The 68,501-nt window shown below is 42.9% G+C and overlaps 2 protein-coding genes across 55 annotated transcripts in view; one reads left to right on the forward strand and one right to left on the reverse strand.

Annotated features, from left to right (window-relative positions):
- The window catches only part of TDRD1 (tudor domain containing 1), a 19,558-nt gene extending 10,561 nt beyond the window's left edge, over positions 1–8,997 (reverse strand). For 2 of the 50 annotated variants that reach the window (XM_086899213.1, XM_086899214.1), the window contains exons 1-8: positions 7,178–8,933; positions 5,618–5,688; positions 4,996–5,108; positions 3,796–3,860; positions 3,452–3,599; positions 2,957–3,062; positions 2,601–2,640; positions 940–988 (exon numbers count right to left, since the gene is read on the reverse strand). In XM_086899213.1, the coding sequence (XP_086755339.1) occupies positions 940–988; positions 2,601–2,640; positions 2,957–3,062; positions 3,452–3,599; positions 3,796–3,860; positions 4,996–5,108; positions 5,618–5,688; positions 7,178–7,258 (673 nt within the window). In that variant the 5' untranslated portion in view covers positions 7,259–8,933. Of the gene's footprint in view, positions 1–939; positions 989–2,600; positions 2,641–2,956; positions 3,063–3,451; positions 3,600–3,795; positions 3,861–4,995; positions 5,109–5,617; positions 5,689–5,815; positions 6,088–6,107; positions 6,168–6,194; positions 6,242–6,419; positions 6,520–6,672 lie in introns of those variants that run through there. The other 48 variants (XM_086899229.1, XM_086899234.1, XM_086899246.1 and 45 more) reach the window with 44 other exon arrangements.
- Positions 8,998–13,497: 4,500 nt separating this feature from the next.
- CCDC186 (coiled-coil domain containing 186) lies at positions 13,498–49,059 on the forward strand. Of its 5 annotated transcripts, none has more exons than XM_086899352.1 (16): positions 13,498–13,640; positions 27,333–28,023; positions 30,294–30,420; positions 32,434–32,562; positions 33,439–33,651; positions 34,505–34,624; positions 35,175–35,279; positions 35,570–35,668; positions 36,411–36,497; positions 37,202–37,344; positions 39,782–40,037; positions 40,648–40,837; positions 41,889–41,969; positions 42,995–43,205; positions 44,252–44,471; positions 45,161–49,059. In XM_086899352.1, the coding sequence occupies exons 2-16, from the start codon at positions 27,350–27,352 to the stop codon at positions 45,242–45,244; spliced, it is 2,739 nt and encodes a 912-aa protein (XP_086755478.1). In that variant the 5' UTR covers positions 13,498–13,640; positions 27,333–27,349; the 3' UTR covers positions 45,245–49,059. The 5 variants fall into 5 exon arrangements, with proteins under 5 accessions (XP_086755478.1, XP_086755479.1, XP_086755480.1 ...); XM_086899353.1 differs by having other exon boundaries at positions 13,518–13,672; XM_086899354.1 differs by having other exon boundaries at positions 13,530–13,676.
- Positions 49,060–68,501: the final 19,442 nt, after the last annotated feature.

The raw sequence follows: 68,501 nt of genomic DNA on the forward strand, positions 1-68,501 counted from the left end.
TCTCCAAAATATTGGCAGGTTACATATCACTTCACCACTAGTGTGCTGTGAAGCAACCAGATGTGAAATATGCCCAGAACAATCCTTAATCAGTTGAATTTACATGGGACTAAAGTGAACCATCCTTTGACAGAGGATGGAGGTAAGCTTCCTGCACATAAGCAAGTTTAGCAAGCTAAGAGGATCGACCACCACATCCCTGAATGTTTCTGTGGGCTGCAGATCAATGAAATTAATATGGTCTTGGCTCTACATTGTTCCTGCTCTGCAGCCAGAGGAAACCCTAAACAACAGGGTTTGTTTATGACAAAAGGTACATCTTGCATGTATTGATCTGCTTTCACAATCAAACCTAGCTCAACTGAAAATCTGAATTCTGACTTCTCAAAGGTCTGGTGTTTAGCTTGTCTCTCACTGAAGCTTGCTAAGTTAGAAATATAAGCATGCTTACAGAGTTCTCCAGCTGGATACAGCAATATCCAATGATTGTTCTTTCTTTGGGATACTTAGTGAGCATGCATGAAATATAATGAAAGCTGGTAAAATCCTACCTGGAACTAGAAATTGATACTGTAATTTTTAAAGACTTAAAAATGCATAAGAAAGAAACAAAATTTTCTTGCATCTATTAAAACAGAAAAATAAAGCAGATAATCTAGAACACACTGAAGTTAATACAATTCCATTGGAAAAGTAACCTTACTAAAATTTAAGGTTATTAAGCTTAGCAAGGTATTTCAGGCACTGACATTTTATAGAAAGGTGAAATAAAGTAGAATTGAAAAAAAAAAAAAAAGTTAAGGGAGAGGCTGGGAGAGTGACAAGAAGGAGGAGGACAAAAGAAAAACCACTCATCCTCTACAGGTGTTGGGAGAGGAGAGTGAACATAAAAGCCTTAATTGTGGTGGGCTTTTTTTACCCACACAACCAAGCACTTACCAGAATCTGGAAGAACAACATCTACAGCAAAACTCAACCTCACTTCCTCCTGTAATATATCAACACCAGTTAGTGAACAGTGCCCTTCCCATGAGCTGAGAAAAAAAAAGCTGGCAATGCCTTCATTCCATCCTTTTCCTTCTGGATTATAATGGGCAAAGAAACACTTAATAGACTGGAAATAATTATAATTAGAACAAGAGGGCATAGCAGATTATTTCCCCCTATCTAAATGACTAAATAATCAAGACCTTAAGAAATACCACCTTGCATATTAAAGCTGCTGTTGCACTTGAAGTGCTACCAATTCAACTGATTTCTGCACTTTCTTCTGAAGAATTAGGAAATTAAAGTAAAAAGAAAGAATCCTCAGAAGCTGAATTACCCTATTTAAAACAGGTTCAAGTTACATTTAATATGGAGCTGTTCAGCTGTAGCTCCTTGTAGTAAGAAAGTTCAAGGAACACTGCAGAAATCTACTGAACATCAAAGAAGAACAAGTGCTGAAGACTCACACATTCACCTCCTCACAACTGTTTTACAGGACAACTCAGCTAAAATTCTCACTTATGAAGCTCTCATAAATAAGAAGAATTAATTCCACCTGTTTCCTCATAACCTTAACACCCCAGAGCAGATTACAGCTATTGCTTTATCTGCTGGCATCCATTTTTAAAAAGTCTAATAACTTAATGTAACCCACCTTAGTATCATTCAACATGCAATCTAAGCTCACTTCATTCTGCAGAACTTGTAAGAGCTTCAAGAGGTGAACAAGTTAAAAAAATACCTTCTGTTCTTTGAAAACAAAGTGACTGCCTATTTTTTATTCACATTTCACAGCTATTTGGTATAAAGGGCCCTCACCATCAGTTTCATTAGAACCCAGTCACAAGCACACACACAATAGGAACTAACAGGATGAACTAACAGAAGCCTCAAGACATGAAGCCTCCTTTCTAAATTCCTTCCAGTAAAAGAGATGAATAAGCTACTCCAAAGGAGTACATGACAAAGAAGTTCTACAGTGCAAACACAAGGCTAGTTGGAGGTATGCAAACTTAGTCATCTTCATAAATGTGATACCAAGAAACCACAAATACAGAAAAATCAACTCCTGCAGAAGAGTTCATAGGAAGACAGGGAGAAATGCTTGGCTCAAAGTAAGATCAAGAGAGGCTTCAACACATTACAAAGGAGAACTGTGTCATCTAGCTCCTTCTACAGCAAAGAAACAACAGCTTATCTCCATCTGTTATTGTATAATACTACATTAAATGTATTTCTCAAATAAATTTTCAAGGTTCTAAGAGTCAGCTCATGATTTTTTTCACAGAAACAAGACACCAGAAGTTTTCTGAGTTGGAGATACTACATCTGTTTCCTTCCCACAGTATTTCTCTAGCAACATCCTACATGTCTTGATTTTTAACTTTTTCACAAATGTTTTTTTCAGAAAAACCCAGGGTTGTCTGATAGTGCTTCTAAGAGTTCTAGAAGTAACAATTTTCTGAATACTTCTCCCAGTAACTTCTGATTTAAAACACTGATCTTTCTAAAAGGAGCAACGTGTTCATTTCTTGTACAGGTTAAATGAAGCACACTGCCACTCACTCACTCACAGCAGATCTATTCAAGACAATCAAAACTGTATTCCATACCTTAAGATAAACTCCCGTCTTGGTTTTGCTATTATTTAAACTGCAATCAAAGGAAAACATCTCAATTTGAAGAACCAAAGACTGACAAGTAACATTAATAATACAATCTACTTGCAAACAGATAAAAGGCTGTGCTCATACTATGTGATTTTTGCCAACCCTTACTCCTCATCCACTAAAATGCAGAATTACAAATATGGTAATATGTAATAATGACAGCCTAATAATGCAGTACTAGTCTAAGAATAAGCAACATATTTTACTGTAATACTGCCTTCCCATGCTCATTTATGTTGTAATGGGAAGGACACTGTCTTTCTGTGAAGATAATTTGGAAGAACTTTCAACAAACTTACTTCTGTTTAATGGGATCACAAACTACTCTATGTGCTGGCCAATCTTTTTTCTGACAATCTACAGAGCAATAGTATGTTTGCAGACACTGTGAACATCTGAGCTTTCCTAAAACAAATGAGGAAAAAGAAATGAAGTCTGAGCAAAACACATTGAAAGGAACAACAACTGTTTAAATATCTGCTTTACAAAACAGCTCCCCTGAAATTCTAAGCAAACAAAAATAGGAATTTGTATTCACATACAGCTATCAGACATTGCTGCCCAAACATCCCAAATTCCTTCTACATTTAAGGGAAAAAAAATCCCACCAGTTTCAATAAAGAAATACTCTCCTGCTTGTCAGCTCTGTTACTCCAACTTTGCTCTAAATAGTCTATACTTGTGTCTGAGAGTTAAAAATATACATCCATTTAAAGATATTTCTGAGGAAACCTGATCTGGTTTGACTGATAAATGTATTGTATGTCACAGACTACAGGACAGCAGGCACTTACCAAACAGACCACAACGATGGCAAGTGCCCCCTTTAGGAGGTGGTACTAACAAACTCAAGAAACTCTTATCATAGCAAATAGAAAAAGCACTCTTAGAGGAACATTGCAATTTCTTTGGCTTCCCATTAATCCAATTAGAATGTGACACCTGTGGAAGAAAAACCTGAAGTCACTCTTACTGGAAAAAAGATCACCATAAGGGTAGAAATACTGTAATATACAAAAATATGACAACAAAAGGAGACAAAACTTCTAAGTTCTAGAAAGAGAAATACATGCTGATAATTCCTGCTATCTAGAAATGCTCAGAATACTTGGGGCAACTATAAAGTGAAATAACTCACAGTATTTTCTTTATCAGCTGCAGCTATGCAGTTCTCTCTACCAGTTTTGTCTTCCATAGAACTTCCTAGAAGCAGAAGTATTTGCAAAGGGATCTGATTAAAAACACTAACACATGCCTATATTATGGAATATTTGCAGGAAGAAACAAGGCTCTTGGCTACTCCTACTATTCTGCCAGCCCATTTGAGTGAATGGAGATGCCTGGACCATGACACTCTGGAAGTCACTTGTTTTCATTCTGATACCATATTTATTCAATAGTGCAATCAGTGGTATTACTAAAACAACAGTTTCACCTTCTGTGCTTATGACTCAATACTGAGAAACAAAACAATCTGAAACAAGAGATTTTGATTTTCCAGTGAGTGCCTTATAAACCTTGTGGTCCTTTCTGTGAGTTTTTCTTTACCAAACAACTCTTAGAAGGTATTCAGCTAAGCTATAGTAGGAACTCTGCTTTTGTAAGTGGGCAACTTATCCACCTACAAAGAACTAGCCACTGTTCTAGGCTACTTATGCCATTAAAATCTTGTTCCAGTCTGGCAGGCCTGTCTAACGTCTCCACTGAGACAACATAAAGCTAGCATGGCCTTTTTTCCCCACCTGGAAGCAAGTCAATCTTGTAAACTCTGCCTTAACTAAAACTCTTGCCTAACATGAAATCAAATTTCATGAACTCTCCAGACCCAAGATGTTTGTACATAAAGCTACTTCAGATCTCCCAAAATGAAGCCTTTCCCTCTCCCCAACCTGGGGTAAGAGAACATGGATCAGACGACACCGAGGCACTTAAGAGGCAAGAAACATTGCTGAAGGAACTCCAACTCCCATGTATCACTCCAAATTCCCTAACACTTCAACTATCCTGGCAGATATTTTTTAGTTTCTGAGGCATTTCAGCATTTCAGCAGTCACAGGTTTGGATAAGTAGGAGTTATATCTATAAGCCATACTCATACTGATGATGTGTATCAATAATAAAGTATATACACAATCACAGAAAAATGAAGTCAAGATACCTCTGTCAAGCTTAGGACAAAGTTTCTCTTACTGCACTTGTGCTGCTATTAGAACTTTCTGTACTGTTTCTACATTTGTCAAAAATACCCTGTATTATTTGCTTACAAAATACTGGATTTTGTTAGATATTTCAGAAATTCAGCCTCAAAACTAAAAGCTTTTCAACAGTAAGTTGGTACCTGTGACCCTGTTGCTTAAATCTGCATCTGCAACTTCATTATGCTGAAGTGGTTCTGCCATCATGTAAAGGCTGACATTAGGGTATGACCAAAGGTGGCTATGGGCCAGGTAACTGCAAAAGCATGGATTTAAAGATTAATTCAGGCAGGCACACAAATTAAAGTATTTTTGGGTCATATTCTGAACATATATTTAAGCATTCATTTTGGAAGGCTAATTCTCTACCATGTATTTATTTTTTTTTTGCACAGTAAAACACTTTCTGCATTAAAGAACTCAACAATGAATACTGCAGGTTAAATGATGAAAATTCCTTTTGGAGAGGAACACATGGACAAAATAGGAGTGGCCATCAACACCTGCACATGAAGCTCGCCGTGTCTCTGGAGGAAACCTCGCTGTACTTTTGTTAAAAAAGTTTGTAGTCATAAAAAGCATAGGCTGCACTCCTGGGTTCCTCATGCCTGAGGGGAGCCACTGCCCCAACCATTCCCATTGCGTGAGGGGAAGCAATGCCTTGGGCTCTGCCAAAATGCTTTTTCAGCACCTACTTTCCAAATGCTAATATGCAATATAATTGTTCTAAATTAAAAGTATAGGAGAAAACAAACTAAAATGAACCTGCGAATACAGCAGAACAGTCTTCGAAGTGACACCGCAAACCAACTCCAGCAGAAACACGCTTTCAGCAACTGCAATTGAACAGGTGATATTAAAATTAAGTCATTTTAAGTAACTCAAAATAAAATTAGCCCCGTGCCACGGCCTCCAGCCGAGCTCGCCACCTCCGGCCCTCCCTACGCTCAGCAAAGCGCTCACCCCTGGGCCGCCCCCGGCTCCTTTCCCGGGGGAAAGCGAAGCGACCGCCACTGCCCCTCTCCCCCGAGAGCAGCGCTCACCCCGGGCCACCCCTGCCCCTCTCCCCCGAGAGCAGCGCTCACCCCGGGCCACCCCTGCTCCTCTCCCCCTGACAGCGGCACTCACCCCGGGCCGCCCCTGCCCCTCTCCCCCGAGAGCAGCGCTCACCCCGGGCCGCCCCTGCCCCTCTCCCCCGAGAGCAGCGCTCACCCCGGGCCGCCCCTGCCCCTCTCCCCCTGACAGCGGCACTCACCCCGGGCCGCCCCTGCCCCTCTCCCCCGAGAGCAGCGCTCACCCCGGCCCGCCCCTGCCCCTCTCTCCCCCTGACAGCGGCACTCACCCCGGGCCGCCCCTGCCCCTCTCTGCCCCTGACAGCGGCACTCACCCCGGGCCGCACCTGCCCCTCTCTGCCCCTGACAGCGGCACTCACCCCGGGCCGCCCCTGCCCCTCTCTCCCCCTGACAGCGGCACTCACCCCGGGCCGCACCTGCCCCTCTCTGCCCCTGACAGCGGCACTCACCCCGGGCCGCCCCTGCCCCTCTCTCCCCCTGACAGCGGCACTCACCCCGGGCCGCCCCTGCCCCTCTCTCCCGAGAGCAGCGCTCACCCCGGGCCGCCCCTGCCCCTCTCCCCCGAGAGCAGCGCTCACCCCGGGCCGCCCCTGCCCCTCTCCCCCGAGAGCAGCGCTCACCCCGGCCCGCCCCTGCCCCTCTCCCCCGAGAGCAGCGCTCACCCCGGCCCGCCCCTGCCCCTCTCCCCCTGACAGCGGCACTCACCCCGGGCCGCCCCTGCCCCTCTCCCCCGAGAGCAGCGCTCACCCCGGGCCGCCCCTGCCCCTCTCCCCCGAGAGCAGCGCTCACTCCAGGCCGCCTCCCCGCCGTCCGCGCTGCCCCACGCGGGAAGCAGGGCCGGCCGCTCACTCGAGGACCGTCGGCGGGAAGAGAGGAAGCAGCGGCCCCCAGAGGTCAGGGACGACTCCAGCGGGTCCCGGCGGATCCGTGCCGCTCATTCCGCCCCGCCCAGGCGGGACCCCGATGCTCAGGGGCGGAGCGGGGCATGTGCTGCCCGGCCGCACGGCCCGCGGTGCCGCCATCGCGGCCACGGAGCCTTCGTCTAGCGCGGGTTACTCCAGGCCCCGTTCAACCTGGCCTTGAGTTCTAACAGGGATCGGGCATCCACAACTTCTCTAGGCCTCACTACCCTCACAGCAAAGGATGTCTTCCTAATATCTAATCTAAACCCGTCCTCTCTCAGTTGGAAGCCATTCCTCCATGTCCGATCACTACATGCCATTGTAAAAAGTCCCTCTTCAGCTCTCTTTACCTTGAGGTACTGGAAGGTGCTCTGAGTTCTCCCCGGAGACTTCTCCAGGATGAACAGCCCCAGTTCCCAGCCTGACTTCATAGCAGAGGTGCTCCAGGCCTCTGAGTATCTTTGTGGACATAATTATCCACGATTGAACCAGTAACTCAAATTTTTATTTCATACAAATTCCGGAAATGGCTGTGAGAGCTAAGCAAAAAGCTGAAATTTGATTCAAAAAATTGATGCATTTGTATTTTGAAGTATTTGAATTTTGCCTTGCAGCCAAGAACATACATCATTTCATCTCCCATTTCCAGCCTATTCTCATTTTCCTTTGTCCTTTTTCCTCTTTCTTTCCTATACAAGGTGTTTTCCCCTTTTCTTCAACTTTTGTTTCCCACCTCCATGTCTGTGTCTTCATGGGAAAATACACGTCATCCTCAAGACTCCTGCAGTTTTATGCTACTACTCAGACATGATCTCAGGTGTTCCCAGTGCTGTGCAATTAAGCTTTCACCAAAAAATAAATTAATATGATCTATTTTAGTGCCTATATTGTTGTACTTATTATTAAAGTTTATAAAATCAGTGATGGGTTTTATTGTTACATGTTCTGTACAGCAGGGAATAATTATCTCTGTTCACAGAGAAGTAGCTGAAGCACAGCTATTTTGCCTTAAGCCATTTGGCATCTGGCGGTGACAGCGTTTCAGTCTAAATCATCTGTATTTAAATCTAGGATCCTGTCTGCCAAACCAAGCATTCTTAGAAAAAAAGGGAGCAACACATATTAGGGCTGCTGAGTTTTCTCTCAGTGGTTTAGATACCACCTACTAAAGTCAGAGGAAAGACTCTTCCTGGCTCACATGAGCCTCCAGCCTCCAGCTCCAGCCTGAGCAGAAGCTGAGTGGATCAGAGGCTGCTCTTAGAACAAGAAGGAAAATTACGGGGGGATATTGTGGGTTTTCAAGAAATCCACGTGCTAAATTGCTCAGCAGTGTGTATCAGAGTAGGCACACTCGTATGTGGGAGACTGCAGGGAGACAGGGCAATCATTATCATGCAGCCTTCATCTCTCTTCCCCTTGTTCCTCTGTCCCTAAAATTAGCCCAGTAATCATCATGCCTAGGAAGAACTAGTACCAGTAAGGCACTAAGAAATACTTCTCTGTCATTCAAACCTCTCTCTCAAAAAAAAATTCGGCTTTCTTTAGCTTAAAACATCGAGACAAGATGACCCAGCACTCTCTCCAACTTAATCTTAAAATCATCCAGTGTCGGGGAATCCACCACTTCCTTGGGGAGATTATTTCAATGGCTGATTTCTCTTATTGCAAAACATTTTTCTCCTGTGTCTAACTGAAATCTCCCCAGAAGTGATTTGTATCCATTACCCTTTGTCTTTTCCATGGGAGTCCATGTGAAAAAAAGGAATTTCCATCTTTTTTGTAGCCACCCTTTGTACTGATATGTGGTGATAAAGCCTCCTTTGAGCCTTCTCTTCTGACAGCCGAGCAAGCCCATTTCTCTCAGCTCTTCTTTTTATATCAAGCTTCTCAAACATTGATGTTCTTTGCAGCTCTTCTCCGGTCCCTCTCCAGCCTGTCCAAATCTCTGTTTTGTAGCAGGGACCAAAAGTGAACACAGCAGTTCAGGTGCAGCCTGGCAAGCACTGAATGGGGCAAATACTTCTTTATCCATGCTAGTGATGTCCCACGGTGAGCTGCTTGTGCACCAGGAACCCCAGGTCTGTTTCACAGAGCTGCTCCTCAGATAGGTAGGTACCAGCCTATGCTGCACTTAAGGATTACATTTTTCCAGGTGCAAGACATTACACTTGATCTTGTTGAACTTAAGGTTCTTGTTAGCTCACTCTTCCAGCCTATCCAGGTCTCCCTGCAGGGTAACTGAGTGTCAGAAGTTGCTGAGGAGAGTGCCCTTAGCATGGAGGCTGACAGAAGTGACATCCCAGGAGCTGCACGAGGCTGGTATGACTTGTCTGCAATTGTTATCAAGAGCCTTGGGCTTACGTTCACTGTAATAACTGTTCCAGCGTGTCACTAGCTCTAGGATCTAAATGCCCAGGAACCAGCTGAGACACCACTGTGCTACATGCTGAAAAAGGACAATCCTAGCAACGTGTAATGAAAATAATTTTTTCCAATTGTGACTTACTCAGAGCACTTGAATGATTGTAGTGACACTTGGGATTTACCATGTATAGGTCAGACATGATGGTGGAGACAAGCAGCTTCAGCAGAGATGCTGTCCTTACCTGACACGTGGAGGGAAGATGGAGCTTTGTGAATGGTGCTCCCTAAAGGCCCCTGGCAAACTGTGATTGCTCAGAATAAAATAGTTACACAATTGTCCTAGGGTGACAACAATGAAGGTAATTCCCAATGAAGAAAATAATAATTCTTTATGTGAAATTCAGCCTGCAGTAATTACATTACAACAGACCAGCCCTCTGACAAATACAGAAGATGAGATTTGGGCAAGCTGGACTCTGCTGCCATGGACATGGCCCTTTGACACCAGTGGTCTCAGAGGAGTGTATCACTCAGCACATCTGCTGTTTGAGCCACCTCATTGCTCTCCCTTAAAGTTGCTAACACTTCTTTAGCTGAAGGAAAAAACATAGGTTGCTAAGCCCTTTCAATGGGCAAAACTATAGAAATACTCTGGATAATTCACAAATGTCATCTGGAAACTGAGCAATTAGATGAACACTTCCTTTCCTTTTTCTTATATAACAAAGCATGATCAAAAAGCCAGAACCACAACCTTTTGAATATGTGGGCCAAATTCTGCTTCTGCCTCTGCAATGCAGAGCTTGTCTGCAGCAGACAAGTCTGTTGTGTAGGACTGTCTGTCTTTCAGATGGTGAATTCTCTCACTCAGGAATTGTTTTCCTCAGCATTTTACATGCCAAATAACAGCTATGGCTGGCTAATTAAGAGGCACAGTAATTCATTCTGATATAATACACATGCAAGTGGTTTGGGGAAGGACTCTCTCTGTGAACTGTTGTTATCATTCCCTAGGTATATGTGGCTGCCTCCTGGGAATAAGATACTCTTCAGATGAAAATTATAAGCACAGATATTACAAGAAACAGAACTGTCAACATCAGTTCTGGGACTAGAGCTGTGGGGAGTCCAGATGAGTACAAAAAAATCCTTTTCTTCTGCCTTTAAAAAAAAACTTCACTAACCAGGCTCTATTTTCTTAACCTAAAACCTTTTTTCTTAACCTTAACCTTTTTTTCTCTAAAAAAAAGTTCAGACTAAAAGACAAAAATCAGATTAAATTCTGCCAGATCTATTAGAACATACTAAACCACATATAGGTAACATCAGTGGGACTGCAGACAAAGTGTACAGCAAAGTAAAAGCACAAATCTTAAAAAGACTAGGGCCAGAGTATACTGATGTCTCTGCAGTTGTCTTTAAATAACTAGAAGGCCAAATAAGAAAAGAAGTATTTGGGCACTGAAGTGACCGTGTTACAGAGCCTCAGTGTGAACTTTGCAGCTCAGCTGCAGAACAGCAGCAGCAGTGGCAAGGAACCCTTCCTGAAAGCAAAGCTTGGACTTGTGTTGCATGGCAATTAGCAAGTGAGTGTTGCATGACACTGCTTTCTGAAAAGAGACAATTTTTACCTATCCATTCCACACTTGGTTTTTTTATGTATTTTTAGCAAGATGGAATGCACAGCATAATTTGAGCAAAGCAAGGGCTAGACACTTGCCTTTGAAATGTTATTTGGAGGTTAAAGTTGAGGGCATGAGTGTTCTCTGCAACCTACTTCCATTTGTGCTTTCAGCTTTGGGTTTTTAAAGACATCTGCTTTCATATGACTGACTCCTTTGCTGCTTTAGGGGTGATGGCTAGGACATTGTTTAGTTACCTGAAGCAGTATTATCTTTCCCAAAATAATGCACATTATAAGATTTATAGTTGTGATTGTACTGAAAGGTTTGCAGATTGATTTTCTTTAAGATCAAACACTTGTTTTTAAGAATAAGTTAAAACATTTTGTCCTGGTTTTGGCTGGGATAGAGTTAATTTTCCTCCTAGTAGCAGGTTCAGAGCTGTGCCTTGGATTTAGGATGGGAACAATGTTGATAACATGCTAATGTTTTTAGTTGTTTCTAAATAGTGTTTACACTACTGTCAAGGACTTTTCAGCTTCTCATATCCTGCCAGCAAGAAGCTGGGGGGGAGGGGGGGAACCCAGCTGGGACAGCTGATCCCAGCTGGCCAAAGATTATTCTTTGCCAAATGGCATCATCCTCAGTGCATAAACTGAGGAAAAACTGACCAGGGGCCACAGTTTGGGAAATGTCTGGGCATCAGTCAGTAAGTGATGAAAAATTGCATTGTGCATCACTGGGTTTGTTTATATTATCATGATTATTATTTTATTTTCTGTCACATTAAAATGTCTTTATCTCGACACGGAAGTTTGAGTCTTCCAATTTTCTCTTCTGCCCTGCTGGAGAGGGGAGTGAGCCAGCAGCTTTGGGGGCCCAAGTTGCTGGCTGGGGTTAAACAACAGGTTTCAAGGAGCATTTTCTAGGACCTCCAAATTTGCAGTTGTGGCTCTGAAATTCCAAATGCATAGAAAGAATATAGAGAAAAAGAACTTACTCTGAAATAACTCTCTCAATTAATGTTTGTAAGTGAAGTTATGCAGCACATTCTACTTTGAAGGTCATCCATGATACACACTGAAGAAATCATCACTGGGTAGCTGATGATTTCATTAATGTAGGAATGTGTATGCTTTTATATGTATATAAAAATAGATAAGCCAAAATAAAGAAACAATGTGATCTAACACCAATGTTACCCTTGCTATGAGTAGGGGATTGGACTAGATAATTTACTGAGGTCCCTTTCAACCTGAATTATTCAGTAATTCTAACTTGCTTTTCTATTGTTACGTTTAAGATGATACTGCAGGAGAGATGCCAGTGCTCATTTTAGTTGAGCTGCAATAGCAAATAAACTGCTTTCACTTAACAGCTTGTCTGCTAAGGTATTTTTTCAATTTATTTTTTATTAAATAAAATGGCATTTATGCCGTGCTCTGGATTCCAAAAAGCTTTGTGCTCTGCTGAAAAACTGCTGATCCCAGCATTGAAATGTAGTCCAGATTTTTGATGCCCAGTAAAATTTTCACCTTTTTTTTTTTTTTAATCAAATCAGAATAAGGAATGAAGTGTCAGCAGATGCTAAGTGAAGCTGTTTATTGACATTAGTGGATTGACTCTTATATGGCATGTGGGTGCAGGGGTTGGTTACGGAGAATTAGATGCTGCTTACTTAAGGGAGAAGATTCTATTTGTCATTACTTGTGCACTGGATCTTGCAAAAAGGAGAGGTATCTCTGTAACCATCTCTCCAAAAGCTGCTGGGGTGAAGAATCACTCCTCTAAGGCAGCTGCTTCAGGGCTGTGGTTTTAGATAGTGCCATGGAATGAATGTCTGACATGAGATTCCTTGTTAACGTAGTCATATATTTAAATGACAAAAAAAAAAAAAAAAATGCAGATTGAAACAATTTTTAGACGTATGCCTGAAATTATCTTGTGTGAATTCAGTTGGGAAACACCTCTGAGACCATCGAGTCCAACCGATGACCCGACACCACCTTGTAAAGCAGAGCATGCACTGAGCATGGCTGACATGAGTCCAGGCTACCCTTAACACACCTCCAGGGACTTCACACCTCCCTGGGCCGCCCGTTCCAGTGTCTGATCACCCTTTCTGTGAAGAAATTCTTCCTAATGTCCACCCTAAATGTCCCCTGGCGTACAGTGTACTAATACCACCGCATTATGTCCTATATCCAGCCGCTCGAAGCTTTCAGCACCGTCAGTGGATTGCGGACTTTCGGCGGCGCGGGTGAGAACGCAGCAGCGGCACAAGGGCGAGAGAAGGCGGCGTGACGGGTCCCGAGTCACCGGCTGGTCCCGGTGGGACGGCCCGTGCGGCCCCGGCCCGTCCCGAGCGACAGCGCACGGAGCACAGGAGCCGCGGCCCCCGCGGGGCTGGGCCGGCCCGGCCCGAGCGACAGCGCACGGAGCACAGGGAGCCACAGGAGCCGCGGCCCCCGCGGGGCTGGGCCGGCCCGGCCCGACCGACAGCGCACGGAGCGCAGGGAGCCACAGGAGCCACAGAAGCCGCGGCCCCCGCGGGGCTGGGCCGGCCCGGCCCGAGCGACAGCGCACGGAGCACAGGGAGCCACAGGAGCCACAGAAGCCGCGGCCCCCGCGGGGCTGGGCCGGCCCCGCCGCCCGGGGCTGCCCCGGTCCCGCCCCGGTCCCGCCCCGGCCGCCGCCGCGCCCCGCCCCCGCCGCCATCTTTGTTGATGTGTCAGCGCGCCGGGCAGGGCGGCCGGCGGGGAGTGGGATCGCGCTGCGCCAGCCATGGCCGCGCTGCCGCCGCTCCTGCCGCCCGAGTAGAGACCGGGTGAGGGCCCGCGCCGCAGCAAGGGCGGGCGGGCGGGCGGGTGAGTGAGTGAGTGAGTGAGTGGGTGGGTGGGTGGGTGGGTGATTGAGTGAGTGAGTGAGTGTGTGGGTGGATGCTCGGAGCCGGCGTCTCTCAGCTGCGCGGGCACTGCCGGGCTTCTCGTGGGGGCGGCCGAAGGGGACGGGACGGGAATGCCCGGCGGGCTCGGGAGGGGCCGCGGGGCCGCTGATCCGCTTCACTGTCAGCGGGTGATAAACCTTGAGGGACGCGGCGGCGGGGGTGGGGGAAGGACGGGAGGGAGGCGGAATTGCCCCGGGTGTTGAGGGGGCTCTCCCTGTGCAGGTGGTGGCACTGGGCTGGCAGAGGTCGCGCCGGGGCCGTGGGCGAGGCGCAGGAGGAGGGAGCGAGGTGCCAGCAGGGCCGGGGAGTGAGGACCTGCCATAGCAACACCTTCCTGCTCCGGACCTCCGAGCGGGTAGCGCAGGCTCCTGTGCTGGCTCGCAGTCTCTTTGTTTCTGCACAGCTTTCTTCTCCGCGATATTAATTAGGTTGTACTGTTCCATTGGCTGCGTGTTGATTTTGCTGTATGGGTAAATAATTAGATAACAAAGCCCAACAACTGTTATGATGGTTATTTTTTAGAGACTGCTGCGGTGTTGCGGTAGGGTAGGTGTCCTTGTTTTTGCAGATGGTATTTGTAAAAGCTGCTTGCCCTTCTAGGTTTCAAAGAAGGACTTTAGCAAAATGATTATGATGTAGGCTTGCAGATTTTGGCTCTTGTCCCGGAAAATAGTCTGCACAGGTGAGTCTGATACATGTATACTACCAGCAAGACTCTGTGCAGACCAAAGGAGGATTTCTTAAGGGAATTGAGATCTGTGTGTAAGATGAGAAAGTATGCTATTCTGGCTTTAGTGCTGATTTGCTTTATCCTTGTAAAACTGCTTTTTAGAAGTTAGTGTTGCAAGCAGAACGCACTAAAAATCCAGGTATGGCCACTGTCCCAATATGTTGTATAAGGAAATGGTTGAAACTGTGAGCCACAGCTGTGTTTCTCTATGGGCAAGGAAATGTAATCACTGCTTGCTATGAATGCTTATGTTGCCGTTGACTTTAGGGAGGAGATGGTTAAGCTCTGAAGATACGAGAAACTGAAAGTATGAAGATGTTTCAAGAGGATGTAAGATGACATTTGAAATGTCATTTGTTTTATATATAAAAAAATAACTAGTTCTATATTGCCTTTGAGCTCTTCTTTTTCTGAAAATCTTCACTCATCTGTTCTTGTCTGGTTTCAAAACAGTATTTTTCTGTCATTTTATAAGACTCGATTTGGAGTTGTTGACAGATGTTTGTTGGCGTTGTAAGGTTCACTGTTTCAAACTGCTGAGAAAAGGACTGAGCAACCAAATACAGAGAGTGGTTAATCTGGTCCTAATTAGCAGCTCTGTTTCTTAATGCTACCTGAAGCTAATACTTAATTTCCTGAAGCTGTTTTTTTAAAGAGCTGTGAAAAAATAGAAAGGCAGTGTTTTTCTGGATTTAATAGTTTTGTTAGGCATGTTAAATTAGTAGATGTGGGTTCCAGGAAGCAATAACCTGTATTTAGTTCTGAGCTGACTTGTTCTGTCCTTATTTTCCAGTTGCCAAAGACAATATTGGATAGCCTCATGGATAATACTTACCTTCAAGTCATAGTCCAAGACCCTCAAATTGGGGGTGAAAAAAAAAAATCTCATCAGAAACAGATCAGTGTCAGAACAGAGGGGAAAATCATGACCCTAATTTCAAGAAGTACATGGAATACTGATTCCTCTTAGATTAAGTAATGGAAGTGACTATTCTGTAGAGCTCACAGTTGACTTTTTCACATCCTTAAAGGATGGAGTGTTTACATGTTTTCAGGGATACTGGAGAAACTCTAGGAAAGGTTTGAAAACAGTAAACTCTACCATCCCCCCAAATGGTGTTTTTCAGTATGTAGTGTCCATACAGACAGTAATTCCATGGCTGGAATTTTACAGCCTTTTGCATGTTCTGGAAACAGCATTTGAAAAGAGCCATTGGAAGGACAATGCCACTGCAATCTCCAGTGCCAAATATTCCAAGATTGATGTGTTACCAATGACACGATAGTACAGGATTGTAAGAAGGTCTGCCAGAGCTCTGGCTTCTGTAGTGTGAACAGGAGTTATGGCTCTGTAATAGGTGTAGAAGAGCTGTCATAAAATGTATGCTTTATCCAGGTTGTGTAGTCAGAAACTTGATTTCTTCCCCTCCCTTAACACATTCTTCTTTGTACAGGTGATGTTATCAGTGTCAGGAGGTGAATACAAACAGGGTTCTAGTAAGGACAGAGCTGCTCCTGGCCTTGTTGTAAGCAGAACTGAAGGCAGGGTGTTAAAACCTGAAAGGTGACAGTAGTGCTATTGCTGGCATTGCATTCTTTGGTTGCTGACTTAGAGACTCATTTTATTGACTTGGAGTAGGAGTTGTTCTGTGCTGAAGACACACAGAAGATAACAAGCCTGTGTGTAAACCCTGAAGTGTCTAAGCCTCATGTGATGTTCACAGTAAAAGGATGTTGTAGCTAACGTGTTGTTTTCCCCTGATACATGCTGGGGCTCCTATGACAAAAAAACCCCAACACTTTCAAGGTGTACCCCATGACTTGTGTTATGATGGGAGCAAAGCAGCCTCTCTTGGTAAACCTTAACTGATGTACTTTATTTTGGAGTCATGCTGTTGACTCCAGACAAGGAGTTAATGTGACTATAATATTAACCATGTGTATGAGTTTGATAGAACACCTGATGCTCCCTTGAAGGAATTGTACATTTCTGTTCACCTATCTAACTTGTGATATAAGCAAAGGAGAACAAATACAAAGTTTGAGTAAACCTTGTATTCTGAAGTACTTGTCTCATGTTCAAAGAATGGATAGAAATGCTGAGCTTTGCACCTTGGCACTGTCATTGGTGTTTAATGAAGTCACATTAAAACTTGAGAAGAATAATTGAGCTGAAGTGTTAAACTGATAAAAGCAATGAAATCCTGGAGTACCCACTAGATACAGTCACTGATCCACTCCTTCCCTTGGAGCATGTGAATCAAAGCAGGTCTTTGTGTAAGTTGAGTCAGAAGCTGTGTCAAGTTCTTCCTGGCCTGGAGGACTCCATGTCCCAGTGTCCAGCCAGCTTTTCCACTTTGACTTGATCTTGGACAAAAGTGAATTAATATTGGGATACCTAGCGTGGGTGGAACTCTGGTATGTTTCTTTTGCTTCCTGTATGTGCTGTCTCTAAATACAGGATGACTGGGAGTGTGTGAGACCTCATGGCCACCCTCTTTTTTGTATGGAGTACAAGGTGATCAACATCATCTCTTCTTCAGCTTATGAATTTTGTCTTTTTCTTAGGCAGCGTAATGCTTTCCAATCCAGTTCATCTCCTTTTAATGTGTTTCATGACTTGGGTAGCTTGCTACTCTGATTATTGTTGGATGTGGAATTGTAAGCAAATATATAAGCTTGAAGCCTGAAGGACTTTGAAATTCATCTTACATTAGATTATGTAAAATACCTGGGTTTTTTGGAGGTTTTTATCCCAGTTCCTTTCAGTTTAGTTCAAACCTTTGATTTGTCTCTCTACACAGCTGCTATACAGTAGAGCTGCATTTTGTATCTTAGGTAAGCCAGAACTTCTTTAGCAGAATCCTTTTTTTTTTTTTTTAAACAAGCTTCAGTGGAAAACAGAGTTATCTCTAGTACTTGAGCTTCCCTGTTCTGCAGTGTTACCTGGTGATGTAATGCTTAGTCTGAGAAAGCCATTTGTGACAGAGTTCTTGTGAAAGATACCATGCAAAGCACAGGTAAGCTGGATATTACCTGGAAACAATAGGAAAGTGTGTTTTGCTGATCGCTGCGTTGACTAGTAGACGGTAGCTATGGAAAAAACTAGCCTTAGGAAAAAGAAACCAAAAACTTCACCCAGCAAGTGAAGTAGAAAGGTATGGTCAGTCTGTCCAGATCAGTTTAAGTAAAAGTATTATTAGGATTACAGTAAGCTAAAACAAACTATAAAACTTCTCTTCAATTTTGTTTTTAGTCTTGTCATGTAAAATTTTTACCAAGAGTTCTGATGCAATGACAGTTGGCACTGACTTAGAAAAGCATTTTAATTTACTTAAGCAATGATTATTGTGTAAAAAAGAAGTGAAAAGTTCTTGAAGAGAGGCTTTTTGGGTTTTGCAATGAATAACACAACTGTAAGAAGCTAGAAATGTTTTCGTACCCCAGAGTTACTAAGAAATCTTGTTGGGTTGTCATTATACACTTGGTAGCACATAAACTGTCTAACAGGTTCATCTCTCACCTGAGTGTAACAGGTTGGAAATTGAATTAAAATGGCAACTGATTCTGACTACTGTGTGGCTGTTAATGCTTACTTCAATATCTCTGGCTTAGGATAATGTCTTTAAGGATAATAGAAAGTACTTTATTTTTCTGTTGTGATTCATCTAACATAGTGTTTCTAATGGAATATTTTATAGCATGATAGCTAAAGGAGATGAACAGACCCTTGTGGAACAAACTGTTCCATTACGTTTTGTTTCTAATAAATGCTGGGACATTTGTGAAGCTTTTTTACATTGGGTTGCTGGTTGCTTCATATATATGTGTGTGACTTGTCAAGAAAACTCTACAAATCATTATTCTCTTCAGTATTCTTTAGCCAATAAATCCTGTTAAGTCTTTGAAATACAAAGTCCATCTCCGGTGTTACGCTGGATTATACTGCATCTCACATTAACTCTTGAATTTGCAATTGAACTGGCTAAAGCACTTGTACTCTCCGTTTTTGTTGCTCAGGAACCTGCAAGAGGGAAGGGGGTGTGTGACTGACCCATTCAAATGGTGCTCATGTGCAGTTTTTGCTTTTAGTAGGGTCTTCTGGTGAGCATCAGCGCTTTATCATGAAAGTCTTTTGACTGTTGACATTTCAGTCTTATGTCACTTCATTTTGTAGATGCATGAGTGGAAATGTAAGGCAGTATAAAAAAATCTCCTTAGCAGAGCCTTTAGTCTATGCTGCAGTGATTGGGAAAGAACCAACCTATTACTGCACTATAAATGATAAATGTGCTTTTGGTAAAGTCACGTATTTATCTTTGCTTCATGAGCTTCAGTAGCTGCTTACATGAAGAGAGGTGCTTCCAAGATGGGATTCTGCTTGAGTGTAATGAGCCATGTATAAAAATCAATCTGTGAATTGGAATTTAATAGTATATATTATTTAATGTGAATGAATAGGAGGCTGAGTAGTTTAAATGGTGGAGTATATATTGATTCTGAGTTGGCATGTACACTAGCCTCCTTTTTAAAATCATAGTTATTATTGAATAACAGCTTTCAGGGGTTAAATATAAAGCTGCTGTCTCGGGACAGATTTAGGGCATTGCTGATTTTTATAAGAATTTTTGAAAATCGTGTCAGAAAAAAGGTACATTTTGAAACACTGCTCAGTGTTAGTAAAAGACAGTCCTTGCGTGCATGTGAAGTAAATGTTAGATTCCATTCCAACAGAAAGAGCAGAAGTCTCAGCTCACCTCCACGTTGTTGCTAGGATGGGGAACTACTTGTGCTCAGTGCTTTTACAGGTCAAGACACAGAACACTGTAAGACATAGTGGTTGTTTCATTTGTAGCTGAGTCCAGTCCTCAGGTGTGTCTGGGCAGGTTGCTGAGAGCTTTAACTGATAGTTGGAGAGCTGGAGTAATGGGACAGTGATTTACAATGTGACTTCTTGAGGTGTAAGTGTGAATCTTCAAAATATCTGTAAAATGCATATGACTTCCTCTTGCAAATTCACATGACTGCATTTTAATTTGCTATTGGGTGATAAAGTAAAAAAGTCAATATTTTCTTTGCAGTTAAAATTGTATGAGGATAATGCTTTTCATTGTAAAAAAAAAAAAAATAAAGTCTGCCAGATCTCCCAGTTCTAGTTTTAGCTGGTAGTTTGGAGTTTTTTAGTAGCCTTTTGGTGTGTGTATCTTGGCTTTTTAACCTTTATTATTTTATTATTGGCTAATCTTTGAAAGATTGTACAACTAAGTTAAAAGTATTTCTTTTTTCAGATATAACATTTATCAGTGAACAGGCCTCTTGATTGGAGGGCTATTAGAAAGCCAGAGTAATGAAAGGGAACCATACCTGGTATCTCTTTCGACCAGCTACAGTTTCAGGTGCTTCAGTGCTCTACTTTGGTTTCTGAAGTATTGCAGGTGAACAAACAGGGCAGTCATTGTGAAAGTATTACATTTCTATCTGGTTTAGCTGGACTGTAGAATTTTCTGTTCATCTGGCACTGGGCTATGCAGAGGGAAATCCCACAACTTTCTATATATGTAGGCAAACTGTATGTCTCTATCTTAACTTCCTAAACTGTTTTCCTGAATTCAGTTTTGCCAAAACTGGAAGGATTCATATATGTCTGCATCCAGCATCTTCAGTATCAAAATGGAGCTTTTTTACATGTCTTGCTTCTACAACATTAGGATCAGCTAGCAAACAAAAATCTCTATAAACCCATAAACAGGCATTTTTGGTTGAATTAGAGAGGACACAGAAGAGCAGAGATGTTTGTAAAATCAGTTGGAATTCTTTACAGAGAGCAGTAAAAGTGCCTGGGACAGACAGCTGGTTATTTGAGCTATGTGTTGCTGCCCAGTCTTTTGGTGTGGTACTAGGGAAAGAAGTCATTATTTGCTCTCACTGGGGAGACTGAATGTTAAGAAAACCCCTTTTTCTAGCTGTCTCCAGAAGAAACTCTCCAAAGGACAAGCATCCCTTCTCCTGGTTGTTGACACTGGACACTAAACCTGAACTGCAGAGTTCAGAAACCAGAACCAATATGGAGGGTACTGAGGGTTACAGAGCATTGGAGGAGACTGCTGCTTAAGGATGTTTGCTTGGATTTTTAAGATGAATTTGCAGAGAAGCGTACCTTCAGAATGTGCCATCATGGAAAACAAAGTGCAACAGCACAAATTTTGTGAGCTATTATCCACTTCTTGACAAGGAACCAGGAAGTACAGATCACATATTACAGGTTTAAGAGAATTGCTCTGAAGCAATTTCAAGGGCCTCATTTTCTAGATAGGTTTTTCCTGTAAATATGTGGACTTTGCTTAGAGGTGTGCAATGATTCCTTAACAAGTTTACAGCTCACACTGCAGTGACAGAGCAACTCTGAGTCCTGAGGTGGCATCATTATAAGAGCAGTAGGGACTTCTGGGAACTTTGCTTTTGTTGGTGTCACCAGGTTTTTCTGTCACTGAGCTGCTTGCCAGGCCATGTTAGGGTACTTAGGACCACTGCTGAGTGTTGGAGTCATCTGCCTGTGACTGATGGAGCACTTCATCACTCCTTTCCTTGTCCCCCACCTGCTCTTTGAAATGCACCACAACTCTATGGCAGCTTCGAGTAGTTTTGAGACTTTAGTCTGTTACTGAAGGAAATTTGAGTAGTCTGCAGTGACTGATATGAAATGGAAAGAGGAAAGCTACCTCATACTTCTGTTTAAAAATGAGCTTGTTTCATACCCTATAAAACCTGTCTGGATGCTTTTTTTATATCCAGAGTTAAAGAGCATGTATGGTCTGAGCTGATGTGAGAACTGCTTTTTCACGATTTTGTGGATTGAATGTTTACATTTTGGAGAGTAGATGATTCCCTCTTCATCAGTGACTATACTTCAAGACCTCTCTTAGGAGCACAGCCAGGAGTGGAAAACATCATCCAAAGATGATGCAAAACCCTTTCTTGTTGAAAGGAGCTAAAATAATTGACTCCTACTGGCCATTATGTTACATAATGTGTCGTTGAATGTGTCTGGTGTCCAGTAAACTGCATTTGCTGTATTAAGTTCTTATTACTCCCCTTTCAGAAGGTTTTGTGCCTCAGTCACTTACCTCAATGCTCTTCACTTTCATATCAAGCCTGGGTTGAACAAGGTTTTGTACATGGCCACACCAGTGAAGCATTATTCCTTCCTGCCCTTTTTTACCCCTCTGCAGTATTTTTAGGCATTGAGGTGTAAATATATTTTTTACTCTTGAAGCAGTGATTTTTTTGTTTCTCAGGACCTTGACCTTAAGTTTGCTTACAGAACCACCCAGGCACACACTTCTGTCACTCTTTAATCTGTTTGTTGTAAAGAGCCCCATTGTGATAGTTACTAGGTGACAAGGCACACTTTCTTTTTTTCCCCTTTTAGTGAACTCTTCTTGAGAGCTACATCTAAAAGTTTCTTATAGTTATCATTTAATGTGTTTCTTTAGCTGTCATCTCACATGTATTTTGAAATTGGCTGAAACAAGGTAATTTCCTCCTTCTTGAATATTTACAACATAAGGATTGAATGCTTGGGTCAAATTCTATCCATTTTATGAAATTAAATGCTAGCATTAGTAGTGCATCTGCTTAGGAAAGGCCTTTGTAGTCAGGGATTTAAAAGAATCACGTTTGCGTTCAATAGGAGGATTGAAAAGACAGGCAATTTGAAATAGCATAATGTGAAATTAAAACATACCAGAACCTTGGCACGTGCCTGTACTCACTGGATAGCAGGCTAGAGCTAGAAGGGTGGTGTTTCTAATTAGAATTAGCAGTATTGCCATGGGGGGAAGGATTTTCAATCAGTACAGTGCATGAATAGCCAAGGGATGAGGGTGCCAACAGCTTCCTTAAGAAGTTAGGAGTGCACATGCTTTCAGCAGAGGGAAGAGGAGGACTGAGTGTTACAGAAACTGCTTTTCTCTGTGCCAGTGGATGGACTCTGAAGTGAGAATTTGCTGTTACAGTATAATCTTCTCTGGACTGCTGCTGAAGGTAGAAGCTATTGGAAATAATTTTATTCTTCCTTTTGTTGGCATGTTGCAGGAGTGTGTATTGAAATTTTTGATGCTCTCCCAGTATAATCAATATTTAGACTGTATCAGGTACTTCCTTGAAGAGCTTAAATGACTCATTGTCTTATTTGTTCTTAATTTTATCATTTGGTTAGCGGTTTAAAGAAGGTGTTTCTCTTGCGTAACAGAAAGTGAATTAAAAATTTGCTATTTCCTGAGTCTTTGCATTCCCTGACATACCTGGGAGACATTTGTATTCAAAAGCTGGTGTGCTGTTCACACACTCCATTGGCAAGCTCTCTGCTCCCTTCCTTTGATTCCAGTCAGTTGTGCTAGCAGCAATTTAGCAGATAAGCAAATCTTAGTTTAAGCAGTGTGATAAATGGTTGTAACCCTTGCTAGTACCAGCCTTTACTGTTATGTTCTGTGCCAGCTATTTAACTATTTACTCATTTTAGATGTTACATTGGACATCATATGTGCTGATGCAGATTTAAACTTAGTTTTGTGAATAATGATGAAAAGTATGTATGCTGCTTGCATCTTTGAAGAACACATCTGTGATGAGAAAAACAGATGTTAAAACTGTTTCAAAAAAAAAAAAAGGCAGTTTTGGTTTTAAAGGGTATAACTTGCTTGTATTCTGATGTATAGGGAGAGGTTTTGCAAATGTGTCTGAGCTGTGCTCCTGTTCTTCATTCCTGCTGCTCTCATAACCAGGATCTGAATTGATGTATTTCCACTTGTATTTGCCTCCTCTGCTGTATGGGGAAGATGTGTTTGAGTGTTAGACTAATTCTGAGCTGTAAAACAGAGGAGGATGACTGGTCAGACCAGTTATGTGAATCCAGTCATGGCTAAGAGTCCTGTCACAGCTGCAGAAAGTGTCACAAGGCAGTGACAGAGCTTTTCACATGCTGCCCTAGATGGATGGCAGTCATTCATGGCATGTGGGCAAGCAGGCTTGGGCTGGGCCACTCAGTGCTGCTTTGAGGAGTTCCTATGGCACAGGAAGCAGAAGGGACTTGTGCTTCAAGTGAGATAAACATCACACTTCTGCCCTATTGTCAAGATGATGGGCAGGCCTAAAGAAGGAGCAGAGCAGGTGGTTGAAGGTAGAAGCTTTGCAAAACAGTGCAAGAATCCAGCACTTTGCTGTCACTCAACACACTGATTGTTTGATGCTTAAGCATATTATATAAGCCAGTTCACTTGCTTCAGTCAAGTCAACCTTTTTTGATTGTTTTTGATGTCTTCTGACGACATCATAAGAGGCACTAAACTATTTTGTTTCCTTAATGCAGTATACATAACCTTAGTACATCCCTAACTTTGAAAAAGTAATTTGTAAGGATGAGTAGGCTAATACAAGATGGATGTTAAACCTGGAAAGGCATGGAGCTCCTATTAGGTGGTGTCCAAATATTATCTGGAGCTTGATGGATTTGTATGTTTGATGTGAAACAGTCAAATATTAGCACATTTCATCTCAACTGGCTCCTGCTAGACTGGCAATGTTGATTCTTTTATCACACAAAATGTTTTGCTTACAAACCATGAGCCTTTTCTTCAATGACATCACTGCAGTTTTCTGTCTTTGTCATTATATAGGAAGTATCTGTTATATTCACTTGCCCAAGGTAGGCAGAACAAACTTTGAATATTCAAGAGACATTTGACTATCAGTATGAATTTGCATTGACAGCTGCTTCACATGAGTTCTTTGTCTGGACGTTTCTGGTGTGAAAATAAACTGTGATCCTGTGATCAATTATTTAATTTCTGTTTAAGTGTTAGGAATTAGAACATAAAAGCTAATACTAGTCAGTGACAGTAGGGGGACAAAAGAACTTCGTATGTCATGAACAGACGCATACAGGTGGAGGTAGATTTGGGCAGATAAGGCTAAATCCAGTCTACTGGAATCATAAAGACTGTGAACTTAATGTGGTAAATTATATTCTAGGTACTACTGAAAATTAAGTCAGTTCCCTGACTGCAGGGAACACTGAATCACCATAATTTACTTTTTATGCTTTAACTGATTTGTATAATCATTACTCAAATTCCTCATGTGTTTGATATAAAACCTACACTTTATTTATGATTAATAATAACTAAGTTATTATGGATATGGAGTCAGTGGCTTTTTTTTTCCCTCAGTGGCTGAGTTGTGCAAATAATTGTATTTCTGCTTCCATGTAGATTAGTCTTTGTAATACTAATTTACAGGATTATTTACAGAAGGAAGTAACACAATAAAAAGGAAACCTAGTGACCTTCCTAATGTACTCTCTTAACAGGGCTGTATTTTTCACTTGTTATTTCCATATGGAGATAAATGCCTTCCAATTTGCTGACTGGACTGGAAATTTTATGTTAACAACCAACATGGAAGTTCATGTATTTGATTTTACCACTCCCTTTCTTGTGGGAAGGGAACTGCAACAGCTGGGCAGTCACAAGCAGATTTGAGGCAGTAATACATCAAACAACTGTACGTTTTGGGAGGTTCTGTAACACTTCAGAAGGTACTTTAAAAAAGCCTTAAAATGAGTAAAAAAACTCTCTGATCATTCCAGAGAAAGCATCAAGTTCTTGGAGTGGAGTAACTACTAGATTAAAAACCAGTTCCTCAGCTTTATGCTAATACAGTATCTTTTACAGCTGAGTATATGGACTATAAACTACTTTTGACAAGAAAGAACAGATACTAGGAGATGAATTTTCCTTCCATCTTGACTGCATCATTTGCAAATTATCTTACTGTTATAGATTATTTAAAGTGCACTAGTCTGAAAGCATTGGTTTTTAACAGCATTTTAATTAAGTAGGAACTGGTGTGTTCTGCTACTATCAAAATGAATACTTTTCCTTGCAGTTATGTTCACTTTGACATTGAGACTCTCAGTTTGGTTTGTTTTGTTTGAGAATAACAGTAGTACATTGTGAACTTTTTTACTAGCAGAAGTTATCAAAAGATAGATGAGTTCCAAAAGAGCATTTGTTTGGACTGCACAAACCAAATGGTGGGATTTGCTGGTTCCAATGTTGACCTAAACATAAATATTTTGGAGCAAAGGGTAATCAGGGATTTTATTAACACTAGTGAAGGTCTGCTTGTAGAATGGGGGAATCCTTGTCACATTGTATAGACTCTCATTCCCCATCTCTGTACTCCTTTGTACCTCTCCATTATCACTTGTGTTCTGGTTCCTACTGATTTGTACTGGGTTAGAGGCTGTAGCATTGGGGATTTTTTTTTGCTTGGAAACCAAAAAAAAGGAAAAGTTGTTTGCTTGTTACTTAAAATATGGTTCTCATTTGCTGATTTGTGACTCTTGTCCAGTTGTGATATGATCCCTTCCATACTCTCAGCTGAATGCTCAGTTTTCCATGTGTTTCCCTCTTGTTGATTAAAGGCCAGTTGTAGCCCAGTGTTTTGTGGGGTAGTGTTTCCTGGTAGAAAGAGATGGCCTGGAGCTGCTTTTTGTGTCTAACAGTGAAAGGTGACTGTGGTAGCAGTTGGTGACAGGCCTAATGGGATTCATTAAACCCCTGTGTTTTAACAGTGTGAACCTCAGCAGGAAGTGTTGGTTCATAAGGCAGCACTCTGGGGGAGTTGAGTGAAGCCAAAGAGCACAAAGGGGTTTCCTTTCAGGCTGAGGCAAAGGGAGGAGCGTGGAGCAAGTACCTGAGTGGCTCAGACGGTGTGGCTGTGTAAGGGAGAGCTGAGCAAGTCAGAAAGCAAGGATGGAAACAAGTTTGATGTGGCAAGTAAGCACCTTATTTGAGGTATCTCTTGGAAGAGCAGAGTTGAATTTATAAATGAAAAGTTTGCCTTGTTTATAAATAGCCTAAATTATCCAGTGTAGGAGGATAGGGTTGCATATCAAAGTTAGGACTGCTGTAATGATTTTCTCCCAGTGGAGATAAGGGCTGCCTGTGCTTGCTAAAAATGACAGTAGTCTTTTCAGATACAGGACCATCTGGGATTCCTGAAAAAGAAGATACAGTAATATACCCAGGCTCTTCCATAATTATTCTGGCTATTTGGATCTCAATAAGGTGTCCTTCTAGTGCTTCTAGGGAGCTTCTGCTGAGCTTTTCAAGTCCTTGCTCTGCAAGCTACTGTTTGAGAGAGCAGATCTGCCACAGACCATCTGTGCTCTTCCACAAGGGATTTTGGTTGCATGAAAACAGATGGGAGAAGAGAATCTCACCCCCATCCTCCCCCAGCCCCTTCCCTTAGTTTCCTGGGTACAGATGCATTTTTATGTATGGATGCTCAGTAAGGACATGACAGTAAGGAAATTGGATATGCTGGCTGGACTGGGGAGTCACCCTGTGTTGTAAAAATGAGTAAGTCAAGACATATTGTTGCTTTCAAATCATGTGTAGAGAAGTGAAAGCTGTAAGACCCTGGATGCTTAATTATTTTGGATTATTTATTGTCATGAAGTATTTTTTTGAAGTGATTACTTGAAATTTTTGTGGATTTAAATGATAGAATTATTAATTCTAAAAAGTTCTGCTTATTTATTGTCTTGGCCTTTACTATCTCTCTGCTTCCTGTTTGCTATCCCTGAATTCTCACCTTCTCTTAAACTTGTATTGGAGCATTTACTTAAAAGTTGGGCTGAAAGATCAACAAACTCTGTATAATGTATCTAAATATTTTTGCACTTTGAATTTTACTTTCTGGTAGCCTTTATTTCCCCTATCTCAATCTCTTCTGTTACTGTGTATAATATGTTGTAATATGAATTCTCCATCTAGATTTCCAAAGGAAGAGTATGGAGGAATATTTACCAGAAATGCAGAGCACACTGGAGCCAGTCAGCCTGTCAGATGATGCCTCTTTCAAGTCCTCAGATAATGAGAAGGCTGACAAAACACCTGGAATGGAGGAGTGCCCAATCATCAGTTGCACTGGAGGTGATGCCACCGTCTTGGAAAGGGAATTGAGTTCATTGTTCTCGGATCAGGATGCAGCAGCTGTTGGCATCACCAGCAATGGGGCCCCAGCAGAAGGACAGCAGCAGTGTGGCAGGGCAAGCTCCTCTGCCAATGCCCACTGTGAAAGAAAGGCAGAAAGCTCCACAAAACCAGAACATCTACCTAGTGAAGAACCTGAACGACACCATCCAAAAACTAACCAGACAGAGCAATCATTAATGGAAATATTACAGGATCTAAGGGAGGAATCTGACTTTGTGAAAAAATCGAGTGATAAAATCTACTCAGAAAGCCCTTACGACACAGACTGCACAAAGAAGCTTATTTCCACAATACATCAGACTTCCTCACAGGAGGATTTGCTAAGGGAAATAGAGTCTGAGCTCCTCTCCACAGATTTTTCAAAGGAACCAAAGCTCCCCAATGGTGTGCAGAAGGGTGAACATGCCTTGGCTGTGTTTGAAAAATGTGTACAAGATAAATACCTGCAGCAAGAACAAACTATTACAAAGTGAGTATTTGGGTATGTGCGTCACAGTTGGAGGTGTGTGCTGAACAGTTTTGGCTGCATGCTGTGTGCACGTGCATACAGCAATTTGGTCTGAAGCAAGTTGTCTTGAGTTAATATGAGGATAGTTAATGAGCTCTTTAAAATTTTCTTTTAATCAAAGAATCATTTTTAGTTTTGGTACATACTTGTAAATAAAAGTGTGTGCTTAGATGTCTGCATTCTTGCAGGATTTGGCAGGAATTGAATAGCCAACTGTGTAATTGAATAGCTTGCCAATGTCTAGAATTACTTAAATACTGCAGCAGTAATGGTGATTTAAAAATAGCCTAGGATTCATTCAGTCCATATGTGTCTGTGGAAGAATGAATCTTTGAAAATACTGTCACAATGGGCATTTTATTTATGCTTAAAATTACTTGTTTCTTTTTCAAGTAGTATTCAATCTGTTGTCATCCAGCAAAGTTGTTAAACAGATGAGAGTATTGTTTGAATTGGAAGTGTCATATAACTACTCTTCGCACATTTTATAAGAGGACTTCTAAAATGCATGGCTTATAAGTGTTACTATAATAAACTGGGATTAATAGTTCTACCAGGCAGTATTCCAAATGAATATTTCTGTTCATCAAAAGCCAGTTTATTGCTTGATTTCATGATTCCTTACTTGGCGTTGAATACTTCATTGTCGCTTTAGAAATGTTTTTTTAGCTAACAAAATGTAGGCTCTAACTTAATATTTATTTCTTTTTGCAAAGCTGGAAATGAGTGTCTTACTTTTCTTATAAGGCTCTCCAACACCATGATATAGGACGACATCAAAGGAAGATATAGAGAGAGATTCCCAGTAGGGAAAGTATTCTCTTGCATTTCACCAGTTAACCTCTGACAGAAACCATCCATGTGAGGAAAGTCAGTTGATGACAGGAAAGCTCAGAATGCACAGTTAGACATTCAGAAGTTACAGAGCAGGAGTGGGAATCTGAAGTGGTGGGTGTGTAGAGAGGGGTAATTCCAGGAGACCATAAGGTAAAGAATTGTAATTATTCATCGTAAACTCAGAGGCAGGGCAGCATTTTCAGCCATGGACCAATTACTTGCTTAGAGACAAGTGTTTTTATATGTGTGTATGTTCTATATACATGCAGAAGGCTTTATGTAGAAACATGTCTTTTTTTTGGCCAGCTGCAACCATTTTATACTTGGATACTCACATCAAGAGTGTGAAACCGCTGTGGAACATTTTGTGTTTGGTCCAAAGGGTATTCTGGTTTGTTTTGTCCCTTACTTTATGATCAGGAGAATTTCTTGTAACATCATTCTGGAAATAGCCCAGTTTTCTCCTTGTGATATAAATATATATATGTGAGCAGCTGTGGTGTGAATTAAGAATTTGTAATCCTGGAATATACATTAATAGATTAAAACGCAGATCACAAGTGTAATGTCTCTGTAACTGATGGTTTTGGATTCCTTATAATTTAGGAGACTAGTTTGTTCAGAGATTTTGTTTTTCAACACAGGGTCACGGATAAAGGGATATTTAAGTATCTTTTTTAGGTAAATGCATGCATCCCACAAATTCATGCAATTAGTTGCCTAAAATACCCACCATGTAATAGTATCTGCAAACATGTCAGTACATTTGAGACCGTTTATTCAGAAGTTCTGACAATGTAACTTCTGAGTTTTATGCTAGAATGTCAGACTAGGTCCAAGTTGTCTTCAAACAGCTGAACTGGAACTATTGCTAAAAATTAAACTTTAAAGGAGCATGGATGGGCCTGGATACTTGTTACCTACTTAGGACTTAAAAAAATCAGGATTCTGTTTCTTACCAAGTTGTGATCTTCCATGGGTTCTGAGAAATCCATGAAATTAATGAAATCTATGTGTTTTCAGACAAATGACTGGTAAGACTATCTGACTGGAAGTTATTGTCTTACATTACCTTAAAATTACTAACATTTACGAAGGATTACCAAATGTCCCATGTCATTATGGACCCCAGCAACCCTAAAATGCTGGAAATGAGCAGTTTCCTCACAACCTCACAAGGAGGTTGCTGTTTGCTGATTTGGAGCTACATTCCACATGCACAACATTATTTTTTTTTTTTTCTTGTAAGGCTTTCATGGATTTTTTTTTAGGGCTTCTGGCTTCCAATAGAACTTGCAGATCGAAGAGCAAAAACTGTATCTCAAGATTGAAAACAAGCAATGAAAAAAAATCCAGTACTGATGTACCTTCTCTTTAATTTTTTTTCTTTACAGATTGATTAAAGAAAATAAAAAGCATCAGGAACTGATTTTGGAAATTTGCTCAGAAAAGGACAACTTAAAAGATGAGTTGAAAAAACGATCAGAAACAGAAAAGCAGCACCTCAGCATTATTAAACAGGTACAAAGATAACGAAAGGTACACAGGTAACAAAACAGAAGTGCTGGTTAGTATTTCACCTGTCACTGTTGATATAATGTCACTGTTGTCACTGTTGAGCAGATAATCCCTGGTAGCACAGAAAAGGTGGGGATGCCCATGCTGCTTATCCTAAGCTTTTTCAGAAGATAAATATACTCTTGTATTCCAAGAAATTGTCTAAAAGCCTTTAGTGAATTTGGATAAACTGACTTTCTGGATTCACATCCCTTAAGTGTTCTGTATCTGGAAGTCTCTGCTGTGGTAGTAGCAGGTACTAAATACAGGTCTTTTCTCAGGGGCTTGTTAGAACCACAGCAGGCCAAGGAGGACCATGGTATAGGCTGGTTTTAGTGTGGGAGGAAAAGGTTTCATACCAGGTGTCACTGCTTGTCTGTTATCAGCTATCTGCTGATGTCCCTGCAGCTGGGTGACCAGCTTTATAAACAGATTACAGGTTATATTTTGGAAATCTGGCAAGAGAAAGAGTTAAAATACTGATTTCTGTTTGTCCAAGTGCTGGTCACTATCCTGGTTGTCAGGTTTCTTCATTGGTGTCTACATCATCATACAGAAATCTGTTCACAGAGCAGGGTGTCAGGCTTGAAGTGTTCTAAAGGAATACATTCATGTAATATATTCATATATTCATGGTTGATTTCAGAGAATATTTGAAAATCCATGGTGTGATTAAAAATTGAATTGGAAAGTGTTATTTTTGGGCTAAAAATTGGAATTGCTTGTGTCTGAATAAACCCATATGAGCAACTCCCTAATTCTTACGTGTCTGTATTTCAATGATAGCTCTGTCATGAGTCATGTATGATTTAATGAAGCTCTATCATGCAGCAGTTGCTTTATTCCATTCTGAAAAAAGTATTTGTGAGGGTGTTTGTGATACTACATGCTTGCAAGTGATTTCAGAAATACTCTTTTGGACTGTAATAAACTGCTGGACTGTTGATAGCACCTGGAGCTGTAAGAGACATTGTAGTGAAACACTTGCATTTTTTCGTTTGTGATGATAGTGTTTTATTGTTGGAGTTTCTGTATTAATGCTTTATGGCAACTTTTATGTAAATGAAACCATGGCTGCAGTCACAGCTCTAAACAAACTGTGCCTGCCTGCTTGTACATGTGAAGCTTTGTCTCTGGAAAATAATGCATTTGCAGAGCTGAACCAGAGTGTGGTCAAGTCATGGTAACAGAAGCAAATTAGGTGGTTCTTGCCTCTTACACATCAGCTTGAGATTGCACAGAATTTGCAGTACCGACCCTGAGATCTCCCCCAAAGCAAAACCCCCTAACCTGGGTGAGATGGTTTTCCCCAGGGACAAGAGGAGAATCATGAGGCACAATTAGAACAGTGCTTGGGCAGTGTCACAGCCTTTGCAGCCACCACTCTGCTCGTGCTGGACTTGCATGACTTGGCAGGGAGCACGCTCTGGGAAGTGTTCCAGTTAACACTGGGGATTATTCTTCAGCTGGATCGGGTCTCGGACTTGGTTCACTGGGTGGCCAAAATAAGTGCCAGCATGATGACTAAGCTCATCTTTATTTGCTGAGTGATTTTTCAATGAATTAATTCCCAGTACAAATCAGTATGGATGCATGGTTGGTTTGCATGGTGAAGGATATGGCTCAAGGATAGGAACAAAATGGTGGAAGGTGAAGCAACCTCAGACAGCAGCCAGCTCTGCTCTGGCAGCTCAGCACTTGCTGTCAAGCTGTTACTTTGTGTAGTAAATTACTGTGCTTTGTATTTTACTTGGTTTGAAGCATCTTCACTCTCATTGAAGATGAGAATTGACATCTTTCATGCTTTTAGTAGTCATGCAAAGCTAGATGTTGATATGGGTGGTTGCAACTTGACAAGTGTAAAATACAGGTAAATATCTGTTGAAGCATCTAATTTTGTGTGAAATACGCCTGCCTGCATAAAACATGATCAAAGAGTTATTTTCCCTATAATTATATCATGATGTTGTGTTTTAGCTGGAAGCAAGAATAGAAGAGCTTAATAAAGAAGTGAAAGCTAGCAGAGACAGACTTGTAACTCAAGATGCAGCAGCCAAAAATACTATTCAGCAGTTGCATAAAGAGATGGCCTTTCGAATGGAACAGGTAATATGGAAAAACTTCAACAACTGATCATCTACATTACTGAACAAACTTGGTTTTTGTAGGAAACATTGGATCTCTTTGTAAGATGAAAATTTCCAAAACTGGAACTCCTCATGTCCAGTTATATATGCATTTTTGATAACTGTCAGCAGTAAATTTCCAAATGGATGTTAACAGTTCAGAGAACTGTTCAGAAGAGTGCAGGAAATCTCATTTTCTTTACCTGTAAGCTGAACTTGATTCAAAAGGAGCTAAAAGCTGGCAGTAGCTTTTTTCAGACAGGCTGTCAGAAAATTAATACTTTTCTCAATTCCGGCACAAAGCTCGTATTTTGTCTTTATGTATTACTGAAATCTGGGAATTTTTTTTTCCTTTTTAATATCATATTAAAATATTTTCTCTGTTGTATGTATTCTAAAGCTCAGTGTCTGATTTTACTTTTTTTTTCTCTAATTTGAAGCAGAACTTGTTAGTGCTGGGGGAATCTGTAAAAGTAAGCCACTGAAAGGGAGCCAACTGAAAAATAAGCCACTGGATAATGATTGTGCAGTTGCCATGTAGATGAAGGAAGACAGAATACCAGTACTGGTGCAAAATTATTTTGTTCCTAAACTTTATACTACTTTCCTTCTAAACAAGAAATTACTAATGTATTGATAACTCATTTGAGATGTTTAGCTGCAAAGATGCAGCTGCTTAGATACACATTTACTGTTGGAAGCAGAATTGTAGTGCTTAAGAGGGATTGAATGTTAGTCTTTGTCAAACTGGAGCTTTTGAGTTCTGCCTTGTTACACTACTCTACTGCAACACTACAAATATCCAGTTAATTATGAAATACAAGGTTTGATTCATTGTGTTTTGATGTTTTCCAAGGCAAATAAGAAATGTGAGGAAGCTCGCCATGAAAAGGAGACCATGGTGATGAAATACGTCCGAGGGGAGAAGGAGTCACTTGACCTCCGAAAGGAAAAGGAGGTCCTTGAGAGAAGACTGAGAGATGCAAACAAAGAAATAGAAAAGCTTACAAATAAAATTAAACAACTTTCTCAGGAAAAAGGAAGATTACACCAGCTCTTTGAAACTAAGGTACTCCAAGTACTGCTGTGTGACTTGATTAAAAGCTCTGTCAGAACAACCTTATCACTTGTTTGCTGTTGTACTTGGTAAAACAAACCTATTCTCATTTAGTTTTTGCTGCACAGCTGTGAAAGTGCCTTCCTTCCAAGGATAGGGGAAAAAGTTGCTCAGGTCTCATCACAATCTTTTTGAAGTTCCTTTTAATATTTCCCTGAATATTGGTTTGTGAAACATTAGGGATTTTTTTTTTCTTTACAAAATTGACAAGACAGCTTTTGTTGCAGATGTCTAGATTTTGAAGTAATTCCTAGCTTCAGATTTTTTTTTAAAGGTTGCAATGGCATTAAATTATTGCAGTCTTTTTGTTGTTTTTCTGTGTTTTCTATATTTCCTCTTTTGTACTACTAAAAATTGATAATAAAGTAATAGAATTTTTCATCCAAAATTTTGCCACTTGTTTTTAGAAAGCAGCAAGAGATTATTATTAAATGATCCAAGTCTTTTTGTATTATTCTTCACAGCTGTGTTTTACATTTCTATTTCATGTGGAAGATCCAAAAATTAATAATGACTAGAAGCTACACTTCTGAAACAAAAATTACCTCTGTGGTGCTTTGTCCTTTCACAGATATGTAACATTAACATACACTAACAGGAATGCAGCCTTACCTTGCTATTCACCCCACAACACTAATGGGTTTTTTCCACTGGATTAAAGGATTATTGGGCATTCTGAAATATGTGCATGATTTTGCAAAATCCAGACATTAAGAAAAGAAACCAACTTGATAGCTGGACAGGAGTTTTGTTGTAGAAACACTGTATCATTTAATTCTATAAAAAACTTATAAAATTTTCTCAGGATGGTGAAGCCACTCGACTCAACAGAGAAATAGAAAAATTGAAGGAAGAAATCAATTCTCATGTTATCAAAGTAAAATGGGCTCAGAACAAATTGAAAACAGAAATGGATTCACACAAGGTGCGTGCAGTGGTGCTGATATCATTACATGAAAATACAGAGTTATGTAGTTGTTGTAGTATTTACTTTTTATGTACTGTTTCTAATGTGATGTTTCTGTTTAGTTTGAATACCTGCAGCAAAAATCAGAATAGTGCTCTCAAATAGTGATACTGAAATGGAAATGTTGAAAGGATGTGAAGGGAGGATGTATTGGGGGATTCTCCTTAATTTGGTCATCAAATTTTAATTTGTTGCTAAGTTTGTTTTTTGGGGGTGGTTATTTGTTTGAAATAGCTGTTATCTTAGTTTTTAAGTGATAAATATGCTATCTAAAAATATGCACATAAACAGGAGATCTTTTTGTTGTGCCTTCAGTGTTGGGTCAAATAGAATTACATAAATTAACAGTTGAATGGGAGCAAGGGGAAAAATAGTGTTGGACTTTTTGTTTTCTTAATTCTTTCAGACTGAAAGGAAAGTTTTATTGTGGGAAATGTGCTTCTCAGATGAAGTTAAGTAAATGGATTTTACCAGGTTTAACCCATTCTTTTAATTACTGTTTTTGTAGGAAACCAAAGAACGTCTCAAAGATGCAATGACAAAATTAACTGAAGCAAAAGAAGAAGGAGATCAGATAAGGAAAAACTGTCAAGAAATGATAAAATCCTATCAAGTAGGCACATTTTCTCAAGAGATCAAATTATTGTTTGGAGCCTGAATCTTCTTTTTCATTTCTTTCTAGCTTAAGCTAGGTTTTTTACTTCATTGGAAAGTTGTTAAATAAAAGGGAAAATGTTTATCTTGATTGGCATGCAGCGTGGGCTTCTTCCTTGCCATGGTCAGGCTTATCAGAGATGTACTTACAGGAAGGACTCAGTGATGTGAAAAGCTGTCTGTACACTCAGAATAGAAAGGGAAACATAAAACTCTAAAACTCTACTTATATTTCTTCAATCCCTTTAGGAGTCAGAAGAAATCAAATCAAATGAATTGGATGCAAAATTCCGAGTAACTAAAGGAGAACTAGAGAAACAAATTCAGGAGAAGTCTGATCACCTGGAGGTAAGTATGTGGTGTGTGGAGACCACTTTGTGGTTATGAATTCCATGAGATTGTAATTTTGAGCATCTTATTTTAAGATGCTTACAGTTATGCCAGATTCTTTGGGTTTTGTCTTTTTTTGTGGTCTAAAAATAAATCCCAGGTGTCTGCCCCCCAGCACTGCTTTTTTGGAGGGTATCTCCAGGTACTACCTTTTTAAAAACAAAGTTAGGGGGAAAATATGATATAATGAAGGTGAAATAACTTCTCTTTCATTTATAAACATGAATGTTGCTGTAATTAGAAGCACAAATTCAGTTGAGTCAAGTCTTTCTCTGATCAGTATTTTGCCAAGATATATGGCAAGGAGAGACAAGGACCAGCCTCTATTCTTTGTAGACATTTACTAGCTCCAAAGTGAAGTTCTCTAATGATGATGATGTATCTGCTCACAGCTCATCTGTGCACATGCCATCTTCAGAGGTGCCAGTTTGCTCAGAACTTTCTTAGGGCCTGTTGTGCCATAGATTTGCATGCCTAAAACCAGAGTGTGCAGTCTCCCTATTCTTCTTAGTTCTCCTGAGAATAAAGAAGCTTTGAGATTTTGTTTTCTTTTTTGAAGAAGTAAACCAAGTCTTTGGGGTACCTGTTCTGCCTCACCCCCTCTCAGTTTTTGTAGTGGCCTATATTGCCCTAGATTTTTTTTTTTTGAGGTGCCACTGTACATTTAGTTTTCTCAATGAGCTTTTTATTCTCTAAAAAGGTGCATCATGCAAAAATAAAAGAACTGGAAGACTTGAAGAGAACATTTAAGGAAGGCATGGATGAGCTTCGAACACTGAGAACAAAGGTAAACTGTGCTGAGTTGGATTGGAGTGGGGCTGAAGGCACAGTGCTGGGTTTTTGGAATAAGAATACATTCCATTCCTAATTGGACTTTTACTTCTTCAGGAATAAACAGTGTGATTAGAGATTGGCTGGCACGAGACTAGAAAGAATACCTAATTGTTGACTCTGGATAGCCTTTTTTAGGGACTGTGAGCTGATCTGTAACACAGCAGTGTTTTGCTTCACGGTGTGCACCTGATTTGGCTGAAAAGTTGAGAAACATTTTTAATTTGTAATCCTGCAAATATTTTAAATTTCCTACATTTAATATAAGTAATATACTTGTAAGCTTCTCCTAACTGTGAAATGAGTTTTTACCTCTGGTAAGGAGGTAATAGCACTGTGGAAAAAGGGAGGAAGACATAGTAAGGGGTTGCCTTAGTAACTGGGGAAACATCATATCTGTGGACTCTGATCCATTAGGCTGATAAGTTTGAGCCTTTGGACAAAACTAAAGTTAAGCATGCTTGTATTTAATCTTTTGTTTGTTTTTCTGGCTCTATCTGATCTGAAATACTTAGGGATATTGTTTTAAGTTACTTGGAACCACCAAAAAATTAACACATGAGCTTTGTACAACAGTCTAGACATATGATCAGAATAATTTAGCTCTGAAGTTTGTGAAACTAAATGGTTTCTGGTTTTTTGGGTTTTTTTTCCATTTAGGTAAAGTGTCTAGAGGATGAGCGCTTAAGAACAGAAGATGAGTTATCCAAGTACAAAGAAATAATAAATAGACAGAAAAGTGAGATTCAGAATTTGCTGGACAGAGTCAAAACTGTAGATCAGCTGCAGGATCAACATCAGAGGTACAGCTGTGCATTTTGAGTAATGATTTAAAAGATTATCTGAGATGTGGAAGGGTTTGTTTTATTGAAGTTATTGATACTTTAAACGTATTGTAATTTGAAGAATGCTTGTCCTGATTTAAATCAGTGTTGCTAATATTGAAGGTAACCTTGGTGGCCTCTTACAAAACAAGGGGATTGAGATTGATGAATCTAGTGTAGTGTCTCTCATCATCAGAATAACAAGTGCCTGATTTCCAGCATACTCTACAGGAAATTGTCTTCCAGGTGTCTTCGCAGTGCTTGTTTTATTGAAAGATGGAAGGGAGCAATTAAACTGGAAAGATAAATTGCTTTAAAATTGTGGTCAATGAATGGAAGTATTTAGTGAAAAGAATTTTACTTACTTGACAGATTTTTATTCAGACAGTATATGGGGCACTTGTCTTTCTAATGGACTGGAATTCGTTCTGCTGCATCAAAGTTTGCTCATTTAAGAATGTGAGGGAAATAATCTCAGGGGAGGGCTGGGCTCCTGCACAATTCAAGAGTGTCTGAGCATGGTCCTGTGTCTGTGTGGTACATATGGACTGGGATATACAAATGCTGGCCACTCTGCTGGATCCAGTGGTGTTGCATAAATGGAGATAGATAAATGTCAAATAGGCAGAACCACCTATATGCCTGTCCCTCTTATGCTGGTAAACAGTTCTTATTAATAATAACAATAATAATTTTATTATTGAAAAGTATTTCTGTAATTATAGGCCTTCCTCAGGGTTTAGCAATCAACCACTTCCCATTTGCTGTGTGCTGGTCACCTGTATTGTCATGGTGTCATCAGCCTTCCCAGGGAAACTGCTGTGGGCTAGAAACTACTGGAGCCTACACTTGGATCAGTAACAATTATTTTTCCCTTGGAATCTTGCCAAATGAATTGAATTGACTGTGATCAAAGTGTGAAACTACAAGTGTGCGTTTCCACTTTTCCTCTCAGTAATTGAGATGTGCTTAAATATGTCTCTCATTCCTATTCAGTTTGGATTTTTTTTCAATATCCTTGCCATACATTTATTATCCCTACATTAAATTTCATATTGTCATTTATTTCAATTTCAAGGCAGACATGCTGATATGTATAAAGGCTATATTATAAAGTGAGTGTTCAGCTATATTTGTTCACTGGAGGAATATGATTTTAGGTTGAATGCTGGGAAGAACTTCATTGCTGATCTGGATACTGCTCACCTCCAGTGTTCCCTGGTCTCCTTCATTTGCAAAATTCTAAGGATAAGCTGGACATCTCTTTTAGAATGGTCTAGATCTTTAATTTTGTCTGATCCAACCCTGACTGCTAGGCAGAGATTTCTCCTGTCATAATGAAACAATGTATTTGAAAATATAAAATACAAGCATACCCTTCTGGCACAGGTTTTTAAATGAGAGCTGCAGGTGAGATATTTTGCAGCACAAATGACTGTGTCTTGGCTCTTCTTGGAGAAATGAATCAATACAGGATTGTTGATTTAAAGTGAATTGATCCTCCTCATAATTACAATGTCTGTCAGGAAATTAAATGTGTGCTCTTGTTTGTATAATTTTAATTTTAAATTTTAATATACACACTCCCTGTGAGAAAGGTGAGGTTTTTTTTCTGCTGATGTTAGAAAGTGAAGTTTTTAAAAAAGTGTATAAAATCCCCTATGATTGAAGAATTAATGAACAAATATTGCAAGAGCAAATAAGAGGGATGTTTTTAGTCTGTAACATTTTTAACAGCTATTAAATTTTGGAATTAATTTCAAACACTTTCTGTAGAATATTGATGATAACTGAAGATGTAGCATTTTTACTCAGGTGGATTGGATAGGATAGATCAAAGGTCTCCTAATGGGAGTCTTTCAGTAGAAACAAAAACTTGGTTTGTAGAGGAAAGGACTTGTTTTTGGGGGGAGGAGTAGTGCAGTAGGACAGGCCCTTTGATTCAGAGCTGCAGGGCTTGGATAAGGATGTGTCAGGAATCACCATACTGCTGTCCTAGAGAAATCCAAACTGGAGCATTTCCCTGTTTCTTAAAGAGAAGGCCTCTTACAGATTTGCCACCTTTGTTGGGTTTGCAAGCCTTCCTCTTACCTACCGGCTCTGGTTTTGAGAGTTTTGTTTGTACCCTGATGTGAAGGTCATATGGAGAAATTGGACATGGAGAGATGAGGAGCTAATGCCTGAATGTCCTCTGTGGGATGCAGAAATCTGTCATTTCAGCACTGCAGCATGTTGTGAAACAGAGTGAAAACTGCCTTGACATTTGAAATGATCCAGTGACTAATAGATACCCCAGGGTCATTAATTGTTCCCCAAATTGTGCCTTATTTGGGCTTGACCTGAATGTTTTTATTGCAATAAAGCTTCATATCTTTAAGCTCAGGTTATCCCTAATGAGATACAATTGTTTTGACAGAGATGAGCAAGAAATCAACGCTTTAAAGGAAGAAATAGATGGTTTCAATTCTCTGGTTGCTGATCTTCAGAAGGACATTGAAGGTAGTCGGAAAAGAGAATCTGAGCTATTGATATTCACTGAGAAATTAACCAGTAAGAATGCACAGCTTCAGTCTGAAAACAATTCCTTACAGAGCCAGTTGGATAAGCTTTCTTACAGTGAAAGAGAGCTGCAGAATCAGCTGGAATGTGTTCAACAGGCTAAAGGTGATCTGGTGAGTACAGTGGGCAGCTTGTTTTCCTCTAGTAAGATGTCTGATGCAGATAAAGATGTGGCACATGAATACCACCTTATATCTTCAGTTTCCTGACTGCAATTTCTCCTTGAGTCTGCCATTAGTAGCAGAGGGATATGAGCACCTCATGTTCTCAAGCTGAAAGGCATCCTGAGGCACACTGCACTGGAATGAGGAGGTGTCACTGTGTTGCTCTTTCTGGCTTTTTGGGAGCAGAGGGTTGTTCTTTGTGCAGGTATAATTGAAACAGAAACAAGGTTCTAATTTGCCTGTGAAATTTATCACTGTAAACTGTTCCTCAGGTCCTGTTTGTACTGATAATGTAATTTTTAATAAATGAGATAAATGTAATTTTTAATTAACTTAGTGTGTCATGGAACGTAATGTGACTTTGTACTTTATCATGTAGAAGTTTTGGAGGTAGATGAGGAATCTTACTATTCATGTGAAATGCTAGTGTTCAGCCTAAATAATAAATGTGAAGTGTGAATGATTCCCAGGTGAAAAGTGCAGTTAGGGATGTTGAGCATGCACTATGGTTAGGCTGGAATTTCTTCGTGTATGACTGAAAGTAAAATCCCAATTTTAGGCCATCAAATTACAGAAGGAGGAGGATCAGCGAAAATCAGAGGTTGAGACCCTGCAGGCTCAGCTGGCCTCAGAGCAGGAAGAAGTGTCAGCACTGAAGACCCACGTGGATGAACTGAAAGATGACCTGGCTACCCAGAAACGCAAGCACGCAGCAAACCTGAAAGACCTCACGAAACAACTTCAGCTAGGTGGAGAATATTTTCACTTATGAGTGAGCCCCATCTATGACCCCCTTCAGTGTGTGTTAGAGACTCAGGTCCTGTCTGTGTGTGCTCACTGCTTGAGAGTCACCCTTCAGGTTCTCCTTGTCCCTGAAGACAGTGAGAGTGAGCAAGTTAGATCTTGTGGAAACTGCAATTACAGACCTTTGTGTTAATTTTCAGTCTAAAATGTAACTTCAGAAGTGGGCTTAGACATAAAATGAAATAGTTATTTCAAAAGAGTATAGTCTTTGTTATGATGTATCTGACTACTGAAATATATATATATGGATCCTGGTCTGTGTAAAATTATATTCAGAAGTTTCCTAGTTGCTGCCTGTATCAGGAATTGCTGGTTAGTTATTTTTAGTTCATTAAACAGAACACTTCAATTTTTAAAGCTGGATGTGGAGAGACTGACTGATGGCTAATTTTGTCTACAAATAGAAGTCATCAAATACCCAACAATGCATACACTCTGAATGCAAATAGATTTGAAGATAATTAAATGTGTTTGAAGTGTGTTTGGAAGAAGAGGTCCTATTGGCAGTGTGCAAGACAAGTTCCACGTCCCTTTTTGTGCATGTAAGAACAGCTGTGTGCTTTCCCTCTTGATCCCTACGGAATGAGTGGTGCTTCTGGCACAAGTACTGCTGTAGTGGTACAGTTATGAGATGCTGGAACAGAATAGCCAACATCAGTAGTAATTTACATGGCAGACCTAATCAGAAATAAAATCAAACTCAAGTCTTACTGGTCCCAGTTAAGCCTGCATATGACATTACCCCTTCAACTGGCAACTACAGCAGTGTGTAGGGATCATGGTGGGTGTTACATCCAGGTGCTTCGTGGCTCAGGCCAGAGAGAGATAGGAAGTTGTTTGGGTTTTCTTTTTAGTTGCTACCATTGTATTTCAGTTGTCATGTCATGTTAAATTAGTGCAGGTGAGGGATGATTAGAGGTTCTGTATGTTGGATAACCCTGTAATTTTTAATTCTTACTTGGCTGTTGGTAATCATCATTTTGTTAATACTTTTAGCACGGAGGAAATTGGATCAGATGGAAAATGGTAATTATGACAAAGAAGTCAGCAGCATGGGGAGCCGTTCCAGTTCATCAGGTAATGGAGCACATAGCAGGGCTGCCAAACAGCCCTTCAGTCTTAACAAGGTTGCCACAGTGTGCTTGCTCTTTGTGTGGTTTGTGCATATTCAGTGTGTGGGCTGCCTCCCATTAAAACTGACAAAATAGCCTCTAAGCACCAAAATGCACTTGGCTGACTGCAGTTGTAGGTGCTTATTATGAGATTAAAGTGTAATGTTTATGATGTTTATATATTTTGGTTCTTTTTGAATACCTGCCTTTTTATTTTGTTGCTTTTATGTTTGGAGGAAGCTCAAGAGGACTCCAGTTTATAGAGGACCTTCTACATGCTGCCAGAGGCAAAATAAAAATGAGCAGTGGCTTCCAACATTGTTTAATTGCCCTATTGACAGTTGCAACTGTGTAAATGAGAAATCAATTAGCATCGTTAGAGACCTCAGTGGGTTTATGTAATATTCATTACTTTCTATCCAGTTAGAACTAAAGCAGTGATCTTTAGAACTGAAAACAGCATTTTTCCTTCCTTGATATCTTTGGCTTTTAAGTTGGGTTAGTTCTGTCCAGATGTCCTGTAATCTCACTGTGTGAGAGAGACAAATGCTTAGAAAGAACAGCAGAAAGTAAAGGAAATACTGCAAGCTCTAAGTGATCAATGCTGCAGAGTGTTTATATATAGGGCTTTTGTGAGTCTGTACAGTTTTCATAGTATTGTAATTTTAGTTTATTCCAAAACACACACTTAAAATCAGCTCAGTCTTGTGCAGAGTAAATTTTGAGATGAAGGTGTTTAAGTGGGAATGAACATTCCTGAAGGGAGCAGCACACTTACACCGAAGGCAATGCACCCACAGTAGGCAGTCCCAGCATGTCACATTTAAACACCTTAAGGATCCTTTAGAGAAAACCCCACTAGCACAAAGGAGAACTGGCATCCTGGGGAAGATATCCTCAGCTCCTGACTGGTAGTGAGTGCATGCACTACTCTGCTGGGGACACTTCTAAGATCTGAAGGAGTTTTTACAAAAACTGATGCGTTGGCAGGGTCCCTGAACGCGCGGAGCAGCAACGAGGATCGGTCGCCTGAGAACACTGGCTCTGCAGTGGCTGTGGACAGCTTCCCAGAGGTGGACAAGGCTGTCTTGGTTGAAAGAATACTAAGGCTGCAGAAGGCACATGCTCGAAAGAATGAGAAGATGGAGTTTATGGAGGATCACATTAAACAGCTGGTGGAGGAAATCAGGAAAAAAACAAAGTATGTGCTGTGTTCTGTCCATGTAGGTTTTCAGTGTTGAGCTGATGCACTAGACAAGTATTCTGGATTTTGTGTAAGAAGAGTAATTGTCTAAATGAAAATGTTTAAAACAGTAAAAACATAGCAGTGACAGTAGATTTCGAAGATGGAGTTAGTTGGGGTTTTTTTTTCCTTATCTTTTCCCAGCAATTATAATAATTGCCAAGTTTTTGGCTATTGGTACTATTACTGAATTTTTTCAGGAGGAATAAACTGTCACAAGTGGGTTTTTGGGAGCAAAATGCTCAGCAGGTGGCTGGTTTGAGGTGGACTACTGCCAATGGCTAACAAAAGAGTCCATAATCCTCATGTGCTTAAAAGGGTGCTGATTGTGTTTGTTTTGGAAGGAGAATCTGCATTATTCCAGATGGTACTCGGGTATACATATCAAACAAATGATGTATCTGAGCCAAAGGTGGTCAGTGGTTAATGTGTGAGACACGATTCCACTTAAATGAAAATCTCATCTTACATGATAATTAATGTCTGGAACTGCAGTTAGGAGGGTAAGAAATGCTGGCATAAAGCTGCCTCTGGAAGGTGCTATTGCCTGTTAAGAACAGTCCTTGCTTAATAAGTCCATACATGTATGTCCAGCTGCTATCGTTTCACAGAATGTGATCACAACTTGGGAAGACTTGTGAAGTGACTTTGTCATTTTCTTCTCATGTGTAGAAAGGTTAAGATTTCATGTCTGGAGTCCTTCAGCAAAGGAAAGTGGACTTTTTAAATTACCTTTCTTCTCCTATTAGCTATTCAGAATACTTTTCAATAAGTAAATCCTGCATATTTTGGTCTCTTGGCTTACCAGCATTTCCTGTGTCACTACTGGTATCGCAGGTTTTCCTCTGACATAGAAATTGCAGGAGTAAATTTTTACTGCTTTTTTGGTAATACAGTACTGCTTGACAATAAAATCACTCATGTCAAGAATCTGAAGTTACTTCAGCATCTGACTCTTCTCTGCCTTGTAATGCTGTGATGTTTTTATTTTTTTTATCCTCCAGAATTATTCAGAGTTATATTTTGCGGGAAGAAGCTGGAACACTGTCATCAGAGGCCTCTGACTTCAACAAAGTACACTTGAGCAGGCGTGGTGGGATTATGGCATCTCTGTATACATCTCACCCTGCAGACAGTGGGCTCACGTTGGAGCTCTCCTTAGAGATAAATAGGAAGCTTCAGGCTGTGTTAGAAGATACATTACTGAAGAATATCACATTGAAAGTGAGTAGCTGTGCCAATTCTTCTGCACATTCTTGTGGTTCTCAGATGCCCCCTTCACTGCATGCTATTACAGGCTTTTCAGAAGTCAGCTCGTTGTGATTTGGTGCCACTGATGGCATTGGGTTAACCAGGGAGTTATGTGACATGATGCCATGTACCTCTAGTTTAAGACCCTCAGAGTATGCTGCACTAATGGGCTGCTGCTTGAAATGAGTTCTGTGCCTTCAGCAGGGCAGGTCTCTCCATGCTCTGCCCTGGGCGTGTGGAGCCAGGAGCATGGGCTCTGCCTGCCTGGCCCTCTTGAGCTGCTGGGGCAGCACATCTGCTGCCAGGGAGAGGTGGCAAGCTGCAAAACACTGTGCAGGCTGCCAGCTGGGCTGCAGGGTTCTGCACAAGCTGGAGATCTCTTCCTGTAATCATCATTCCCCCTGAATGCTAGGGGAACTAGCATTCTACCTTCTAGACATCCTGTAGAATACTGGTAACTGCAAAAAAGGATTGCCAAGGGCTTTGAGTTTTTTGTTGAAATAAGTTTGATTTCTTCTGACTAATTATTTGCATTTGTTCTGAATACTTGAAAGTATCAACCTGCTGACATAAACAGTAATTTTGACTTATTAGTGCACTTTGTGCTGATGGACTAATTTCCCTGTATAAATTACCTTATCATTTTTTTCACCCCCACAAAGGAAAACCTGCAAACTCTGGGAACAGAAATAGAACGACTTATTAAACACAAGCATGAACTGGAACAGAGAATAAAGAAGACATAACTAAAGCTTCTGGGGACTAACCAACGTGAAGATGCAGAAAAGGCAGGTGCTACAGACCACTGTGTTTTACATTCTGCCTGCCAGCACAAGCATCTGGGCTTTTGCAGAAGAAGCCTTCGGTCACACAGGCTCACTCGTGTAAGAAATCAACAGGGTTTGGCATCTGTGTGGTTCTGTCTACCCAGTACCAGCCTGAGGCACTGCTGAAATTCACTGCACACTACATTTACCTGAAACCTCTCTATGAAATACAGACACTTTGCAGTGCAGACTGTTTGGAGTGAGTTGCCATGAGATTTTAATTTCTCCACTGTGTAATTAATCGGTCTCTTAATGATGGAGCTTGAAAAGAAAAATAAAGCCAATTATGTCTTAGTTGCTGTTGAACATATCCGGTGTTACTGAGCTTTAAGGGCTTTCAGACATTTGTTTCCTTTCTTGCATATTATTTCTGATCTTTGGGTTGATTTAAGCATTTTTGACACATGCATGGAGTAATGCTTTGTTACAAAATTTGGGTTTTTAAGTGGTGGCCATGATACTGCATATTTTTTGCTTTAGATTAACATTCAACTGGTGAAATTCTTTATTCCAGAGGAGTGAAACAACAGTAAAAATAAGGACTTAGAAAGTGTTCTGATTCAGTTCTTGAGTTCGTGTAGTTGAAACCAATGTCAGTTCAGCAAATCTTGTAAACCCTTGATCCTTAGACATGTGGATCAAAAGAAGTCTGATATCAGATAATTGGTTAATAAAGTTTTCTGGGCTTCTGCATAACTAACAGCATTTAAGGAGTTTAAGCTGCCCATTGTAAATCTATGTAAGTACACAGAGGCATGGTGGTTGCATCTGTTCTCAAAGACAAACGGAAACTAATGAAATTTTCTCATTAGCTGTGGCTAGACCAACTAGTGACTATAATGGTAAGAAATAGATCTAAATGGGATTTTAATCTATTGTTGGACTGTGAAAGTGCCATAGAAATCTCTGCCCCTCGTTGATTTTACTGTTGAGAAGAATTAGTTGGTCAAAGTAACTGAAAACTGTTACTTAGTCCTTCAGTGGCTGAGAGGGTGATGGAGGAAGAGTATCAAGGTGACAAGATTTGGTTTAGTCACATCATGTTCACATTTTAATTCCGGGATGAATAACATACTGGATCTGAAATATCTTTATTCCAGCAAGTAAATGTGTAGTTCCTGTGTCTATCACCTTTTGACCAAAATCAATTGATCAGATCACCGTGTAAATACATACTTCAGGTTTTTATTAAATACTTGAACTTCCTATTGCGATGAAAAAAAGTCAATGTACATTTACAATAACAATGCTTTAGCTACTTTAATCAAAAAGGGGGGTGTGGGGAGAATCTGTCTTACTGCAGGTACTGTTTGCCTCGTACACAAAATGAGGGACCTGAATTTGGCAGCACAGAGGAGGATAATTGATCAGATTGGATGGCTTAGGGATGTGAACTTCATTTTCAGATGCCACTGAGCTGCCTGAGCTTTGTAATAGAGCAAAAGAACCTAATTTAATTTGAATAGTTTGGTTTAAGACTCTGGAATTTTGTTGTTAGTCTAAAGGTAGGCATATCTGAAATTCCTTGTGGGATCAAGACTTGATTTGTGGTCCAGAGAGCTTCAAGATCCTTGATCAGGTCCCTTCAAGGTCCCTTCAAGGTGATCTCCTTGTCAAAGGATTAAATATTCCTTTAGAAAGGGAGAATGGGGGCAAATTGTGTAAAACGTGAGCAAGCATTATATAGAAACTGCAAGTCTTTAATCTGGGTGGGTTTTTACACATCTATTTTTCTAATTCCTGAGGGCAATGGTTATCTGAGATGTTAAGAAATTTGTGCCAGTCCAGTGATGGGACTACTTCTGCTTTACTGTTGTTTAAGTGATGTGAAGAGGAAAATACCTGGCTCTGCTGAAACAGATTTTGTCACAGCTTCCAGGAAGCGAACAGACAGTTGCTCATGACTGAGCTTGGTTCTTCTGCTGAGAGAAAGTACTTTAGAACAATTTGCATGCTAAAACATAGCTTAGCTCTTGTATATTTGTGTTTTCATGCTTTAACGTACCAGATCTCTGGATGTTTTCAGGCATTCAGCTGAATGACTCCAGTATTTTAGATACCATGTTAATATTGTAATCTTTTAATGTATGCTCTCCAGGTGTACAGTGTGAATGAAGGAGGGGTGCAGATGGAATCAGTGCAATGACTTTGTCAGAATTCTTACTTCTTTTTGCCATGGTTGTTTCTCCTTTTAAGTTGAGAAACCTAGTTAGCTGTCCTTCTGCCCTGCTGGAAATGCTGCTTGCTCTTTGTAGCACTAATAACTTCTCAGACTTTTTTTATTCCTTGGTTATGGAGACACACAGAGCAGCCAAAATACCACGTTGTTTATTGTGCACGGTGTTTTCATGGACCAAAGCTGTCATCCACAGGTGTTCTTTTAAACATATCTGTTAAGAGATGGAAAAGTCATTCTGGTTTGCACATTGGCAGGTGACTCTCCAGTCAGCACGGGGTGTGATGAATACCTGATGGGGTCAGCCAGCAACTTGGCATAAGGATGTTCCTCCTTTTTGAGAGGCAATGATGTATCAGCCATAAAATGTTGCTGGTCCTGTTTCCATGGGGTAGCTTGTCGGGAGTGTGATGCTGTTGGTGGAGTAGCGAGAACACTTTCTGTGGAAAGGTGTTTGTGTGGGGTGGCTCACAAGGTGAGCAGTAGCTGGTGCAGGGGTGGTGCAAGGCTTGTGTAGCAATCTCATCCCACTTACCTTGTTTTGGAAATTGTATGATTAACCTGAAAACTGTCCTCAGATAAACTGAATTTTAGAGACAAACTGGTAAATTCATAAACAAATCATGAAGGCAGCCTGGAGCATGTCGCTACATGCCTGTCACTGAAATTCAGTGTCCATTAGATGTGTAATTGCCACAGGCTGCTTTTGAAAATTCCAAGCTTGTGGCTGGTTGTGTCTTACAAGCTTAAACATCTGTTTCTTAAATACTCAGGGTGCTCTTTTAATTCAAACATCGCACAAACAGATGTTGTTAGAGGCCCTACAAAAAGCTGCCTATGTTTTTCCACCCTCTGTAAAATCCAGCACTGTCATTGTCAGAAGCCAGACCCTCTGACCTGAAGAGTACCATTTTATGCTATAGAAATCACTGGCTTGCTGCCATACAGACTTGTGCAATATTTTTAATTGTAGTGTCCAGAAAACTGGAGATTGATTTCTTCCTTGAACATTTTCTCATTATCTTCACTTGTTGCTGGCAACACCTATAGTATCTCTCTTAAAATATTTTTAATTGCAGTGTTTTGGTTCATAACTAAAAAAAAAAAAATAATTTAAAAACTGTATGCCTGGCTTTCAGTGCATCAAGTGTAAAGCTGAGTGTCCACATGCTGCAGAGACCTGAATCTAGGGAGGGGTTCAGAGGGCAAGGCCTGTCCCAAGGAGCCTTCACCCTTCCTGTGCCAGTCACTGTGACTGTGAACACCAGCAGTGGGTGGGAATCAGGTGTGCCCTGTCTCACCAGGGACAGGTGGCTGCCTTGCAGAGGGAGCTGGGTGATATCTAGAGCTTTTCCCAAGGTGGATGGGTGTTTCCTTCCCATTTCTGTGTTCTAACTGAAGCTGTTGATTCTTCCAATCTTTGTGTGTAAGTCCTATACACAAAATGTCTGTTGATTTAATTTTGTAGATACCTGTTTCTGTATAAAGTTTTCAAAGGTATTGCTATACCTTGTGTATATACTGTACTTTGAAATAATAAACATACAAATGTATGACAGCCTGGTTTGCTCTGATTTGTCCCACTGTTTGTTGCTGCCTGGCTCCAGTTGTGCTGGCAGCTCTCAGGGTGGGGTGGCAGCAGGGTCTGTGCTGAGTGGGAGCTTGTGTTGCCTGTGAACAAACTTAGGGCTAGAAGAAGCTGCACTGCCTGCAGCCTGTTCCTGCCAAAACCCTTCTAGTTGCCCTCGAATGGGTCTGACTGAGCAGGGAATGGGAGCCGTGCTGCAGGGTTCTGCTCCTCCCGTGCTGGCTGCCATCCCTGCTTGCCTATTGCAGCTGCTAAACGAGAGGTGGCAGTGCCTCTTCTCCGGTACTGCCACTGGCAGGAGCAGCGCAGCCGGGAAAAACACCTCTCCCACTGTATTCCTCCCTTGGGAATGCGCTGCACAGGCGGCAGCTGTGCTGCAGTTCAGGGCTGCCGTCCCTCCGAGTGCCCTCGGTGCTTTTTCCTTCCATAATGTCAATTATGGGACTCCCACAGTCCCAGCATCAAGGAGTGGCTCCCTGGCTGCATCTCCACGTTTGCCCCTCTGAATTATTTATTCTCTTGTAGAGATCTAACAGAGTTTGTTTTTTAGCCATGATTGTATTTTTTAATAAAAATACTAAGTGATCGTGTCTGGTTGCTGGCACTGCTTATATTAAAAACCTGGGAATGGGATTCATAAGGGTTGTGCTGCCCTTGCAGGGAGCCAGAAAAAGGGAAAATGAATACAGTGAAGGGGATAATTCATGGAGTTTATTCTAGTATCTCCCAGAGTACTTTAAATGAGAGAAGGGGGTGTCCTATCTTCTGCTGAAATTCAATGGCAAACAGCCTCAAGCTTCCCAGGACCAGGCCAAAGGCTCCCAGTAATTTTTCTGGTTACAGTTACCTGCATGACCCTGTGCTGAAATTGTTTTGCAGCTCACAGTTTTTCTTCCAGCTTTTTCCATTTTCCATAGAAGGTATAGTTGTTGGTATACCTGTTTGGACAGGTATGACCAAAAATCAAGGTTTATTTGTGCTTCCTGAGTATGTAATGCTGGTGCTTGGAAACAACAGCCTGAAGCTGAGTTTCCTCAAATACTAATTTTTGCTTTGGTTTTATTTTCAGGTGGCCATTTGGCAAACAGGTTCCCAGCCCTGTTTTTGGGTCTGTGAGCCTGACCCAGCTGAGCTCTGCATGCAGAGGAAGGGGTCTCGTGGCACCTGTGAAGTGCTCGGTGCTGAAGTGAGCCAGCCTGATGCTGCAGCTACTGTGTGATAAATATCTAACCAGATGCTTGCAGTTCTCTTTGGCTGATTGTGAATGAGGAAATCATCACTGCCATTTTTTTCTCTCTCTCTTTGCTTTATTTTAAGGGGGTTTTTAATAGTGAGCTCTGCTGGAGGTTTTGTTGTTGCGGTTGTTTTTAGGCTATTTTGCATCAAACCACAGTGGGTCTGTGCCACATTTTGTGGGATTTTTGCATGCATAAATGTAACTGTTGCAGTAGCAGAGCACTGCTGAACAAGTTGTTCTCATCTAACGTGTATAAATATGCTGTTAGATGTGTTTGTTGCTGTTCTGCTCCAGTAGATGTCCTATAGTGAGGAAATCCCTGGCCCTTGGGTTTCACCGGGCTCTTGACCACGTGCAGCTCTCCACTGATCTCGGCAGGGCTGCTCAAATGCCTCAATTGAAGCACCTTGCTCACAACAGGCCGAGTCCTATGAATGTCTAAGACCTTCTTAAGAAGTTTCTATTTTAAAATAATCCCGTGTGCGTGGAGTAAGGAAAAGCAGCAAATGAAAGCACCAAGTCTGTGAGCTCTGACCAAAGTGTGCTGGTGTTTGACACATGGTAGGTGAGTACAGCCCAGCCCAGCAGGCACTGCTGCCTGCTCTGGGGTGGTTGGTGTGTCCTTAAACCCTGCCCTGGGCCATCCAACCCACACTTCTTTGGGAACTGCTGCTGCCTTTGGAGATGGGTTGAAGCAGGGTGCAAATGCAAGGCAGTTTATTCTGAGATCTGCAGCCAGGCAGAAGGGGTTGTGAGGCTGCACTGTGAAAGGAAGTGGTTAAAAATACTCTGAAAATGATAGATCTTAAATTATTGTAACTCTATAGTCAGTGCCTGGTACAGGGGAGAGGAGGAAGGTGAGAATTACTTATATCAACACTGTGGGTAAAAGCAGCATATGCCTGCAAAAACAGACCTTGTGCCGGTCAGACTTGTGTTGTGGTCCTGAAAATTTCTCTGAAAACTTTTCAAGTCAAAGAGGTTAAAAAAAAACCGAACTTGGGCTCAGAGCTCTGATCTGTTCGTGCTGTAAGTGGCTTGTACTAATTAACTTCCCTGGCTTCATCTTAGTAATTAAATTATCAGAGCAAGATTGATTAGATGGACTGTTGAAAGTATTTAAGGGCTTCACCCCTTTGGAGAAGGGATCTTCAGCCATGAGGTAAAATGAGAAATCAGAATGAGCTGCTGCCAGCTTCTCATGGACCTAACATGTGGAGTGACACAGGCTGCTGACAACCAAACCTGTGGTGCCCTTCCCCTGGTCCCTTCCCCTTGCCACGTGTCTGCTTTGACCCATGGCTCACTCAAACCTGCGGGGGTGGCTGGCACAGGGAACAGGACTGTCCCACAGTGAGGTCTTTGCCTATCCACCTGCTCCCAAAGCTGTCCTAGCAGCTCCTGGTGCACTGCAGGTAATGGCTCAGCCTTTTCAGGCAATCAAGGATATTTGTTTTCCTTGGCAATGCTGCTCTGTGACCTGCAGGTTGTCCAAGGTGGTTGCACAGCTCCCACATCCTCTGTGCTGCACAGCCAGAGTGCCTTGAGCAAGGCAGGATGGCTGGCAGTGAAACCCATCCACAGCTCCAGGTACAACCTCCCCCAGAATCCACAGCCCCTTGTTTTGCTTGGCTTTAATCAGACATTTCTGAGATCTAGAAAGATCCAGCTAGTGCCAAGGAGGTGTTTTCCTTCAGCAAGGGTTGGCAGAGGAAAGTCTCTGCTTCCTAAACCAACCTGCTAAAGAGAGCAGCCATGAGTCCAGGTACCTGGGACCTTGGACACTGTGCTTGAGAGCCCTTATGGTCTTTCTTGGGCTGTCCAACCCCAATACCAAGTGCATAAAGAAGGTCTCCTGCCAGCAAAGAATGACTATTATACAGGCACTTCAAAAATAGAGGCACACCTCTAAACCAGGACCTGGCCAAACACAGGTTGGATCGAGTCACCTTTGCTCCTCAGGCAGGTGAAGCCCTTGGAAAAGAGACGTGGCAGATTTGGCAGTAGGCCTGTAGCACGAGGCTTGCAGATTGCTTTTTTTTGTTTACCTGAATTATGTCAAACTATTTCCCCCTCTTAGAATTTCCTTGCAGTCTTCCAAGGCTGCTTGTTGATGCTGAAAGATCAGTCAACTATTTCAAAATGATTTGACCTTGCCTAGGCTGGGGACAGAGCCCAGACCTCGCGGGCAGTGGTCACCTTGTAATGCCAGAGCTACTGTGGCGTGTCTGTCATTAAAGACAGTGCTCAGGCAACTGCAAGCAATGCCAGGGCACAGTGGCAGGTGAGCTCCCTCCCATCACACTGCGTGATTTAGCTGCCCTTGGCTTTGGTGGCAGCTGAAACAATAGAAATGTCCCCAAAGGCCAGGGCTTGTATTCCAAGGGATTCTCTAGAGAGCAGTAAATGGAGGTACTTACGTTTCATTAATTGTGTATCATAGCAAACACTGGAAAAACACCAACCAACCAAAGCAGTGAATTTACCACTGACTGCTGGGGGGAGGCCTCTGCCAAGAAAGCAGCCTTGGATCAGAGAGCAAGGAAGTGAAGGCCTTCCAGAGGATGATTCAGAGCAGGCTCACAGGCTCCTGTGCTCTTGCTCCATCACCCCTGGGCTGGATGAGGCACAGAGGAGTAGCTCCTGTCTGGCCACCATCCTCTGTGTGTGGATGCCTTGGGACCAGTGAGGAACCTTCCTCAGACACAGCTGCCAGTGAGGTCAGCTGGGGTTCTGATCCCTCATGTCATACAATCACAGGATCATTTGATTGGAAAGGGCCTTAAAAGCCAAGTCCACTGCCATGGGGACACCTTCCACTAGAACAGGTTGCTCCAAGCCCCATCCAGCCTGGCCTTGAACACTTCCATGGATGGGATATCCACAACTTCTCTGTTCAACTTGTGCCAGTACCTCACCAACCCCACAGTAAAGAATTTCTTCCTAATATCTAACAAAACCCGCCTTCTTTCGATTTGAAGCCGTTCCCCCCCCTTGTCCTATCCCTACAAACATTCATAAAAATTCCTCTCTGTCTCTCCTGTAGCCCCTTTATGTACTGGGAAGTGCTCCCAGCTCTCCTTGGAGCCTTTTCCAGGCTGAACAATCCCAGCTTTCTCCACCTGTTTTCATAGCAGGGGTGTTCTGGTTCTACCCCACCAGAGTAGAGCAGAGGGGGAGAATCTGGCCTGCTGGCCACACTCCTTTAGATGCAGCCCAGGACATGACTGGCTTTCTGGGCTGACAGCACACACTGCCAGCTCATGCTGAGCTTCTCAGCCACCAGCACCCCCATGTCCCTCTCCTGGGGGATGCTGCTTGTCCCCAAAAAAGGCCTAAAATCAACATACAGGGGAGAGGAAGGAAACTGGCTAACTGGTTGAAGACTGAGGCATGGAGAGAAAGAGAAATTATTTTTTAGAAAGGCCATCCTGGCACAAGAGCAAACCCTAGTTGCTTTTGGAGTGTCATGGCTTTCCTTCTCCTCTACAGAATGAGCTCAGGGTGCTGCACGCCCAGATCTGGAGTGCAGCTGACAGCATGGTCTTAACTTCTCTTTGTTCAACCCTGGGGCATCCAAACATGCACTTCTGAGTGGCTATATAGGAAAGGGAAACAGAAAAGTCTCTCTTTGGAAACGTGGTGCAGAAATGTCTTGCACAATCGTATTTACTTTGGAGGTTCCTTCTGAGAAGCATCTGCCTGTTCTGGTCTGTGTGTCGGCTCATAGCCTCATCAGTTTTCCCTTCCCCTCTTTCCTCTCCATGCTTCTGGGAGTTCATTGCCTGTGTGAACTCTGGGAGCCAGGGACCCCTGCCAGACCTCACTCAGCTTTGTGATTCCTGACATCGTGTTTTTCCAAGGAGCAGAACACAGCAGTGCAGGGACCATCCCTGGGCAGGGAGCACAGAAGCAGAAGTGCAGGGGGAGAGAAAATAAAGATGCAGATTTTAACTTTTCATGGGTTTAGAGGAGAAAGAGCTTGCTTTGGGGGGAGCTGATTGCTTTGTTTATCTTTTACAAACATCACAGGCAAGAAATGTAATAGGTAATATATAAGAAAACAACTCTCAACTGCAAAACATACATGTATGATTTGACTGTCAGCTCATACAAGGAAGGGAATAAAAAACATGAGGATTTGCATGAATCCATCAAGAGCTCTGCACTACTGTTTTAGGGTACCTATGTTGCTGGAGATACCTTGAAAGCAGAGCTACCAGGAATAAGGAATGGCTTTGCTAAACAGCCCAGGAAAAAATGCAGTCCCAAACTCATTCTGTTGGGAAGAGGTGCACCCAGAAAAGGTCAAGCAAAATGTGACCACTCTGAAGCACCTAGATATCCTTCTATGTTTCTCTGAAAACCCTTTCCACAGCTGCTGACAAAAATCTGAAAATGGCTGATGCCAAGCATATGCATCTATCGTGAAGGGTAATATTGCACCATCATTTCCTGATGATTTTCTTGTCCTTATCCCTTTATTGTCCCAAGTGAAGGTCACAGCAGAAGCACTTGATGACCAGGAGTGCTGGGTTTTGCCTGTGCAGAACAAATTCTTCCTGATCCTTGCAGGCATCTTCTAGGCACTGCTGTCATAAGGAAAACTTGGAAGATTTCACGTAGTACAGTAACAACTTTAATCCTAGTACTGATACGTGAAAATGAAAGGAGCAGGGGAGTGTGTTGGCCACTGTGAATGGGCAAGGGAGGAATTACAAAGCCAGTCCTTTGCAGTTTGGTTTCACAGGGGCGAGCGCAAGGTGCGCGAAGGGGGAAGCGGCGCCCGCTGCTATCGAGTGTCCGTGTCTGCAGAGATGCCCTAACTGCAAGTCCAAGAAAATCAGACCTGCAGCCAAGAAAAACACCATTAAAATGATACAATGACATAAGCTGAGTGCCGCTCGTGGAATCCAAATTACACGCAGAACAATCAAGAAGGAAAACACCGACGACATTCGCTTGTGTAACAGGGGTGTCGACCTCCCGGCTGGCAGGCAAGCAAGGGCACAAGAGCAGACACAAGTAACACCAGAGTTAAGGAGAGGGACTTGACCTCACTGAAAGCATCAACCAGGCCTGTCCCTTAAGGGTAATACTGCAGTAGCCACAAAGGCTTCATGTTCATGTACATTTTATACTGGTTAGTTTAAAATCCTCCACGTTTAAAATCCTCACTAGGACAGACGTGCCTGGTGAGGAGGGCAAGGCAAGAAAGCCACAGTTCAGCACCAGGACACTGCCTCTTGCTCAAGCAAAAAGCTGGATAAGGAAATGCTTAGTATTTTTTGAAAAAAAAGAAGCGATACACTTTACCAAGGGATCTTTGAGATTAGTGTCAGGAGAGGTTGTACCTGTAAGATAAGTTGCACTGGAGGTAGGACACAGGTGTGGGGTATGTTCTCTAGATTTCTGCTCCGTGCCTTTTACAGGCTCTGAAAATGTTGTGATGCCAGCATTTATATAATGGCAGTGCAGTCAGGTTATAGAACAGCCATGAGAAAATGCAAATGTAGATCCACACAAAAATAAAAACATTCTGGCTCAGACCCAACACTAAATTATGCTAAAAAACAGTGAATAAAAATTTCTTGATCAGGGAGTGAAAGGCATTTTATTCACTCATCACCCCTTATTAATGGGATGTGCTTCTTGGGTATCTGCTGACGTGTAGCATTTATTGTTCATGCTTCACAGCTTCATCTGCATTTTAGGCTTTAAAATAAGCAACATGATCCAACCCCTGATAAGTGGGAGAGAGGAAATAGATGCACAACACAAGGTGTTCCCATCAAAATCTCAGTTCCCCTTAATGCACAGAGAACCTGCGGGATGCAGAGTTGCTCAAATGCAAGCATCCTTCTCAAGAAGCACCCTCTCAAATTGGGAAGGAGAGGTCGTCTGTGCCTTTAAACACAGCCTTCAGTTACCACATCCTCAGGGTCTCCTGGTGACTCAGACACTGGGGTGCAGCTGTAGGCTCATTTGAGGCCATTTGTGGTGGATCCCAGGCTGGATTCACAGGCTGCCCTCACCCCACTCCCAGACAGCAGCTCTACAGGGAGGCTCTTGCAAACAGCTTTCAGTGGAGCCACCCCACAGTTTCAAAGCCACAGACAAGCCACTTCCCACCCTGGCCTCCTCTTCCCCCTAAAACCCCTCTTTGCTGGCAGCTTTAGGACCTGTTTGGGTCTGTGAGTGAGAAAGAAGTAGCACCCAGAGCCATCAAGCTACAGAAAGTCCCCAAGAACAAAAGATTAATTTAAATGTCCTGGCTTTGAGCAGCCTTGGCCGTTAGCTTCAGGAAGTCTTCATCAGTTGTGTGGAGGAGGAAGCACCTGGAAATCACAGAATTAATTCTATCTGAAGAGATTGCTTTCTGGAAAAAACATGTGTCAGTCCCTGTTCCTCAAGATTGCAGGGGCAGGGATGGGACAAGCCACACGTGGTGTGCAAGTACGTCACCAGTCCAGTGACATCAGCTCAAGCAGGCATTTCCTCAAGCCAAAGGCCCAGGTCAGCTTGGCAGCAGGCTGGGCTGTGCCCTGCCTGGCTGGGCTGACACCGAGCAGGAGCCATCACCTCCCCACAGCCCTGCCTCGGGACAAGGGGTGAGTCAGAAATAACCAGACATAAGGAGATGAGGTCTAGGAAGGAAGTTCTGAGCTTCTCCATGGATGGGAACCCCAAGTGAAAGCCAAGTCCCATGGAAGATGCAAGTCTTCTCTCCACAGTGCCACAGCCCACATGTGAGCTTGGCAGCCTGTGCTGCGTTTGACATAGCAGGGAGCACTACAAGCCTTGCTGCTCACTGCTGCTCTCTGCACAGGAAGAGCAAAGCCACAAGGTGACAGCTGCAGTGACAGCAGTGACAACCAGGGTGTGCAGAGGCGTTTGCAGGTGGCAGCAGACCCTGCTGTGTCCATCTCACGTCACAACTCTTCTTAAAAACATTGAGTTTCATAGATTGTTTATCCTGAACTCCACTCTCCATGATGAAGATGCTGACCCTGACTCCTTTTAAAGGGGATGTATCCTGTTCCTTTTTGCTAAATTTGCTTGTGTCTTTGCAGCCAGAAAGTTCTCCTGGTCTCATAGCTCACATTTAGGATGTTTTAGGATGAAGAGGCAATTGCAGTGCAGCAAACGCTGGAGAGAGTTGCAGCCTACCTACCATGGACAATATGCTTCTCTTTTCAGGTGTCACTGAGTTGGGAGCTAAAAGTAGTCTAAATGTGCAAGATTCCTTCTGTAGATGATGCTGATGGTTTGGGAGAGAAAGTTAATTTGAACTTCTCTGTCTCCCCAGATTAAGAGACTATGTTTTGTTGTGTGACAAGCAGACATGGAATTTCACAATGCCTTTGTGTCATCTCTGCATACTCTGCCCCAGCCATGCTGAAGTGCAAAGCCAGGGCAGGGTTTGACTTTGTTCTCAATGTAGAGGATCCCAGGAACAGCAGATTTTGGGAAATCAAAGCCAAGAGATTTGTCTAAAGGGGGCAAAGGGCACATGTCCCACTCATGATTGTGGTGGTACTGAGAAGACAGGCTAGTGGCCAAGTGCCAAACTAGGTCAAGGAAGAAGGTTCAATTTCCCTTCGCAAAGTGGGAAAACATTGCAGACCACAAAGCCTCACTTTTGGTGGGGTTGATCCAGAAATGTTCCTCCCAACCCTTGTTTTGGCACCAGGGTGTGCCCAAGCAGTGCCACATTCCTGCATGGAACCAGCAATGCTGCACCTGCAACAGAGTTAAACAGACTTCAGCACAAAGCTACACATCAAGTGTGTGGTCACCACTCTTATGCTCTGAGTGCCTGTAAATGTGCATTCACACAAATAGGGTGACAGGTTTCTAACACCATTTAGGTCGTGTCCTGTCAGGCAGTTGTAACCTGGTTCTCCCTTTCCTTGTGTGAGGGGCTGCCTTAGTCCCTGGCTGCCAGTGAGAAAAACCTGCTGTTGCAAGTCTGAGGTGTGTCAGATAAAGGAAATGTGATAAAAATTCTGTAGTTTATCCACAAGGCCAATTTCACCTGGCAAAATCTCATTATGTGGAGCACCACCTCTGTTCTGGGCAGGGAAGGCAGAAGCAGTGCTTTTCACTGTCAGGTGGAAGGACATCCAGAATAGGGCTGGGGCCACCCTTTCTCCTCTCACCTCAGGCTGTGGCCCCAGAAGAGCTGAGCACATTGCACCCATCTAGTACGTGGTGATGGGGGTCCAGAGAAGGGCAGTGCCAAGATGGGCAAGTGTCTTCTCCCATCTGGCACAGCTCAGAGCTTGGTGCAGGATGCAAAGGGGCTTGCTGAACACAGGGAGCCTCTCAAGCTGCTCTAACCTGAGGATCTGCCTCTCTCTCAGAGCATTTCGTAAAATGCAGCCACTACTTGAAGTGACCCCACAGGCATTTTCAGTTAAGTGGTCATAAGTTTTGAAGCAGTTGGACAGTTATTGGAATAAGTGTGTGATAAAACCCCCACCCCCATCCCTCCCACGCCTACATTTGGATGCCATGATTTCTTCCTTGTTTGAAATGATCCAGCACTAGACTCTCAGATAGTCTCCATCTGGTTAAAAATAGTTACTTGCCTCATATGGCTTTAGCATGGTACTGTCAACTCTAAAATGTTCACCTTCCAAAAAAGTAGAGTGAAAAATGAAAGTGAGCTTTCACACATCATTACTCTCCGCAGTTAGACCTCCAGAGCTCGTTCCAAACCCATCAAAGGAGGAGAGGCCAGCTGGGAGGGAGGGCAAGCAAGATGCTGGTGTTGCTGCTTGGTGCCCTGCGGGTCCTTGCGAGGCTCTGCCCTCTGCACACAAGCAACCAGGAAGATGGTCTGCTCATTTCCCAGAACAAAACACCAGCTTATTTTCAAGAAACATTTATTTGCTGGATTTCTGGAATGTAAGAAGAATTTAGTCATTGCAGCTGGATATCTCCTGGTGTCAGCTGTGGGTCAGTCAGTCAGCTCTCTGCTCCAGCAGGGAACCAGTAGAGCCCAGTTGGCTGAGGAAGGTTCCACAGTCACCCCGTAACACTGGGGCAGGAGACCATGAGAGCCAGAAGTCCTCTCAGCCATCTCACAGCTCTTCTTCTCTGTAAGCATGGGGATCAGTGATGGGCTTGCACAGCGTGGCCAGCAGTGCTGAACTGCATGTGCTTTGGGGAAAAATGGGTAACTTCGTGGCAACAGTGGACAAATGATGCAGGTGGGTTATTTCACTTGGCTCTCTGGGTCGCTGGACTCCTGTGTTTATGTTCAGGCCCAGCTGCTGGAGGGTGTGTGGTGGGATCCTTCTGCCACAGGGGTGTCACAGGGAGGGGACACTGAGGCACTACAGAGTGATAAATGGAAAGTGTGTCAGGGCCAGCCCAGGAGGGGACAGACAGCACCTCTGCAGTGCCCTCAGCCAGCTCCTGGCATTCCCACCCAGGGAGGGAAGCATGGCACAGAGGGAAACCTGAGCTGCAGTCTGCCCCATGGCCCTGCACAGAGGTGGGACAGCAGCAGCAGCAGCATCACATCTTCTCCACTGCTGAGCAGTGAACAGGCTCGGTGGTGTCCACCTGCTCCCAGTGCTGAAGAGCTTCAGAGAAGCCAGAGGAGGTACAGAAACATCCACTGCTTTTCACGGCACACTTCACAGCATCAGAAGCTGACTCTAGAGGCTGTATGACAAATTGCTGGTTAATACCCACATTAATTCATTTTTTTCCCTTAGAGTTTCATTTGCTGTGCCTGCAGAGCATCCTCTGCTCGTCTCCTCAAGGTGATATGCTAAACCCTGCTCCCTGGAGCGTGGCAATCAGCTCTTGCTGGACTGTGACCAAGCTGCAGATGTCGGCTGAGGGAATCGCGGGGTCTCTGCATTGCTGAGCACCACGGCCACGTCCTGGCCAGCTCCAGTGGGGTGGGATTGACCCCAGACTCAGAGCTCCCACGAAGACCTGAGTGAGCCAAGAGCTGCAGCCTGGCTGTGGGTGCTCTGAGCACCATCTCTGTCCCAGGCAGTGCTCTCAGGTGCTGCTGCTGTATCTGTGAGTTCCTGAAATGCCTGTCACACTGCCACACTGCCTCATAATGGTCACTCCAGCCTAAGCTCTGCTCTGGGTCACTCTCGGCAATACAAGGGATGAGTCTGGAAATTAATTACTCCTACAGAACAGGAGAGTTTTGAAGAAGAGCAGAAAGGGACCAAGCTTCCCTGTTCTGGATGCCTGCTTGTGTACCAGACCGCAGCTGTGTTTATGGGAAGAGACATTTTCACATGCCAGTAATTTTCATGCACACCAGGCCTTGTGCAATTTTTTCTTTCCATTTACAATATTATTTTATATGATAAATTTGAAGTGTGGCTTTCGTGCATGAATGATACAGTTTCCATAATATTTTTTCATATGCAGAGACATTTTGTTTTGATCTCATGGGGCATGAGTCAACTCCTATTTTGAAGCCACTGGAGTCCTTCCAGTGACTTTCCCAGAGCCTGGCTAACTGGGAAGATGAAGCCTGATGGTGCAGGCCAGCATGGCCTGTTGAGGCTCAGGGCAGCTTGGTAGAGCAGCTCAAACAAAAAAGGCTCAATCAAGAAACTATGTCAATAGCATTCAGTGTGCTTGGTGCAAAACCAGTGTCTCTGCCCCAGAAATGCACGTGCTGCAGCATCACGAGCCCCTTGGAGAGGTTGGGAGCAGTGAGTGTTCGGCACTGCAAGATGCACAAAGCGCCCATCCAGAACAGGTGCCAAGTCCCTCAATCTCAAGTCTGCAGGAGTCAGGGTCAGCTACAGAACTCACCTGAGTGAGACAAACATGACCCTGTGTTTCCTGGATTGCCCAGGCCAGGCTCTGCACTCTCCCAAAAGCAGCAGCCCTGTGAGCTGTCCTGGCTGCTCGTGAGTGCTGCCTGCACGGTGACACTGCACGGCAGAGCTGGGGCCTCGTGCTGCCACCAGCTCCCATGGAGAGCCCTAAACATGTAAGGGTGTTTCCCATGAAGACTTTTCCAGATTCCCTGTGCAAGTGTGGGATCCCACACAAATTCAGGCATGTCCCCATCCAGTATACATGAATTTTATTCCCTCTTTCTATGGACTGCTGGAGGAGTCATTTTGGTTTTTGGTAGGAGCAAGTTTCAGTGGGGAAATAACAGGTTCCTCAATTCAGCAAAATTCTAGCAATTTGCCTCAGCTCAGAAAGATGACCCTGTTCTGTGGGGTCAATAAGGAAGAGAAACAGACTCTGGAAGACAAAAAATGAGCAAGAAACAGGTCGGGTGCCCAAAACTACTGACTAAGCATCCTCACTGCTTACAAGGCTCACGTGTCCAGAGCTCTGATAGCGACACAGGGCTGGCCAGAGGGGTTTGTGCTGTGCACACAGTGTTCCTGCCAGGCAGCAAGTGGCACCATGGAGAGGTTCTGAGCAGCAGTCAGCAAGGAGGGCCCAGCAGGTGGTAGCCTCTGCCTGGCTCTGCTGCCAGCCCTGGCAGGGACCTGGGGCTGCTCTGCAGGACACGGCGCTGGTGCTGTGTCCTCCACCACCAGCCCGGCTGAGAAAACCCCGCGTGGTTTGGAAATTAAGTGAAGTATTTTGTGTTTATGAAACAACTCCTAAGAGTTTGAAAAGGGGACTAGTGGTGTTTACACACAAGCTGGACAGACTCTAGCACGGTGTATGCTCTGTTGTGTCAACTCCTGCACCTGCATAAGGTATTTTAAAGCATCCCTGTGAAATGAGGGAGCCGAACAACTGGGTCCAATCAGCCCTGCCTGTGTTCCCACTAGAGCCACACGGAAGGCTTTTACTAACAGAGCTGTGGGATGCTCTGGCAAATCTGCTCTCCAAAGAGCCACTGTTCCTGTCTGAAGTCAAGGCTGGCCAAAAGCAGGGTGTGGAGCAGCAGGGGAGCAGCCTGGGTGCAGAGCTGGTGGAGTGCTCCTCCAGAAGAGGGGAGACCACAGGGGGACCCCAAATGTGGCAGCACTGCAGCCTACAGCTGGCACAGGGAGAGCAGCAGCTCAGCCAACACCACCTCCAGCCCCTCTGAGAAAAGGAGGAGGCTTGTTCAAAGAAGAACGAAGTTGAAGCACATTTTCTTGTGCTTTCCCAAACTGCTGTGTTTCAGGTTCCTTTGCCAGAGAGTGCCTGGTCCCCTTCTTAGCAACACAGGTTCTCTGTTTTGTACCATATGCAGAAGGTCCTGCCTGGCCTGTGTTTGCTTGTAGAGTGACACCAGGACTGAGTCCATAGAAGGTTGTTGACCTGGGAAGAGAGAGCTTCTAGAATTCAAGGGCTGGGCGATTTCTTGGAAGCTGCCTTATCAGCACGGCTGCAAGCTGGAGCTTTAACAACCCGGCACGTCCTGGGTTTCTATTCCTGCAGTTCAGTGTCTTTATGCTATATACAAATGTTTATTTTGTAGTTTCTATTTAAAACAGCCTTGGGCCCAGATTGCCACAAAACCATGAAGGCAAGATCAATTGCTTTGCTGATACTGAAATCAGGGGTCAGGGAAGTCCCGAAGCAAGCCAATAGTGGGGAGCAGGTGTTTGTGCACAGAGGCTGTGTGAAGGCTGATTCCAAGAACCTCACGTGCCCTCCCTTCCCTGGTGGAGAAGGGAATCACATGGTGGGGTCAGGGGTTGTTATCAGCAGAGCAAAAGGAGGTGAAATAGGAGCAGAGAGGCATTGGCTTTGCATGGCAAGGACAGTCACCAGGGGTGCAGGCTGGTCCAGGCTCCAGCAGTGGAGATGGGCTGGGAAGGAGTGGATGAGTGCAGCGCTCCAGGGATTTAAAATAAAACCTGACAATACATTAAAGTCTGCTGGAGGCACGAGCCTGCACTTACACAGGCACAGAGCTGAGGTTTCAGAGTCAGACTGGGTCACTGTGAACCCCCAGGGTGTCTGTAGTGCCTCAAACCTTCCTGGCTACAGAAAATTTGGCAACCCGAGCAGAGCTGGCACCCCTTGTCCTCCCCCAGCTCCTTTTCCAGTGCCTTGGCCCAGCTAGGTTTTGGGACAATGCACAGCTGGGCAGCCTCCATCCCACACATGTCCAGGATACTGGGGAAGGCATATCCTGGGAGAGCTGTAGAAAGCAGGAGCTTGGCATCTGGGATTCATCCCTCATCCCTGAGGGGCAGTGTGAGTGAGAGCCTCGGGAGCAGCCAGCCAGGCCCATCTCAGCAGGACAGGCTGCTCTGCAAAGCCAGCACCTCCCTTGGAAATAAATGTCCACAGAGCCCTGGGCATGTGCCACCAAAAACTTCACCTCCTGAATTGCTGCTGTGATAATCCTGTTTGCTCTGTCTTAGTGACTGAAGAGAACTGTGACCAAGGAAAACAGCAGGATTATCCCCCAGCACCTGTTCCCACTGAAAGGATTATTGTAGCTGGCTGCATCAATGACGTCCTCTGGGTATCACCATGAAAGCAGCCTGAGAGACATGGCAGCCCACCAGAAGACCTTTCTCCCCTTCTGCATGCCCCTTTCCTGGGTGTTTTGAGCTTCTGGAAGCTCCTCACCGACAAAGGCCAGTCCATATAGACACAAGTGTCAGTATTTTCACATCTGCAGAACACAGACTTGCTCCCCAAATAGCTTCATCTCTTGTTTGTCTGTCTAACAGGGAGGCATCATGAGAAGTACAGGCTGTAAACTGCAGGGCTGAGAAGACAGACAGCAGCTTTAAAACACTTTAAAACAAGCTTTTTTTCCTGCTCAACATTTCTTGTTTTTCTGTTGTTCCAGGACAGCGTCTGACCCGCTCACCTCACAACATGTAGGGCTCTGTTGTGCTGCATTTGCATCTACAATACAATGGCAGCTGGTGTCAGAGCTGTTTAGTGCAGAATGAAGATGACTGATTGCAGAAAGAGACATCTTCTTCAAAGCTGTTGATGTGGGGAAGCAGGGAAACTGGAGAGGGTCCAGAAAAATTTTGAAGGGACTCAGCATGCAACTCTCCTGTAGATAGAAGACTTGCGTTTTAAACTCAGCTTCCAGACATGAAACCTGCCCCACTGTGCCCTCTTGGCTCTCTTGTGGGGTCACCTGAAATACCAAGATTTGCTCAATCACTGTGAATTGCCAGTGGGCTTTGCAGCAGTGCTCTGAGAGCTGGTTCTACCTCAGAGAGGTGCTGCAACTGCCCCAAGGCCTCTGTGACATGAGCTGACGCCTCTTTCCATTGGTCTTCTCAGGAAAATCCTTCCATCTCTTAAGCAGAGGCCTTGGAGAACAAATTACCACAGACACAATTTTTTCTTTTTTCCTATAATGGAATGTAACATTAAACTAAACACTGGAACATGGAGAAAAACAAAGAAAAAAAAAAAAAATCCTTAGCTTCTAATGATTTTTGCAAAACACTGCTGAAATTAGGTTTTATAGAAAAAAAATGTATTTATCATATCTGTCAACACAATGGTTAAATTAAAACTTTATTTTAAACTCTGACTAGGATCCAGCAGTGATATGAAATTTATAAATAGCTTATCATACACCACAGTATAAAAAGTACATTTAGCCTCTTGTTACTGAGACAAATTAATTGTTTTATATGAGATGGGAATTAGCTTTACCCCTCTGACCATCAAAACAGAGAAAAAATTTAAAACCACAGGGAGGAGAGCAAAAACAATGCACACATTAATTTCTCCTGTGAAAAGGACTGTAGGAAAATGGTCCCTGTTGGAAGAGGCCACCCTGATGCTGAAGCTTGTCTACATCTGGGCTGAGTCCAGGCAGTACCAAGCAGCAGAAGTCTCTGATCCCCACCGTGGTGCTTAGGATTTCAACCTCTGACCCGCATAAAAGCTGTTCTCAAGCCCTGAGCCAGGCAGGTCCCCGGTTTAAATCAGTTACACTGTGGATGGATGGCTCTTTCCAAAGTCTTCACCCTGTTGTTTTTGGCCATGGCTCTGACAGGATGGCTGCAGACATCTTCTTGTGCCAGCTCAGCTTCAAAGCAAGAAAAGTCCTGTGGCCCTGGTACCGAGCACAAGGCTCTGCAGAGACTCTCCTGCTCAATGGCACAGGGCACAAACTGGGCACAAAGTCTGACTATGCAGCTGTTTTACTTGGCCAGCCTTTATTTTACATGGCTGATGATGCTGATGCCTCTCCTGTGTTCTTGCCATGCTCCTGGTGCTTCCCAGTGGTTCAGGTACCATGCTCAGCTACAAAGGGGGAGAGCCTGCCTGGGTTTTTAAGGTGCTCCTTGAGATCTCTAAGCAGCCCCATGTCAGTGGTGCCTCTGCAGGTGGGAGAGGATCAGAAGTATTCTCCTTGGATATTTCAGTATTGGAAGCTCAGTTAGAGGAGACAGCATTCCTTTATCCAAGCTTCATTAATATCCCGTAAGAAAAGACAAATGTTCTTCATTCCTGGGGCCAGGCAGAGTCGGTGTGCTCCGCTCTGGCCGTGGCTCTGGCTGTATCCCAGACTCTGCATGTGAGTGGGGGGGATGCAGATGATGGGCTGTGATGCAGCAGCACAAATGCAGCTCATCAGGATGCTGGCTGGCTGCAGAGCATGCAGCAGCACAGGTCTGCTGCTCCTGCATGCAGTGCAGGGAGCCTGTGACCACAGGGTGGCTGTGGAGGATGCTGTGGAGCAGCACAGAGAGGGAAGATGGGAAGCTGGTGGCAGGAGGCTCCAAGCAGCAGCAGCCAGGAGTCAGATTGTGACACGGGGAGATAAGGCTCTTGATGGATAGAACTCAGAAGGTTTGAAGGTTTTTGTTCTGCTTGGATAAGCAGTGAAATATTCACACAGATAAGCTTCAGAAATGCATCTGATCTGAAGCCCTTTGTGTCTTAAAAAGCAGGGCTGGAAATAGAACAAGAAAACTCCTCTGTGGCTTTTGTGGCTCCTGGGCTCTCCTTCCCCAGCACCAGGATGACCAGAATTACCCACACAAGCAAAGCAATAGTCAGCACAGCTCTAACAGCCAGACCTTCCCTGGACCTCAGGCACTCAACTGTGCCTGAGTACCAGCCTGGATGAGGGCTGAAGGCAGCACTGAGGATGGCCAGCAATTAACCTGCACTTGTAATTGCAGTGCTTGAGTGGAGTGCTTTTGGAGGGTGCATCACTTCCTTGGAAATAAATTAGAGTGCTGTACTTTACTCCAGCAAGTTTCCTTGTACCATAAGTTGTTTAAACAGTTTGTCATTATGCATTTCCCATTCAGACAAAAACCAGATCACAAAGCCTGAGGCACCAAGGCTGGTAGGAAAACGGAAATCCTGCTCCAAGTGGGCAGAGAGCAGCTCCCTGGCTCTGGGCAGCGCTGGCAGACCCAGCAAAGGTTTGGGGCAGGAAGTAGCAATTTCTGGCTCTGTAGAAACCTTTCAGGTTCACCTTTGAAATATGACTCCCAATCAGTTCTGCAGGATTTCTGTCTGAGCATCCCCCAGCTTTGGCATGCCTCAGGGAGGAACCAGGTCCAAAGCCCGAGGTCAGAGCAGCAGAGGGCTTCCAGCAAGCCAGGGAATCCATTTAGGGTCCCATTTAGGGTCAGCTCATCTCTTCCCCTGTGTCTTTCCCTGGGCTTTTCAATTTGTCATTTATTACTTTGCCCTAATGGGTCTCCCCATCCACCCCCTAGCTTTAACCTCTTCCCTGCCAAGCCATGTCTGGAGTTTACAGGAGAAAGTTGTTTATGTTAAATAGCTTTGTAATCGTTTCCTCCTCCGCCACCTCCCTTCCTTCCCCAATAAAATCCCGGCATGTTTGGCAAAGCCTGTAAACAAAGAGGAGGGTTTGGAGACCCAACAAATATTTGGTGAACCCAGTGGGGAAATAATGTCTTTTTTGAAGGACATTACAGCCTGAATTCATAATAGTAGGAAACTAGTGTCCACCCTAGGTAAGGAATTGTCTACTTAACAGCTACCAGGCATAAAATACAGATGCCCATGCAGCCAAAAGCCATCGCTGGGTGCAGGGGGTTAACCCTGTGTTTTCCTCCCCAGTCAAGGTGGTGCTGATGGCAACAAATCTATGTGTTTGCTAATCTCCAAATATTTGAAGTTGTGGCAAGTGGGCAGGGAAAGGAGAACACAAAAAGGCGAGAATGTTTTGAACTCACCTAGGCTGATGAACAGAAGCACAAGGCAATGAAAATCCATTAGCCTGACTGCTCCCTGCAGAGGAAAACCAGGCACACAAAATCCAATTCATTATTCTCTTTCTTATTTAATGCTAAGTAAGTCATTGAACTTTACTACTTGATCTATCTATTTTCTTTAGTAGTAGGGCTGCAGGAAATCTTTCTCTTCTCAAAGGGGGTTTCAAGTTTCTCACTGATATCATGTAAAAAATACTTGGGAGTGTATGAGTAAAAAATAACTGCATTTCAAAGGGAGCTTGAGCCATGCAGATAATGATAATTTTTTTTCTCTGAAGCACAGAACAGAAGAGTGGAGGCCCCTGGGAGCTGGGAGCACCATTGTTCTTCTTCCAGGCCTTTATCTGGAGACAGGCTCTGAGATAGACTCCGATGAGGCCATGGGAAGGATTATCTGCTCTGAGTGCTAATGGCATGCATTTGACAACATCAACCATTTAATTTATGAGGTGCCTTGTAACCTAAAGGCAAAGAAATTCGTACCATGCAATAGCCCAAACACATCCGGTGCAATTAAAAATTGTCTGACCAAAGCCCAGCCTGCTCCACAGCCCCACTCACCTAATTACAGCTATGTAGAAAAGTTCTACCTTCTTAAGAGGCACCTTACTGGAGTTTGTACTGTGATGGCAGTGTTATACAATGACAAATATATTAATGGAAACTATCCAGAAGTGAAACCATTCCAGCCTTTTTATCACCACATTCCTGGCTCCCACGTAAGTGAAGTGTGCAGGAATAAAAGCAGTTAAGCACCATTCACCAGCAGACACAGATGATGGGGATTGCTCACAAGCCCCCAACAGCTCAGTGGTACCCATGAGTGTTGGGATTCATACATACACACTGGGAAACAGAGCTGCTCTTCCTGGGGAATTATTTTTCCACTGTCCCTGGCTTGTAGCCATGTCGCTCTCATGCATTTGAGGACAGTTTGGTGCTGAGATCCACAGGAGCTGCTCTTTCAGCTGCCCTGGTCCCAGTCTCTGTCAAAAGTTTGTCCCATGCCCCACGCTTTGGGCTTG

This window comes from Cyanistes caeruleus, chromosome 8 (assembly GCF_971803275.1).
Source record: "Cyanistes caeruleus chromosome 8, bCyaCae1.hap1.1, whole genome shotgun sequence".
NCBI lineage: Eukaryota > Metazoa > Chordata > Aves > Passeriformes > Paridae > Cyanistes > Cyanistes caeruleus.

Bases quoted from the DNA above. Each gene is read 5' to 3' on its own strand.
- CCDC186 (XM_023929879.2), top strand. The intron at 33,652-34,504 runs GTACTCCAAGTA...AAATTTTCTCAG, and splicing joins ACCAGCTCTTTGAAACTAAG to GATGGTGAAGCCACTCGACT. The intron at 40,838-41,888 runs GTGGAGAATATT...TAATACTTTTAG, and splicing joins CACGAAACAACTTCAGCTAG to CACGGAGGAAATTGGATCAG.